Genomic DNA, 72,089 nt, shown 5'->3' on the forward strand with positions numbered 1-72,089 from the left:
TCTCACACTATCTGCTAAATAGTGAATGCTACGGGAAACCCCGCAGCCTTACAACACTTCTATACTAATTGCCTACTAGGGGATGCTACAAGTCACCCCACAGTCTTACAACACGTCTACTTTGCCATAAACATTGCCCATGGTTTTACCTCTCATCTATTAATCCGAACACACCCAGAGTCGAACACACATTCGACCAAGCACCCAAACTGAACTCGAGACATGACTGGAATCCCCAACCTAGGTCCATGAAAATTATGATAACCATCACCAAGAAGGCACTAACCAACTGTTGGGAGTTTCCCGAACTCCCAACTTGCACAATCCTCAATCCAGACGACCACTTGGGCCGCCTTCCTCCCCGGCAGGGATGCGAAACTTATCCTAGTTTCAAGCCTGCTTCTGTTCCTGAATACCTGAACGGTTCTCCCCCACTTTGATTCGACTAAGCTCTTACAGCACAGAAGATTTGAAAGATTCCCAATCCATCTTACCCACCAATGATCAAACTGCTGACAACCTGCACTTACCAATGCTAGTGATCCATTACTAGCCAAACCCAAAAGACCGCACAACCCCAAAAGACCATAATGAACGCTCCCCGGAATCCCTGAAAAGTTTATAACCCTAGAAGCTTTTAATGATACAATACTCAAATCTTGAAGCCCTATGAACATATGCTCAGACCAAAACCTGAGCAATGGACCACTTCCGTTGGCACCCCCAAGAGCCAACCAAGCACAAATGCTAAATCCACTGAATCCTAACGATACTGGGGAACTAACCCGCTGAATCCTGACCATAGACCTTCCACACAATACCCCTGAACTTATTTCGACCAAAAACTAGAATAACAACCGAACACTTCAGAATCCGCTACACGAGATACAACCCCCCCCTAACCCACTAATGATTCATGGAATGCAAATGGATATTCATGAACATAACATGTTCTTGACCCATTAAGCTGTCCTTTCAGACCTTATGAAGGGTCTTAAATCATAAAAATGGGGTCTAAATGGTCAGTTTTGCTCCATGTATTCTTTAAAAGGTCTCAATGGATTAAGAAGTTGAGTTATCACTTAATGGACATGCAAAGCCATAAAGTTGGAAACTTTATGACTCTTGAGGGTATTTTAGCCTTGGATCTGAAAGATGGACATGAGAGCTTAAGACATTAAGCTCCTAATGAGAGTATGGGAAATCTAGGAGTACGCCCCACGTACTTGGAGTACGCATCGCGTATGAGGTCAACCACCCCGATGGTGGTCAACGCTCGAGTATGCCCCGTGTACGCTCACTGTGTCGACTTGGCTGAGTTGACTCAGTTGACTTGACCAGTTTGACTTTGATTTTGACCAAGTTTGACCTAAGGGTATTTTGGGTATTTTAGGATTGTGATTGATGATTGGTTATTTGGTTGGATATGTGATGGTTAGAGCTGAGATTCGGAGTCAAGACCTCATCAACTTTTGTCCAGACTGTGAGGTGAGTTTTTCCTCACCGTAATTGTGGGTCAAAGGCACCAAGGTCGGCCCATTAGATTAGATATCCTGTTATGTGACAATTTGTTATCGTATTGTAATGATTTGTATCCTGGTATAGAGGATGATGTTATGCTTAGTGATCTGTAGATCTGCATGATAGTATGTTGACTGATTATATGTTTATATGGTATATGTGCACATATTTTGATTGGTGGTTGAGGCTTTACTGCTATGTGTGTGGGCCAACAGACCAGGGGCATTCCAACCCGATGGTTGATTAGGCCCGTGGGTATTCCATCCCGAGGATGATTAGACCTGTTGTATATTGACATTCCAACCCGATGGTTGTCTGGACCCATTGTATATTGGCATTCCACCTAGGGTATTCCATCTCGAGGATGACTGGACCCGGAGGGTGACTGGGCCTGGGATATTCTAACCCGATGGTTGATTGGACCCGACATGTTATTGTATGTGTTATCTGTTTATGAATTGGTACTTTGGGGGAACTCACTAAACTTTGGCTAATGTTTTTTAGTTATTGTTTCAGGTACTTCTAATGATCGCAGGAAGGTGAAGGCGTGACCGTACACATCCTTTGTTTTATGTACTTTTGATCTATGTGAGACTCTGATATGGAACAATACTTTGATAAAAAATGATTTTGTAAACATTCTATGATATGGGGTTGTTTTAAAAAAGTTTAAATTTGCTGTGATTTTATGGATGTTACAGTTAAAGAATGAAAAAACAAAAAATGGTTAATAAATTGAGGACAAAGTGGTAACTTTTCGCAAAAATCTAACACACATTTTTTATATATACTCATTTTCAATCATAGAAATCTAGATGTCAGGATCTTCTAAACAATTGAAAAAATAACTCATCAAATAGATCAAAAATGAATACAAATGCTAAATTCAGTTTGTATGGAATATTATATAGAATGTTATTGTAGTTCGGATGTACATATGTTAGTCTAGAATATATGTTCCCCGTCTAGAATGTACAATGTCAGATTTCGGGATACCTTTACGTTATATTGTAACACTCGTGTTTCTAGCTTAGGCATTAATATTGAGGTGATAGTCTAGGTTAACCTTTGTAACTCATGTTGAAGAAATGAAAAGGGAATTATGTGAATTCTATGTGTTTTATGTGTTTTATGCTTAATTACTAGGAGTTAATTAATTAAGAATAAAAATGAGCGTCGAAAATAAATATTAGATAAAGCCGATATCTATTAAGAAAGTTGTAGTGGTCGTGACAAGGATTATGGATATATAAAGAATACCAAAATCCGAGTTATAACGAAGAAGTTATGACATGTCGAAGTTTCACGACAAAACCGGCACGGTGCTGAATGTCGTAAAAAGTGAGTTTTTGATAAACTACTTTTTAGCCTTAGTGATCTAAACGAAACTCGTAGTGTTCGTTAAACCGATAGTAGGTATAAAAAGAACGCCCAAATCTGACTTCGTATGAGGAAGTTATGATTTTTCGAAGTTTCAGCTTAGCAGTAGACAGCTAAAAACTCGAATTTTAGATCGAGTGATTTTTAGCCGACACGACCTAAACGAGAATCGAAGGTCTCGTCAATAGTAGCACAACGGTAAAAAGACAGACGAAAACGGACGTCGGATGAAGAATTTATGAATTTTAACGGATTTCTTGTCCCGGTCTATTAAAAATAATAATTTAAAAATTAAAGTCAAAATTAGCCGACGAAGTCTAAACAAAAGTTGTAGAGCGTAATTTTACCTACGCGTGCATATAAAGAACGTCAAAAACGGAGCTCGTACACGAAAGTTATGGATTTTAGAAGTTTTGGCGCGAAAATCAAGAAAAATCCTCAAAACCGAGTAATTTCGCATAGGTGGACTCAGGCCTCCTCACCCTTGCTTAGAATGTGACGCGTGTCCAAAATGTTGTTGAGTCAATCCGAGCTGCTGAGTCATCCGAAGAGGTCCAGTGAGAAGGCGACGCGTGCCCCTTTCCTCGTGTCCGAACCCTCGCAGGATGTCACGAACCCTCTACCTCGGACCACTAGACCTCGGTCCAATCAGAGGCTGCCAGCAGCCCCTTCGCATGCGCAACCCACGTGCTCCTCGCTCCGGATCTGCGCCACCTGGAGGCTTCTCAACCGTTGGATCAGGAGGCTCGCAGCCTATAAATAGGAGGGTGCGAGACCTCCCGGGTATATTTTGGAAAAGTGTCACTTTTAGCCCCTAAACTCACATTTCTTTCATTCTAACTTCCCCCAAAGCCCCGGTATCAATTATAACCCCCGGAATACGCCAATAAGTGCCCGAGAATCCCGGAAAATTTATCTTTTCGGTTTCGAAGCCCGACATTTGCAGAGCCCGGTTTCTCAATAAAACTCCCGGTTTTATTAGAAACGAACGTTTTAGGAAACGAATTGCTGCCCGATTATCATCAAATCATGTGAGTGTGTAGTTACTTTCACTTTACACATAGATATGAAGTATTTACCTTAAAATACGTGTTATGTGTAAATATATTAATTGTTTATTTGAGGTGACTGATGAATAGATGTTTTATACAAGTTTTAAACTGTATATATATTTTATCTACAAATATGTTGGGTAGAACACGGGTAGACGAAATAGTCGATGGGTGTTAAAATGATGAGAGGCCTCGGTGTTGTTGTTGTTGTTATTGGTGAAGTCGTCTAACGGAGTATAGATGACGACTGCGGACCTTTCTAGACAGTCCAGTGGCACACGAGCAGGTTCGCAACTTGTAGGTGTTGATGAACTAAATGTTCATTGGTGTACTCCAATCCCCCTTATGGTTGCCTTTAGGACATGTATGGCTGAGGAAACCCCTTAGCAGTAATGTCCATCCCGATAATATTCCTTAGGCTAGGTCCCTTGTGTTAGGTGTTTAGGGACATAAAGTGAGGACAACAGGAATGGGTAATCAGGGTTATTGTTGATTGGTGAACTTAATAAGTTATTATTATTGTGGGTTGAAAACCCTATATGCTCACCAGGCTCCCAAGCCTGACCCACTCAGCTTTTTATGATTACAGGTAGTGGACCCCGAGCATAGTCGGAGGACGATGAGAGATTTTTGGATTATAGGTCAGTAGTTGTACATAACTGTTGTAAGGCTTATAATGTCTTGTTTATGCTTTTGATCTGTATTTGAACATGACATCCCGAGGTTTTGATATGAAATGAAACTATACATTTCTTATAGAAAGGTTTTGACAAACTTTTATCATGTTTTGTTTTGGGGACCTATTTCGCAACATCTTTTGAAAAGATTTCTCTGATTTTATTTTAAAAAGCATAAATTAAATCGGTCTTTTCTGGACGAGAAATTAGGGGATGTCACAGTTGGTATCAGAGCATTAGTTTAAGCGAACTAAGAAATTGTAGAATTTCTAGACTTAAACTTAGAATGCTAAGTGATGATTGTGAGATGAGTGTCTACCATAATTTAGACACAAGCACTAGTTTATTTTAGGAAAGGTGCCTAAAATGCTTTTATGTGCTAAATGATATATGATTGCCATATGTGCCATTAATTGTTCGGATCTATGGTCTGTTGCCGACCGGATCTGGAAACCTTATATGTGTAGGATTCTAAGCGTATGATTACGAGATTAGAACTAACATGTAAACGTTTCGGAGTGATAAGGGAATTGAAATGTCTAACAAGGATAAAGACCTAAATTCACCTTATTCGGTATATAGATTGTAATGGCAAGAACTCGAAGTGGAGCAGGAAATGCAAACAGAAACCAACAACCTCAACCTCAAGTGGTGGAACAGGTGCCTATAGTAGGAGCTGCACCAGAACCCATCACCATGGCTAGAGTACTAGCCATGATTCAGACCATGATGAACAAAGGGAGGAATTGAGGCAAATGTTGATGAACAACAGGGATGAACCTTCAGTTCCTGTTGAACAACGTGAATTAAATGACGACAGATCTGAAGAAGGAAACAACAGTAGATCTGTTGGTCATAGTGAACTGCTTGTGGTTGGGAGAAATAACCATGAGGATAGAGTGGAGAGAAATGGATGCAAGTATAAGGACTTTATGACTTGCAAGCCATCGACCTTCACTGGAAAAGAAGATCCCGTCAGAGTAATGGACTGGATCTCGGAAATGGAGTTGGCTTTCATGACTTGTGATTGCCAAGGCAAGTTACGAACCACCTTTGCAGTGCGTCAGTTCAGGGGTAGTGTTGCTCGTTGGTGGAACACTTTGGGGAAAACCCTAAGCCCTAATGAGCCACTGCAACTGACTTGGGCAGAGTTCTTGGTGCACTTTAAGCGCAAGTACTGCTCGGCCCAAAACGTACTTGAGTTAGAAAACCAATTTCTAACGTTGAAGAAGGAGAGTATGACCGTTGACGAATATACGAATAACTTCACAGACAAAATGGAGTTTGCTTTGCGTATTGTCCCAGATGAGCTGGCGAAAATTGACAGGTACGCAAAGGGACTTCCATGGGAGTATGCGGTGCCAGTACGTCAGGCCCTTACTTTGGAGACATCTATCTGGGCTGCCAAGTCTGTTGAATATATGATAAAGGGGAGAGCCGCCAGCAAGGTTGAAGTTGGCGAAAAGAGAAAGTTTGAAGGAACTTTAGGTTCCAATAAAAAGAACAAATTCTCGAAGTCTGGTTCGAGAAAATTCGGAGGAGGAACTGAAGCCAAGTGGTGTGACAAGTGCAAGAAGAAACATGCTGGGAAGTGCAGCATGGAACTCACTTGTTACAAGTGTGGAAAGCCAGGGCATTATGCCAATAATTGCACCTTCACTAATAACGTCTGTCATGGGTTCCATGAAGAAGGGCATATTTTGAGGGATTGCCCGAAGAAGAAGGACGCAACAAAACCCAATCTTCCACCAAAGCCGAAGGCGAGAGCCTTTCAGATGACACTCGAAGCTGCGAAAGAAGAAGCCGATGTCGCTTCAGGTACCTTTCTCGTAAACGAATTGCCTGCCCAAATTTTGTTTGATTCTGGAGCCAATTACTCCTTTATTTTGCATGAATTTGGTAGAAAACTAGCTTTGCCTGTAGATAGACTAGTTAATACTATAATAGTCGAGATTGCTAGTGGCAAGTTTGTACATGTTAGCCATCGTATGAAAAACATCCTCATTGACTTGGATGGGAATAAGTTCCACGAGGAATTATTGTCTATCGAGTTAAATGGATTCGACATAGTTTTAGGAATGGATTGGCTTAGCGCCAATGATGCCGAAATATTGTGTAAGAAGGAGATAGTAAAAGTAAACCCGCCAGGAAAAGAGTTGTTTATGGTGTACGGAGACAAACACAGAGTAAACTCTGGAATCATTTCCCTAATGAAAGCCAGAAAGTGTTTGGCCAAGGGATGTACATCATATCTAGCGTTCGTGATCGATGCTCAGAAGGAAAAGAAGGAGGTGCAGGATATTCCGGTGGTGTGTGATTATCCGGAAGTCTTTCCCGAAGATCTTCCCGGATTGCCCCCTGATTGACAAGTAGAATTCCGTATCGACTTGTTACGAGGAACGACGCCGATAGCAAAAGCACCATATCGATTAGCACCAACAGAGATAAAAGAACTTATGACACAACTTCAGGAGTTATTGGACAAAGGTTTCATTCGACCTAATTCATCACCCTGGGGAGCCCCTGTGTTATTTGTAAAGAAGAAAGACGGGAGCATGAGAATGTGCATCGATTACAGAGAGTTGAATAAAGCGACGATAAAGAACAAGTACCCGTTGCCGAGGATCGATGACCTGTTCGACCAGTTGCAAGGTTCGAGCTATTTCTCGAAGATCGATCTTAGGTCCGGAAACCATCAACTAAAGGTGAGAGAGCAGGATATCGAGAAGACTGCTTTCAGAACAAGATATGGACACTATGAATTTTTGGTTATGTCGTTCGGACTAACCAATGCCCCAACAGCTTTCATGGATTTGATGAACAGGGTTTGTAAACCATACCTTGATAAATCTGTGATAGTATTCATAGACGATATCTTGATCTATTCGAAAAGCAAGCAGGAGCATGAAAAGCATCTGCGCGAAGTGCTAAAAGTTCTGAAAAAGGAGAAGTTGTATGCAAAGTTCTCCAAATGTGAATTTTGGATTCAAAAAGTCCAATTTTTAGGTCATGTGGTTAACCAAGAAGGAATAATGGTTGACCCAGCAAAGATTGAAGTTGTAATGAAGTGGGAACAACCAAAAATTCCTACGGAGATTTGAAGTTTTTTAGGATTAGCCGGATATTATCGCCGATTTATCCAAGGCTTTTCTTCGATTGCTACTTCATTAACAGCTTTGACCCACAAAGGAGATACTTATGCTTGGAATGAGAAGCATAAGGAAGCCTTTGAGAAGTTAAAGAAGAGATTATGTGAAGCACCGATTCTTTTGTTACCTGAAGGAGTTGATGACTTCGCAGTCTATAGTGATGCCTCTGGAGTTGGGTTAGGATGTGTTCTAACCCAAAGGGATAAAGTGATAGCGTATGCATCGAGGAAATTGAAAGAGCATGAAAAGAACTACCCCACTCATGATCTAGAGTTGGCAGCGGTAGTATTCGCCTTAAAGATATGGAGGCATTATCTGTTGGATTAGTGTCTAAGTCCGTAACTATATTTGGTATGTACTTGATCCGAGTGTGCATGGTCCTTTTGGGTTGCCTTCACCAAAGCAACTTGACAAGGTAATTTGATATGAGAGAGAAGATATTATGGTTTATTAATATATTATAAGAATGATATATTAAAGGAGAAATCATATTTATTTAATTAGTATTAGTCATAAATTAATTAGGAATTAATTTGGTGACTAAAAGAGATTAATTAAATAAAGGGGTATAAACTGTCAAATGTGTGATAGTTGAGTTTTGGGCTGGGAAACCCAAAGGAATAAGGAGGAACGAAATTATGATGAGGGATCATCATATTTTCGTCCAAGGGCCTCATTCCAGAAGGTTCCTTGGGCTGCTTGGTGGCTAAGCTATCCATTAGGGTTTAGACTGAAACCCTAGCACCCTACAGTATAAATAGATGCCCTATGCTTCAATTTTCGACCACTTGATTCCAAGAGAAACCCTAGGGCCGAAAATTAGTATCCTCCCTCTCTCTCTTAATTGCCTTCTTGCTTCAAGGTGTTTGTGAGCCATTAGAGGCACTACAATTGTGGTGCTTGCTTTCAAGAGTTCAAGAGATCAAGGAAACTAGTTGTTATTGCAATATAACAACAAAGGTATGTCTACTACACTTCTATATGATTTTCGAAAATTATAGAAGCATCCCAGGGTTTATTTTGTGTTCATATAGTTGTATGTCTTATAGTGAAAACATAGATCCAATCTAGGGTTGCATGCACACATAGGATGTTTGTATAAATCCCATCAGTGGTATCAGAGCCTTTGGTTTTTGTTTTCAATTGGATTTGATACATATTATGAACTTGACAAATTAGGGTTTATGGCAAGTAAGCCCTAAGGCTTGGTGATTTTCGCAATTAGGGTTGAAAAACCCTAGTTGGCGATTTTGATAGGGTTCTTAAACCCTTTTGCCTAGCCTCCATATTTTCGAAATTAGGGTTATGAAACCCTAGGGATTTCGAAAATCCCTTGCCCCCCAAGACAAGATCCCAAAATTTTAGGGATTTGGATATTGCTATCTTTGTGATTATCAATTTAATTGTTTAAACTGGATAATTGAAGATCTTGAATTATCCTTTCCATAAATTTCAAAAATCTAGGGGATTTAAAAGATTTGGTAAATTAATAGTTTAATTTCATGATAATCCTTCATGATTTAATATTTTAAATTAATTGTTTAATTTTGATAATTATTAAATCAAATATTTTTGGTGTTTAAAATTTTAAATTAAATGGTCTAATTTTCGAAAATTTTAAATACAATTAAGACACTAGTATTTTGAAATGTTTTAAAATATACCCTTATACAATTATGATATTATAAGATTAATTATTATATATATGTATAAGAATAAGCTAGTCTTATCGCTAGTAGGCCTCATTCACGAAGTCAGTCTATAAGGTGGGTATAAGGTTGCTGCCTATAAAATGGCGCTTAATGGATGTACACTCACATCTACCGCTTGCTTGACTGGTGGAGGGTCGTTAGCCGAACGGATAGGATAGGGCACTTAATTCCTCATTATAAGTATAATGGAAATATTAAAGTAACTACATTGTTTTACAAATTCCCACTCTTAGTTACTTTAGGGTAAAATGTGAAAATGATGCTATTCCATGGAATTACACTTTGTACCCCTGTCAAACGTTAGTGGAGCGTGCGTGGTTAACCAACACACTAATTTGGGATTGACATTGGTGACAAAGGGTGGCTCGATGTCTTATCATAGATCAATGGAGCGTGCGTGGCTAACCAGCACATTGATTAGGTGATGAAAACATTGAGTGCACCACGTTGATTCGCATGGTTATTCACAAACTTGTTTGCGATCCTCGGCATCCCAGTCGCAAATTTGAAGTGCATATCGAGATTTAAACGTGCCATTGAAATGTTCAATGAATCTCAAAAGAAATCTAGGAATTTTCAAATACATTTAAAACTTAACCTCTTTCGTTTTTCATGGTGAAAATTAGTGAATCCTCATTCACTTACCTTCAAATTATTTACTTTTAGATTACGGCATCCCTTTTCTAAGTTGTAAATAATGTTGTTGGATCCTAGCCCTAATTTCTCATTTGGGTGTTTAATTGGGGATTCATTCTAATCAAACTTTGTTCCTTTCTATTTCAGATGTCAAACGCGAACAACAACACTTCTGGGTCATTCTCGTTGATGAACCTATGTCAGAAAGTGACATTTGATGGCTCGAACTTCAACGAGTGGATGAGATACATTCGCATGATAACTCGTTACGAGGACAAAGAATATGTCCTAGACGAGAAGCTAGAAAAGATCAACCCAGAAGAAGCTACTCCTGAAGAGATGGCCGCCTTTGAGGCCCACGAGCGTGATGCAACGAAAGTTCATTGCATCATGTTGGCCACCATGAACCTCGAACTCCAAAAGTCCTATGAGGACATGTATCCATATGAGATGCACCAAGATTTGCTGGACAGGTACCAGCAGAGCGCGAGGCAAGAGCGTTATGAGATCATCACCAACATGATCACCGCTAAGATGGGGAGTGGAGAATCCCTAACTGCTCATTTGCAAAGAATGCAAAGATATGTTGATCGTCTTCTCAAACTTAATGTTAAGTTTGATGAGGATTTGGCTATCGACATCATCCTCCACTCCTTGCCTTCCTGCTACAGCCAGTTCAGAATGACCTACCACATGAATAAGGAAGAGGTCACCCTAAGTAAGCTTCAAGGGCTCCTGAGGACAGCTGAGAGCAACCTCAAGGACAAATCTATTGCATCATCCTCTAATGTAGCTGCTCCTGTGTTGGCAATTGGCCAAGGAAAGGGAAAGAAGAGGAAGGCTCCTTCCAAGAGCCACCATAAGGGTAAGACTCAAGATGGTTCCTCTTCTAGTGGGACCAAAGCAGGTTCTATTAAGCCCTCTTCTGACCCCAAGGAAGCAGAGTGCTTCTATTGCCACCAGAAGGGCCACTGGAAACGAAGCTGCCCTAAATATCTGCAAGATATTAAGGATGGGAAGATAAAGCCCACCTTTGCAGGTATGTATTTAATTAAATCTGATAACTCATCATTTGCTACTTCATGGGTTCTTGATACAGGGTGTGGTTACCACATTTGTTCTGATATGCAGGGCCTAAAAAGAAGTAGGGGAGTGGAGCATGGAAGGATAAGCTTGATCATGGGAAACAAGAAGTCTTCACCAGTAACCAAGATCGGAGTTTATTCCTTAGTGTTGAGTAATGGGTTAGGACTAGATTTAAATAATTGTTGTTATTCGCCAGATATGGAAAAGAACATCATTTCTTTTCATGGTTTGTTTAGACAAGGTTTCAGATATTCATTTGATAATAGTAATGGTTCTATTAATGCTTATTTGAATGGTGTCTTTTATTTCAATGCATTACCTTGTAATGGGATTTATGAATCTGTGTTAGTTATTGACAATTTAGGAAATGATGTTTTGAATATTGATTCGTCCACAAGTTTGGACAAAGCATGCTTGTGGCATTGTCGCCTTGGCCATGTTAACAAGAAACGCATAGCCCAACTCCAAAAGGATGGAGTATTGGAGTCATTCGACCTTAGGGACGATGACGTGTGTGAGTCTTGTTTGCTTGGGAAGATGACCAAGTCACCCTTTACTGGCACATGTGAAAGGGGTGAGGGTGTATTGGATCTCATACATACAGATGTATGTGGACCCTTTAGATCCACCACAAGGGACGCTTGTCGCTTCTACGTGACTTTTACAGATGATTATAGCAGATATGGATATATCTACTTAATCAAGCAGAAGTCAGAAACCTTTGAAAAATTCAAAGAGTTCAAGAATGAAGTGGAGAATCAGTTGGGCAGGAAAATCAAGATGCTTCGATCTGATCGAGGGGGAGAGTACCTAAGTCTTGAGTTTCACGACTATCTGAAAGAGTGTGGAATAGTTTCACAATTGACGCCTCCTAGAACGCCACAATTGAATGGTGTGGCTGAGAGACGTAATCGAACCTTGTTGGACATGGTTCGCTCTATGATAAGTCGTGCTTCGTTACCAATCTCATTCTGGGGGTATGCCTTGGAGACTGCCGCCCATATCCTTAACTTAGTTCCCACCAAGAAGGTTACCAAAACACCTCACGAGATGTGGACAGGAAAAGCTCCCTCGTTAGCACATATCAAGGTTTGGGGTTGTGAAGCTTTCGTAAGACGAGAGACTCACGATAAGCTAGAACCTCGTAGTGAGAAGTGTTACTTCATTGGTTATCCACAGAAGTCTTTTGGTTATCTCTTCTATAGACCAAATGACAATGTTGTCTTTGTTGCTAGGAGAGGGGTTTTCAGAGAAAGAGAACTCATAAGCCAAGGAGACAGTGGGAGTCAGATTGACCTTGAAGAGCTTCAAGAGTCAGGAGAAGAAGGAACCTCTGACACTGGCGTTCAAGATGAGGAGGAAACTCCTGTTGAACCAATTGACCAGTCCTTACCTCTTAGACGTTCAAGTAGAGTTATTGTTCCACCCCAGTTTTATGGTTTCCATATTACTACTGACGGGGATACGTTTATTAGTGATAGTACACTAGTAAATCTGGACGAACCTAACAGCTACAAGGAAGCCATGGCAGGCCAAGAGTCTGCTAAATGGAAAGAGGCAATGGACAGCGAGATTCAGTCCATGTATGACAACCAAGTTTGGAATTTGGTTGATAATGTACCAGGTCGTAAGACAGTCGGGTGCAAGTGGATCTTCAAGAAGAAGACAGACATGGATGGGAAAGTGCACACTTATAAAGCGCGATTGGTCGCGAAGGGCTTTACTCAAACTCCTGGAGTTGACTATGATGAGACCTTCTCACCAGTTGCGAAAATAAAGTCTATTAGGGTAATGCTTGCAATAGCTGCGTTTCATGATTATGAGATCTGGCAGATGGACGTAAAAACCGCTTTCCTAAATGGGAAGCTGGCTGAGGATGTTTACATGAATCAGCCAGAGGGTTTTGTCAATGCGAAGCATCCTAATAGAGTGTGCAAGCTTGAGAAATCCATTTATGGATTAAAGCAAGCATCTCGCAGATGGAATCTTTGTTTTGACGAAAAGGTCAAAGAGTTTGGTTTTCTGCGAAATGAAGATGAGTCATGTGTATATGTCAAGGCCAGTGGGAGTATAATAAGCTTCCTCGTATTGTATGTCGATGACATACTACTCATAGGAAACGACATCCCAACATTGCAGGAGGTCAAGTCCTGGCTTGGGAAGTGTTTCGCTATGAAGGACCTCGGAGAGGCTGCATATATTCTGGGAATAAGGATAGTGAGAGACAGAAGCAAGAGACTGATAGGACTCAGTCAGGATACATACTTGGAGAAGGTACTAAAACGTTTTAGTATGGAAAATTCCAGGAAAGGGGAGTTACCAATCCAATGCAATACCAAACTGAGTAAGACTCAGAGCCCGAGTACAGAGGCAGAGATAGCTGATATGAGCCGAGTACCTTACGCTTCCGCAGTTGGCTCGATTATGTACGCTATGACTTGTACTCGCCCTGATGTGGCTTTTGCCTTGAGCATGGTCAGCAGATATCAAGGGAACCCTGGTAGGGCACATTGGATTACTGTCAAGAATATTCTTAAGTACCTACGAAGGACCAAGGAATGGTTTCTAGTCCTCGGTGGAAGTGATGACTTAAGGGTGCGAGGGTACAGTGACGCTAGTTTCCAGACAGATCGGGATAATTACCGATCACAGTCGGGCTGGGTCTTTACCCTGAATGGAGGAGCAGTGACTTGGAAAAGTTCCAAGCAAGAGACCGTAGTTGATTCAACGTCCGAATCAGAGTACATTGCGGCAAGCGAGGCGTCAAAAGAGACTATATGGTTGAAGAACTTCATTGGAGACCTTGGAGTTGTGCCATCCATAAAGGAGCCCATGGAAATTTTCTGTGATAATGAAGGAGCGGTTGCCTTAACCAAGGAACCAAGGGATCATGGCAGATCTCGACATATCGACAGGAAATACCATTTTATTAGACATCGGGTAGAAGAGGGACTCCTCGTTGTGAAGAGGGTATCGTCGGAAGATAACCCAGCAGATCCCCTTACGAAGGGACTGAGTAGGGTTAAGCATTTACAGCACGCTAGGAGCGTAGGGCTAAAGGACGATATTAGTTTAGATTAGATAGGTAGGAAACTTGTAATGGATGATCTTATATTCAACATTTGATGATTAAATAAAGGTGTGTTATTTATAAGAAAGTTTCTATCTTGTGTTGATTTATTATCTATTGTTTCAATTTTTGCATGTTTTGACTTCCTGAATAATAAGATTATTCGAACAATCCACAATCGCTCATATGTTGGAAGTAGATATGAAGGAAGATTGTCATAAATTTGTTTGTGGATTGTCTAAAAAGTTTTAGACATAGCAAAGGTTTGCTGCAAAGTTTATGAGTGCTTATGAAATTTGTATTGAGCATTGGAATAGACCCGCACTTGCTGGCATCGCTTCATGAATGTTATCACAAGTGATCGCAAGATGATAATATCATATAATCTTTAAACCTAGAGATATGGTTATTGTTTGCTAGTTGATTATACATTGATAATGCGAAAACGCATCAGTAACTTGATGTTATAAAACGCATTATTGTGTGTGGCTTAGCTAGTAAATGATAAAAGCATATAAGTCGACGTTTTTATGTTCCTTTTATTCTATGAGAATAAAAGCGATATCTTGGCCACTTGATGATTTGATTTGACTTATGTGCCGGTCCCGGTCAGGATGAAGTTGATGTGTTCAACTGAGTTCTATGTCGAACAAATCAGAGATCGAGAAACAAAATGCTGAACAATAAGTATTGTTAGCATGATATCTAGAACAGAGGATTATACGATCCCTTATCTGAAGGACAGATTATTGGTCAGAGTTGACAGCGGCTATTGAAAGCTAAGATTGCTAATCGGATACGGAAGTCATATGTGAGATATAGTTACTAGACTTATCCAAGTGGGAGACTGTTGGATTAGTGTCTAAGTCCGTAACTATATTTGGTATGTACTTGATCCGAGTGTGCATGGTCCTTTTGGGTTGCCTTCACCAAAGCAACTTGACAAGGTAATTTGATATGAGAGAGAAGATATTATGGTTTATTAATATATTATAAGAATGATATATTAAAGGAGAAATCATATTTATTTAATTAGTATTAGTCATAAATTAATTAGGAATTAATTTGGTGACTAAAAGAGATTAATTAAATAAAGGGGTATAAACTGTCAAATGTGTGATAGTTGAGTTTTGGGCTGGGAAACCCAAAGGAATAAGGAGGAACGAAATTATGATGAGGGATCATCATATTTTCGTCCAAGGGCCTCATTCTAGAAGGTTCCTTGGGCTGCTTGGTGGCTAAGCTATCCATTAGGGTTTAGACTGAAACCCTAGCACCCTACAGTATAAATAGATGCCCTATGCTTCAATTTTCGACCACTTGATTCCAAGAGAAACCCTAGGGCCGAAAATTAGTATCCTCCCTCTCTCTCTTAATTGCCTTCTTGCTTCAAGGTGTTTGTGAGCCATTAGAGGCACTACAATTGTGGTGCTTGCTTTCAAGAGTTCAAGAGATCAAGGAAACTAGTTGTTATTGCAATATAACAACAAAGGTATGTCTACTACACTTCTATATGATTTTCGAAAATTATAGAAGCATCCCAGGGTTTATTTTGTGTTCATATAGTTGTATGTCTTATAGTGAAAACATAGATCCAATCTAGGGTTGCATGCACACATAGGATGTTTGTATAAATCCCATCATTATCTTTATGGTACTAAATGTAAACTTTTCACTGATCATAACAGTCTTCAATATCTCTTTAATCAGAAGGAATTGAACATGAGGCAACGGCGCTGGCTGGAGATTCACGACTCTACTCGGCGAGTCTGAGCTCCTACTCGCCGAGTCTCTCTCCAAAACTCAATAAAATACATAATTTAAGATACATGGGAATCCGGATGTTACAATTCTCCCCCACTAGAATCAGACTTCGCCCTCGAAGTCTCACTCCACAAATAACTCTGGATACTGCTCGCGCATCTCTAACTCCGGCTCCCAGGTCATTTCAGAACCCTTCCGATGTTGCCACTGGACTTGAACCAATGACACCTCCTTGTTTCTCAAAGTCTTGATCCTTCGATCCACAATCGCAACCGGTCTCTCAACATAATTCAGGCTCGCATCTACCTGAATGTCCTCTAACGGAACCACTGCCGACTCATCAGCGATACACTTCCTCAACTGAGACACGTGGAAGGTATCGTGAATCTGGCTCAACTCCGTAGGTAGCTCCAAACGATACGCTACCCTGCCCACCCTGGCAGTCACCCTGAAAGGACCAATATACCGAGGTCCCAACTTACCCCTCTTCCTGAATCGGATCACCCCCTTCCAAGGAGATACCTTCAGGAGTACTAAATCACCAACCTGGAACTCAAACCCCGAGCGACGTCTGTCCGCATAACTCTTCTGGCGGCTCTGAGCGGTCAACAACCTCTGTCTGACCTGCCGAATCTGCTCAGTCGTCTGAAGTACTATCTCTGTACTACCCATCACACGCTGCCCGACCTCACCCCAGCAAATAGGAGTCCGACACCTCCTCCCATACAACAGCTCAAAGGGTGGCATACCGATGCTCGAATGATGGCTGTTGTTATAGGAAAACTCATCTAAGGGCAAGTATGTGTCCCAACTCCCTCCGAAATCCAACACACATGCCCGAAGCATGTCCTCGAGCGTCTGAATCGTCCGCTCACTCTGCCCATCTGTCTGGGGGTGGTATGCGGTACTAAAATGTAGCCTCGTACCCAACTCCTCATGAAACTTCTTCCAGAATCTGGAAGTGAAACGCACATCTCGATCTGAGACGATCGAGATCGGCACTCCATGCCGTGATACCACCTCCCTCACGTACAACTCTGCCAACCTCTCAGCGGAGGAGCTCTCACTGATAGCAAGGAAGTGAGCGCTCTTCGTCAACCTGTCCACAATCACCCAAATTGCATCGACGCCCCTCGCAGTCCTTGGCAATTTGGTGATAAAATCCATGGTAATCTGTTCCCACTTCCACTCGGGAACCTCCAACGGCTGCAACTTACCATGCGGCCTCTGGTGCTCGGCCTTAACCCTGCGACAGGTCAAGCACCTCTCAACAACCCATGCTACATCCCTCTTCATACAGCGCCACCAATAATCTCTTCTCAGGTCCAAATACATCTTAGTGGCCCCGGGATGCATCGAAAACCTAGATCGGTGTGCCTCCTCCATCAATATGGTACGTGCCCCGCCCACAAATGGCACCCAGATCCGACCCTGGAAGGTCATAAGCCCTCTGCTATCGGTAACAAACTCCGATACATATCTGATAACCCGCTCTCTCTTGCGGTTCTCCGGTCTCACGGCCTCAGCCTGGGCCCCTCGGATGGTGTCCAACACCGGAGTCATCACTGTCAATCTCATACAAACGTCCCGTATCGGGGCGCTCTCCGCCCTACGACTCAGGGCATCGGCTACAACGTTAGCCTTGCCCGGGTGGTACAGGATCTCACAATTGTAATCCTTTACCACGTCCAACCATCTCCTCTGGCGCATATTCAGGTTGGGTTGATCCATCAAGTACTTCAAGCTCTTGTGGTCCGTGTATATGGTACACCGAACCCCATACAGATAGTGACGCCAGATCTTGAGGGCGAACACTACAGCCCCCAACTCCAGATCGTGGGTGGGATACCTCGTCTCGTGAGGCTTCAGCTGCCTCGATGCGTATGCTATCACATGCCCTCTCTGCATCAGCACCGCTCCCAGCCCTGATATCGATGCGTCACAATACACCACAAAGTCCTCCATCCCCTCCGGAAGGGCTAACACTGGGGCTTCGCACAGTCTCTGGCGAAGTGTCTCGAAGGAGGCCTGCTGCTCTGGTCCCCATGAAAAAGCAACACCCTTCCGGGTCAACCTGGTGAGTGGCACGGCGATCTTGGAGAAATCCTTGATAAATCTCCGATAATAGCCAACCAACCCTAAGAAACTCCTGATCTCGGTGGGGGATCTCGGCACCTCCCAACTCATAACTGCCTCAATCTTGGCCGGATCGACCAATATCCCATTCTGGTTAACGAGGTGCCCTAGGAACTGGACCTCTCGTAACCAGAAATCACACTTGGAGAATTTGGCATAAAGCCTCTCCGATCTCAAAACTCCAAGTAACTCTCTCAAATGCTCCTCATGCTGCTCTTTGGATCTCGAATACATCAGTATATCATCGATGAACACGATCACCGAACGGTCCAACATCGGTCTGCATACTCTGTTCATGAGATCCATGAATGCTGCCGGTGCATTGGTGAGCCCGAAAGGCATCACCACGAACTCGTAATGCCCGTAACGAGTCCTGAACGCTGTCTTCTGGATATCCTCATCTCGTACTCTCATTTGATGATATCCAGACCTCAAGTCGATCTTAGAAAACCAAGACGCTCCATGCAACTGATCGAATAAATCGTCGATCCTCGGTAAGGGGTAACGGTTCTTGACCGTCAGTTTGTTCAGCTCCCGGTAATCAATGCACATCCGGTGTGAACCATCCTTTTTCTTGACAAAAAGGATCGGCGCTCCCCACGGCGAGCTACTCGACCGTATAAACCCCTTCCCCAGCAGCTCCTGAAGCTGTGAGGATAACTCCTGCATCTCTGGTGGCGCAAGGCGATAGGGCGCCTTGGCGATAGGCGCTGCCCCCGGAACCAAATCAATACGGAACTCTACCTGCCTCTCGGGAGGCACACCCGGCAACTCCTCGGGGAAAACATCCGGGAACTCGCGCACTATTGGGACCTCACCGATCGACCTCGGTCTCTCTGCATCTACTCTCGTATCCACCACATAAGCCACAAACCCACTACAGCCCTGCTGTAAACTCTGCCTCGCTCTAGCGGCCGAACAAAATGCTGACCCAGAACGGGAACCCTCGTCGTACACCGTAAGTACTCCCCCACTGGGGTCTCGTATCGTCATCAACTGTCGCTCACAGTCAATCACAGCTCCGAAACGGCTCAACCAATCCATGCCCACTATGACACATACGTCCCCCATAGCAATCGGGACCAGATCTATCGGAAACTCGACACCGAAGATCTTGAGTACACATCCTCGAATCACATCAGTAGCATACACCGCTTGCTCGTCAGCTATGGAAACTCGTAGAGGTCGACTCAACGCCTCACGCTGGGTACTGATGTGCTGACTAAACGCTAGTGACACAAAAGACCGACTCGCACCCGAGTCAAATAACACCAAGGCAGGTACAGAACACACAAGAAATGTACCTACGCATATCACAATATAAGCATAACACTACAAACTCAAAATAAACAGAGGAAAGAATACATACCAGCTACCACATCGGGTGCTGCGCGGACCTCCTCCGTTGTCAACTGGAAGGCTCTCCCGCGAGCCTTCGGCGCCTCGGCCTTCGCCGGCCGACTCTCTGTAGCTCGAACAGCAGCAGGGGCAGATCCCTGAGAAGCTCCCTGAGCTGACCCTCGTAACTGCGGACACTCGGCCTTCCGGTGTCCGGTCTGGTTGCAGTGAAAACAGACTGCAAACCCCTTGGGGCAATCCTTGGCCATATGCCCCTCCTTGCCACATTTGTAGCAAGACCCTGCTCTGCACACTCCATCATGACTCTTGCCGCACTTGCCACAAGTGCGGCCCCTCTGGCTCCCTGATCTCGAATCGGCAGGCTTGGCCCGCTTGGCTGCCGGCTGAGACTGTGCCGGTCGCCGATCCCTACCCTGAGACTCCGCCTCCTCCCTAGCCTGAGTCTCCAACTCTATCTCCCTCTTCCGGGCATTTGCCTGAAGCTCGACAAATGTCCGGTACGTCGAGTTCGCCACGAACTCTCGTATATCCCTCCTCAAAATGCTCATATATCGGCTCATACGTGCCTGCTCGGAGGACACGTGCTCCGGGCAGAACATCGCCCGCTCATGGAACATCCTGGTGATCACTGTAACAGACTCTGTACCCTGCTTGAGGGTCAAAAACTCCTGGGCCAAACGCTCCCTCTCCACCTGGGGAACATACTCTTCTCGGAACATAGCAGTGAACCTCTCCCAGGTCACTGCAGCAAGCTCAGTAGGCGAATAGTGCGCCGTCACAAACTTCCACCAGTCCTTCGCTCCCAAGCGAAGCTGGTTCAACGCGAACCGGACTCTCAAATGCTCTGGAGATGAGCAAGTAAAGAAACACCCCTCAATGTCTGATATCCACCTCATCGCTGCAATCGGGACCTGGGTCCCATCAAACTCCGGTGGTTTTGTGTTGCTGAACTCACGAAACATCAACGCATCACCACCCTGCGGCCTAGTCGCAGCTATAGCTGCAGTGGCCGCAGCAACCGCAGCCTCAGAAAGAGCAGCGTATCTCTCGTCAAATGTCTCTATCAGTGTGGTCTTGATAGACCCGAACATCTCTGGTATCTCTGCCCTGATGGCCGCAGCCACCTCCTCATGAATGATCATACGGATCTCCTCATCACTAATACCGCTGCTCTCTGGTGTGTGGCGTGTCCCAACCATGATGTCTCTGAAATACAACATAATAAATATCAGGGACTCGCTCGAGTATACTCGCACTCGATAACTCCACCCTACTTGCTCCTTAGTACCCAATGGATTCTTACTTAGGGTGCGCATTGCTCCGGTGTCTTCAGTAGTACGGGCCCTATACTACCATCCACACCGCATCAGCGTCCACTCTAAGTCCTCCTCCTTGGATCCCAAGTCCCAAGTACTCTACTCTCTTTAACCATATGCTACTCACTAGCGGCTCTCTCATAAACTCCTCGCTGCTATCTAAACACTCTCAAGTATCCCTAGCAGCAAAACTCCTAGACTAGGGCATCACATATCAGGCCACTCTAGTCCTAAGAATGCCTAGTCTACTCTAGCATGCATAGCATAACTCATCATATATCAAAACATAATATATCTCATAACACTAATTACAAGGGTATTTTGGGAAATCACCGTTCGGGCGCTGGCTGATCGTACACACGGCTCTGCTCTGTTTATCTCAAAACTCTTTTTACTCTTTTAAAAAGTTTTTAGTCATCAAAATTTCTCTCAAATCCTCAGTTTGAGTTCAGATATGCCCGAAGATGAATCCGAATCCCTCAAACCAAGGCTCTGATACCAACTTGTAACACCCAAATTTTCAAAACGATTTTTCACATTTTATAAAACACGTTTTCATTCATAATCGTTATAAAAACACCATTGTATCACATAACATCATATCCCAAGATCATAATAAAATCTCCCCGCGTGTGTACTGATCAAGCCGGCGCCTTCCCGCGATCCTCGCTAGTACCTGAGACACATAACACAACACTGTAAGCATAAATGCTTAGTGAGTTCCCCAAAATACCACACATAACACATATTAGCCACTCGAGGCTATAACTCTGTTTGACACTCTGGTCAAAGTGTCTCTGTGGGACCCCCCAGTCCCATAACTCTGTGGGCCCTCTGGCCCTAACTCTATGGGTCCTCTGACCCTAACTCTGTGGACCTTCCGGTCCTAACTCTGAAAACTCTGTAACATACATAGCATATAACACATAGAAATCACATCATGCAAAAGCATACACAATACTCTGTCTCATAGCTCTAATTACCACTCTAGGTAAAGTATAGTGAGAAGACTCACCTCGGGTAACTCGGTAAAGCTCGAACTCTGTAATGTCGGGTCTAGCCTCCGCCTAATCATATGAAATAAACACTCTGAATCAATACATCTCTCAAGGCTAGACTATTCCTCCTCTTAGTACTCTCAAAAGGGTAAAAGACCATTTTACCCCTCTCATGGCTCAAAGACCCTAAAGTTGACCAAACCCTAAAAGTCAATAAAAGTCAACGGTCAAACTTTTGACCCGACTCGCCGAGTGCACAAATGTGACTCGACGAGTTCAGTCGTGAACTCGAGTCCTCTATTCCCCCTCTGACTCACTGAGTCATTCCCCCAACTCGGCAAGTCACTCACTGAGTGATTCACGGGAAACCCTAACCCTACTCGCCGAGTCTGCCCTTGGACTCGGCGAGTTCATGTCATGCACCAACTCAAATGACCTCCTGAGGTCAGATCTGTTCCTCTAATCCCTAGATCTGGCCTTCCCAACCACTATAATCACGTAAAGTCTCGATCTTGATGCACAAGCAACATTTATATGACCATATATGATGATTTAGCCCCAAATACCTTAACCCAAGGCCATGACCTCTATTGTTCTTCATAAAGCTTGATGAATAAGGCTCTCTGGACCTCTATGGATCCAGATCCAAAGCCTTATCACAAGAAGGGGCTATTTGGACATCAAATCTAACCAACAAAGGGTCTAAGAAACCCTAAATCCATATGATCATCAAAAGAACAGAAGGAGAGTCGAATTACTACCTCAAATGTGAAGATCTTAGCTCCAAATCCACAGAATAGCAACCTCCTATGCTTCATCTTGGCTAGTACCTCCTTCTTCTTGCTAAACAACACTTCCAAGGTCACGAATGGCTTCCTTTCTCTCTCAAAACGCTCAAGCACTCTAGGGTTTCTCTCTATGGTCTGGTAGCCGCCATTGAAGGCCATAAGGGCCTTTAAATAGGTCCCAAACCCAAGAAATTAGGGTTTCATTAAACAGCGTGGACTCGCCGAGTCCACGTATGGACTCGCCGAGTCCAGTCATTAACCCGGATGGAGATTCGCGGCTCTACTCGGCGAGTCTGAGCGCCTACTCGCCGAGTCTCTCTCCAAAACTCAATAAAATACATAATTTAAGATACCTGGGAATCCGGATGTTACAGCGTCAAAAATAAATATTAGATAAAGCCGATATCTATTAAGAAAGTTGTAGTGGTCGTGACAAGGATTATGGATATATAAAGAATACCAAAATCCGAGTTATAACGAAGAAGTTATGACATGTCGAAGTTTCACGACAAAACCGACACGGTGCTGAATGTCGTAAAAAGTGAGTTTTTGATAAACTATTTTTTACCCTTAGTGATCTAAACGAAACTCGTAGTGTTCGTTAAACCGAGAGTAGGTATAAAAAGAACGCCCAAATCTGACTTCGTATGAGGAAGTTATGATTTTTCGAAGTTTCAGCTTAGCAGTAGACAGCTAGAAACTCGAATTTTAGATCGAGTGATTTTTAGCCGACACGACCTAAACGAGAATCGAAGGTCTCGTCAATAGTAGCACAACGGTAAAAAGACAGACGAAAACGGACGTCGGATGAAGAAGTTATGAATTTTTAACGGATTTCCTATCCCGGTCTGTTAAAAATAATAATTTAAAAATTAAAGTCAAAATTAGCCGACGAAGTCTAAACTAAAGTTGTAGAGCGTAATTTTACCTACGCGTGCATAAAAAAGAACGTCAAAAACGGAGCTCGTATGCGAAAGTTATGGATTTTAGAAGTTTTGGCGCGAAAATCAAGAAAAATCCTCAAAACCGAGTAATTTCGCATAGGTGGACTCCGGCCACCTCACCCTCGCTTAGAATGTGACGCGTGTCCAAAATGTTGCTGAGTCAATCCGAGCTGCTGAGTCATCCGAAGAGGTCCAGTGAGAAGGCGACGCGTGCCCCTTTCCTCGTGTCCGAACCCTCGCAGGATGTCACGAACCCTCTACCTCGGACCACTAGACCTCGGTCCAATCAGAGGCTGCCAGCAGCCCCTTCGCATGCGCAACCCACGTGCTCCTCGCTCCGGATCTGCGCCACCTGGAGGCTTCTCAACCGTTGGATCAGGAGGCTCGCAGCCTATAAATAGGAGGGTGCGAGACCTCCCGGGTATATTTTGGAAAAGTGTCACTTTTAGCCCCTAAACTCACATTTCTTTCATTCTAACTTCCCCCAAAGCCCCGGTATCAATTATAACCCCCAGAATACGCCACGAAGTGCCCGAGAATCCCGGAAAATTTATCTTTTCGGTTTCGAAGCCCGACATTTGCAGAGCCCGGTTTCTCAATAAAACTCCCGGTTTTATTAGAAACGAACGTTTTAGGAAACGAATTGCTGCCCGATTATCATCAAATCATGTGAGTGTGTAGTTACTTTCACTTTACACATAGATATGAAGTATTTACCTTAAAATACGTGTTATGTGTAAATATATTAATTGTTTATTTGAGGTGACTGATGAATAGATGTTTTATACAAGTTTTAAACTGTATATATATTTTATCTACAAATATGTTGGGTAGAACACGGGTAGACGAAATAGTCGATGGGTGTTAAAATGATGAGAGGCCTCGGTGTTGTTGTTGTTGTTATTGGTGAAGTCGTCTAACGGAGTATAGATGACGACTGCGGACCTTTCTAGACAGTCCAGTGGCACACGAGCAGGTTCGCAACTTGTAGGTGTTGATGAACTAAATGTTCATTGGTGTACTCCAATCCCCCTCATGGTTGCCTTTAGGACATGTATGGCTGAGGAAACCCCTTAGCAGTAGTGTCCATCCCGATAATATTCCTTAGGCTAGGTCCCTTGTGTTAGGTGTTTAGGGACGTAAAGTGAGGACAACAGGAATGGGTAATCAGGGTTATTGTTGATTGGTGAACTTAATAAGTTATTATTATTGTGGGTTGAAAACCCTATATGCTCACCAGGCTCCCAAGCCTGACCCACTCAGCTTTTTATGATTATAGGTAGTGGACCCCGAGCATAGTCGGAGGACGATGAGAGATTTTTGGATTATAGGTCAGTAGTTGTACATAACTGTTGTAAGGCTTATAATGTCTTGTTTATGCTTTTGATCTGTATTTGAACATGACATCCCGAGGTTTTGATATGAAATGAAACTATACATTTCTTATAGAAAGGTTTTGACAAACTTTTATCATGTTTTGTTTTGGGGACCTATTCCGCAACATCTTTTGAAAAGATTTCTCTGATTTTATTTTAAAAAGCATAAATTAAATCGGTCTTTTCTGGACGAGAAATTAGGGGATGTCACATATATCTAACCAACCATCCACCGACTTTGAAATGAACATAACTAGTCCAAAATGTGGTATTCTAGAGAAAATTTTCATTCGTTAAAAGCCAAATAAAATGTTTATGAAGTCGTGTATGATTGTTAGTTTAATTAATATCCTATTTTATCGTGATATTAATTAAACTAACCCTCAAAACGGAGGCTTTTAGCAAAAATAATTAGTTTTTTTCGGTTAGTAATCCGTAAAAATCACGATTCTAAAAAGTGTGTCATGGCATGCCTCAAGGCGTGCCACGACACGAGACATGATGTAGGCGTTACGAAAACGTTCAAGGTGTGTTTGTTAAGTGTGACACCCAAATAACGTGTCAAAACGCGTTTTATCGCGTTATTGCGCGAGTCTTTTTCAAGTCGCGAGTTTTTTTTGTTTTTTTGTTTTTTTTATCGGGCATAACATAATTGAGTTTTTGTTAACTTTTTTATATTAAATATCAATATAACAATTCTAAAAACTTGATATATTGATAAAATTCAATAATTATATGAGTTATATTTTTTAATGTATATAAAATAGTCACGTTTTGAAAAAACAAAATGGCTCGTCATAACTTAATTTTGATATTGCCGTCAAGTCACGACTCATATTATTTAGAACCTTGTTAAAACACCTAAAAAATAAAGAAACAAAAAACCAACATTTACAATATTCCATATCTATCACATGACAATTTGTGATATTTATGTCTCATTGTGTGCATCCTAGAATTTCATTAAGTAGACGCACTGCAAACATCAATGGTGGGTCATTTGACCCACCTATTTTTTTATTTTATTTTTATAAACTATTATATAAAAATATAAATTATGAACTACCTTAAATATTTTAAATTAACCACCTTTATGTTTTTAATAAAAACAAATATGTATAAATCAGAAGTTTCGAAGCCTATCTTTCATTATTTTTTTTATTGATTTTATTTAAACAGTGAATATATGGTGTCGTTCTAAACCCGTAGATGCCCATAGTACATTAAGTCCGAAACAGGTTTTAGAAGGGGACCGCAGTTTTGTTAAAAATGGGTATTATTGGCCCAATATATGGAGCAAATAACGGGCTTTAAAGATTAAGGCCCAATGCCTGACATGCGAAGAAATTGCATATCTTAACAGTCGGTAATCGGTAGTTATCTTGTCATTGTCTCCCTCCAGTCTTCCCCAATCCTCCTGATGATCTTAACTTTTTAGTTACGTGATCGACGAAAGGGAAACTACACGCATTCTTACGAAACTTCAATCATAGTTTTTCCAGTCAGTTGAATTGTAGATGAATTTCTTCAAATCTATGTTATCTGGCGACACTGAGCCGGAAAATATGGATGGTTCCATGAATTCCGAGACCGATCTTCGGCAAAATCAATCTCCAAAGCATGAAGGAAGTGAAAGAGCTGAAGAAAAGCATTTAAATTTAAATTCTTCTTCGTCTGGGGAGTTTGACAGCGGCAGCGGTGGTTTATGGAGCTTTGGTGATCTGGTGAAGAATTTAACAACCAGATCGGAATCAGTACTTGAGACATACCGTCGCGATCTGAAGGAATTCGGTTCAGGATTGAGGAAAGAATCCGATTTGTTCCGTGAAGTCGCGAGTCGAGCAGTGAAGGAGCTACCATCTTCGATCGAGGTCGGCACATCGGCGATCGATGGAGTGTTGAAGTCGACTGCGGATATCATCTCACAAGGTAAGGACGCTCTTCTTGAACCTTCCGATGTTGATGACTCTGATGTCTCGGAAGCAGGACAGAATTACAGTGATCGTAGTGGTTTAAATTCGAAAGTGTACAGTCGTTTCGATTCTCAACTTAATGCGATTCAAAGTGATGCTCGAACTTATTGCAACGATCCTGAGGATTTAGATGATTATAATAAGTGGAAGCTAGGGTTTGTGTTGAGTGACAGGGAAAGCGAGATTGAGAAACTGATTGGAGATAATGGATCTGTAGAAGCAATTTACAGGAAAGTTGTTCCGAATGAGGTTGATGATGGAAGCTTTTGGTGTAGGTATTTCTATAGAGTTCAAAAGCTTAAACAGCAGGAGGACGTGAGAGCAAATCTGGTAAGGAGATCTCTAACAGTCGATGATGAAGAAGATTTGAGTTGGGATGTTGATGAAGAAGAAGAAGCTGATTTGCCTGAAATTGAAAAGAAACAGAGTTCTAATAATGAATCTATAACTGTGAGTTCTAATGTTGCTGAGTCAGTGCAAAATCCAGATGAAGATGGTGTTGATGAATCTAAAAATAAAAGTTCTGATGTTGTCAATGAGGATGAGGAGAAGAAGACCATTGTTGCTGATGTTAGCAAAAACAGTGAGGAGCCAAAACAGAGTGGTGAACATGTGTCTGATGAGAAAGTTAGTCAAAATCTTAATGCTGGTAAATATGATGATGTAACTGAGGAAGATCTCGAGTGGGATGAGATTGGGGATGTTGGGGACAACGATGAAAAGGAAATCTTGCAAGGCAACACCCCTAAGAAAGCTGATGTGTTTAAGCAGTTGAATAGTAATAGTGGTGAAAACGATGAGGATTTGAATTGGGATATAGAAGACGATGATGAACCACCTGTGAAAGCTGGTAATAGTAAGTAGTAAGTAGTTTTTCGTTGCACCAAAGGTGTTTTGGATTGTGATTTGTGTGTTGTGGGTTACTAACATCAGATCTGTTTGTTATTGTATTTATGCTGTTTGTCTTGTTGTCGTTTTAAAAAGCAATCTGTTTCTATGCCATGTGTCATAGTTTTGATCCTAAAATCTTGACTTTTAAAGACTAATAATAATTCACAATTTTTAAATTACACTTTACTAGTAAAACACTCGGGTGACATGGAAAGGAAAGTCTAATCACCACGGCCTTGTTGTAGACCAAGTGAAGCTGACCTGACTGACTACATATGCTAAATACTGGAAGTGGAGGTGGAATCTGGTGTGTGTGGTTGAGATGGGGCTGGCAGTGCGAGAACACTAGTTAAACGGCCTCTTTGGACACGAGGTAGATGTTTTGTTGGTTTTTGTGATCCGATACTCCATGGTAAGAAAACCCCGGTGCCACTTCCACCACCATGAGGCCACCTTCTTAGGCTTAGAACCATTGGATTAACTGGGGCTAACATGACTAGTTGTGGTGCACCAAGGACATCCCATTTGGACTTGGAGTCGTAGCAGCCGTTAACATTGCCATTAGGTTGCCACATGGTGATGGAACTTGTTGCTGATCTGACGTTCTTTTCGTAGTATGAGTCTTCTGTCCGAACTTTGAAAAATGTGAGGCTGATTCTTTTAGTTGGAGATTGACACATGACATGTCGCGCCATGTCAGCACTGTTTCCCCTCATCAGTAAGAGGGACCTATGGAGTTGAATACAGAAGGTTACAATGTTTTCGTTAGTGGTAATAATTAATAAAGAAGTAAAAACAGTATGTGGTTATTACCCTTGGTTGAGAGAAAGCATAAGTGGCCCTTTATAGTTTCCATCCTTATCACAAACAAGAGTTCTCCCAAAAGCCATTGTTGATTCGGATAGAACAAGGGTAGAGATCGGTTGATCAAGATGAGGTGGCTTCAAGAACGGCTGCGAAAACTCTCCCTATAGGAAAAACAAACTGGCTTTTACTTAGTGAACTATACGTAATTACATATCACACATGTATATGTAATATCTTTGATAGAAAGATTAGATTATATATAATACCTCGTCAAAAAAGTTTATGATGCAGCTGTTTGGTCGTCTGTTTTCGGGAATCAGATGGTACTTAATCAGGTGATCAATCACACCTTCAAGAGGATCTGGAATTGGCTCGATATGACCTGCACACATACATATATGTTACTAAACAGATTTAGGATTTGAATTTTGACATGCATGTTTTATCCAATTTTTAGCTAAACTTATTTTGAAACAATTACTTACTATCTTGGGATTTACTTGTAGCTTCGGCTTTTATCTGTCCAAATATGGGAGCTCCAAACTGGATAAGCTCTCTCTTGATGGCCTTCGACTGCTGGTTGTAAATGATAAACGTCTCACCTAATGAGACGTTAATTAATATCAGAACTTGGGTTGGCAAATTAAAGGAATGAACTAGTTTAGCTATAAAAGCATCAATAAAGCACAGGATCCCCTCACCCGAGAGTTGTCCATTTTTTCCAGCAACTCGGAGTTTATTCACATAGTCATTTAACCGAGTTAACTCTGTATGGGTAAGTATGTTCTCATACAACTTCAAACCTCTTACAACATTGACCTGTCAACCAACACAAGTCCAAAATTATTATGTGCATATATAGCGAATTGAAGTAATTAATAGGTATATATCAATTCGGTTGAATATAATTAAAATAATTATAAAAAAAAAAAGAACTCGCCATATGTCCTTTTACAGACTCCTTGGCTACGAACCCTTTTGTCATCTTGATCTGAGCTCTCCAGACCTCCCAATCTTCTTGGTTTGAGCATATCTTTATGTTTTCTACTTCTACCAATGCCTCCCGCGCATCTTCAGATCCTGTACATAGTCCAAAATTATATATAAGGAATTAGATTAGTATATATGCACAATAAAAGATTAACAGACAGACACATTATATGCAAGATTAGCTTCTTTTTTTTTTTTTTTTTTTGGGGAATTCATATATAATTAATCCAACTTAAATATTGAAATTAATCTTGTCAGACATTTTTCTTAAGTGTAATTAATAGATATAATTTACATATAGCAGCACTTCCATTTCCATCCAAATGGATCAAAATTAATATGGGTTAGATACTGTTACACTTTTTACTTGTATTAAAACCTTTTTGATGCATACCCAGCATAGCACTGAGCACTAGCACCCTCCCCACTAACAAAGGTAAAAAAAGCAACGAGTAATGCACTACTACTATACAGTTACACTAGGATTCCTTCATCCACTACAAGAATACGATAGAGGTTGGATGTAATTTCCAAGAATAGCATTACCTACTCCTAAAAAGCTAGAGTTTTTTTTTATCCGATTGATTAATCCATCGAAAGCATTATATATATATATATACATATATATATATATATATATATATATAACATTTAGATTTAACTTTCCCTTGAAGCACATCTAATGCACTAAAATTACCATCATTTAAGACCATTCATATCAATGCAATTCAAAGTGGTCCTTATGTTGTATAATTTTATATGAATAAATATATAAGTAATTAATTATATACTTATATATAATAAAATATTACTAAAATATGGTAGGATATATACTGACATGGCCTTGCAAAAGGACTTGCAGTTGCAGGTAATGAAAGAGCATTGATGACTTGGCTGAAGTCATTTTGCATGAAGAATTGAATTAAAAAGGCATTTGGTACTTTTGGGGTGGATGCTCTAAACTTCAAAAATCACCAAAAATAAACTTTAGAAATCCGTTTATTAAAAGCATTGTAACTGTGGACAGTTAATATTGAGGGAGTTGACTTTGCCAATAGTAGTAGGATCATAATCCAATCACAAAATTTCAAAGGCTCCGCCCAACAAACAATTCACAGGTGGTGACTGATGACATCCGTTATTACGGATCTCCTCCTGCAGCTCACACCAAACCATGTGCCACTAAATTATATTCCATTTTAATACATACACTCATCTTATCATCAAAAATCTTTTTTTTTCTTTTCAAAAAGGTGTAATTATGAATTTATGATGATAAGAAGAATAGTTTACCAACTTTAATTAAAAAACTCTTATAAATTGTTATAATACTTCTGATTGTTATAAACTTGAGTTTTGTTTTAGGACAATCTCTTGAAATACTTGGAAATTCAAACTTTTTAAAAACGTTTAAACCCTTGATTTTTAATTTTGTTATGTTATTGAGAAAGGTTAATGTTATAAAACAACAAACCAACTACTTTTATTTTTACAAAATTCCATTAAATAATTTAAAAAGGCAATATTATAAAGTACATAATCAAATCGTTTTAGTCACAAAATATCATTAAAACAAAAGTATTTTGTGAACAAAATGTAAAGTTTCATACATTTTAATTTTAATAATAATAATAATTGATGTTTTGTTGAAAAAAAAAATTGTTCGATTACATATTTATGGATACATTAATATGCTTAGAACTTTTTAACCAGAAAATTGGAAATAAAGCCGGCCTAGCCGATATGAGCAGGCAGGCAGCTATACCAATATCTAAAGGCACTTTTTATGTTTTTATTGAAATCGAACCTCGACAATCTCGCTTCAAAAAAAAGTCATTGGGAAGATGTCAAGTGTCAAGTGTCAACAGATCTGAATTTTAGCTTTTACTGATTCTCGATATGTACAATGCAAATGCATGAGAGAAAAGAGACCAGATGATTCTATTTATATATAGGAACTCACTCAATTCCAATTAATGGACACGAAGAAACCGTTCCTTTAAACATCCAGATCCCAGTATTGAAAAACTAAAATTATTGTGCAGAACATTGAAATTTGACGTTAATGTAATAGAACATGTAAAAAATAATGAGAAACTGAGAAAGAAATCTGGAAAAATGGCAAGACGTAAATGCAATTTGATAGAAAACAATATGTATGTAGTATGAGAGATCAGATGAGACAGATAATTTGTTGTCATGCCTATACCAACAATAACAAGTATAATCGTTGTTACCTGTATCGGTTATCTTTATCTCATTTGTAGGTGAATTAAGTCTGGTAAAACCATCGTCAACAGCCTCAACACCTTGATTTCTATTTCTATCGTTGGGAACCTCTTTTGGAATTTCATGATGCTGCACTTTCAGCGGCGAAGAAACATCGACTTCTTCTTCAATCTTCTGAACCCCTTTCGATTTGGTTTCGGTCACTTTCTGGAGCTCGAGAGTTACGTCAGCGATGGAAAAATACTTTTGCATCTGAAGAATAGGGATCCAATTAATCCGGCGGCGGTGTATAGCAGCGAATACTGACTCGTACTCGCACCTTCCACCTTCTAACCGAGACAGATGGCCACACAACGCGTCAATAATTGCATTCGCCGCCGCGAACTCGCCTCGGAACCAGGAGATAATCGCGTCCTTGGCGAACGTCTCTGTTGGATGTACCGCCGGGGCTAGATCGGAAGCTGTAGAAACGCCGGCTGCCGGCGTCATGCTAGTCTCTTCTAACTAAAAAAAAAAATTAGCTAAACGAAAACCTGTTTCCCGTTCGGGCCACTCGAAACAATGGCTTACGATGTTCAGTCAGTTATCGGGATTTCCCGTCGGCTGATAATTCGGAGTTTTAGCGAGAGAGAGAAAGAGAGTATGCATGTGCTTATTATAGAGTGATTGAAGACAGAAATGAAAAAAGGGGACTATATATAATATTGAAAGCCAGGGTTAGGTTTCTGAGGAGCGTATACTGTCATGTCCGTACGTGTGTCTTCACATATTGAGTTGTCAACTTTTCATTGGTTATTTTTGCTAAGGTGTTAATATATACAATATCAAAAGTTCGCAACAGTTAGTTGTTCACTAAAAAAATTATATTGGATGTATGATATTGTTTCTTTTCAAAGGTTTAATTTGTTGTTTGCGAAAGAATATATAGATATTCAAAGGTACTCATCTAAGACTGCAAGGAGGGGCCTCGACAAGCCTACATGGCTTCCTCACCACCGGTCCATACTCACATGCTGAGTTCTTGCGCCTAGCTAGTCTCGCCAACTGCTTAGACGGGTGGGAGCGGGCAACGCGCACCTCCGTTTTTCCGACGTGGCACGCTAAATATGGTGTTATAACGCCGGCTACACCGTTTCGGTGTGGCGTTTTTAGGCGTTCCGGTAATGAGCGTTATGATGGTAACGGGAGAAAACGATTGAAATTGACTTGGGGAACGGTCACATTTTTGACCGTTTGCAAACATTCACAAACTTTAAAAAAAATCCCTATTTATATCTAATATAAGTACAAAATATTTATCTCAATTTTACCTACAAAACTCAATAATTTCTTTCAAAATTTCACATTTCTTTCGATTTCATTTCTTTTCTAGTATTCTATTTAATTAAAAAATGAATCCTTTTGAGCTGTTCCATCCATACAATTATGATATCAACTAATAATAATAATAATAATAATAATAATAATAATATAATAATAATAATCATAATCATAATAACAATAACAATAATAATAATCATGATCATGATGATAATAATAATAATAATAATGGGTGTTATCATATGTTATTTGGTGTTGTCCATTTTCATCTTGGGTGTTATAACACTAATGTATGACTAGAATGATGATGTTAAACCTTTTGAGTGTGGTAAAATGCGATAACTTGTTGCCCACCTTAGCAAGATAAAAGAGAAGAGGGAGAGGAATACAGGTGGTCCCCATTTGATCATTTGATTTCAACTTTAAATGCTTGTAACTTCAACTCAACAATTTGTACTCCATTAAAGTTTATTTTATTTAAATAGTTAAATAAACATTTATTTGATTTAAGACAAAAAATTGTTTTACCTTATAAAAACACCACTACTCATTAGCATCATGTTATGCTTACGTGACAGACAATACATGATGTGACATTCTAAAACATACACCATCATTTTTTCTAGTCTAATAGAGTTTGAGGATGGTTACCAAGACATATTTTCATTTTTCGGAGTATTAATGTTAAATTTTATTAGTTAACTATAAAGACTCGAGATCTGATCTATATATTGAAGGGTTTTAAGATTTATTTTTAGGGAATTGTCTAATTTTTACAATGTGATTGTCGGAGTCCTTCAAATTGTTGGCCAAACATTATGAGCTCAATTCAATTGTGTTTCCATACAACAATCGTTATGATGACGATTTGAATTGTCGGTGCTCCATCTACCCTTATTGTTTGTAACACCCCAAGTTTTTCAAACTTTTTAAAACCTTTTCAAATCTATGGTTATAAAATCATTTCGGGTGTTAACCCACATTTAACAAAACCGGTCGCATAAAAACATTTATATTTAAAAGATGGGTGTTACCATTAAGCATCAATACAACCATAGCAAGCAAATATGAATTACATCAATACAATAAATAAGCAACTTAACAAGTTCCACTCCATTCTCTATCTCATAACTTCTACTCTCATCTATCATCTTTCTCCTTAAATATAACATGCGATACATGACATTAAAAAAGAGATACGTAAGACAAAAATGTCTCGTGAGATACGTGGGTTTGAGACACAAAACATTTTAAATCATTTACAATAAAAATCATTTCATTCATGACATAACATAGTTTTAGACCATAAAACATTTTCAAGCATTTTCAAGGAAACTCTTTTCATACATACCATAAAACATTTCAATCATTTATATGAAAAATCATTCCATACTTAACATAACATATCTTATTATAAGTATCATTTCATTAGCTTATTTTCCAATTCCATTTCCGTTTTTCCATTAAGGGCTAATTCAGGTATTAAACCGTTGCCATTTTTATACTTAGGGTCTACGTCTACTAAAGGAACCACTCCTAATTCTAGACCAAGATGGATAGAAAAAATCAATCCACCAATGCATCATTTCCATTAGGACATCTACTACGCGACGGGGAGGTACTACCCCAGTAGATTCCTCTAGTGTCTTTTATGAGGTATCATGGTCAGGACATCTTTCATTATTTCTTTACTTTCTTCTTAGCTTTCACTTTCCACATTAACAATACTCATATCATCATTTATAATAGCATAGGTTATTAGGAAGATATAATTTGAAAAGACACATTTCACATATCAAACATTCATTCTTCCAAAATATTCTTTGCTTTCAAAGCATTCTTACTTTCAAAGCATCCTTTCAAAACATTCTTTTCAAAAACATTTAACACTTTCGTTTCAGAACATTTCATCTATCAAAGCATTGTATTTCATTATCATAAAATCATTTTTCCATGTACCCCAAAGTGGGAATATGCCAACACGTACTCACCCCAATCACAAGAAGGCTAGCTAATCCTCTTCTAGTTCCTTTCCTTAGAGCAACACTCTAAATCACCACCTGTAGCATAAGTCATTAAAAATGACCAAAATATCCCTCATAAACTTTTAACATATAGATATTCTTTATAACCTTATTTACTTGCTATTAGCTTATAAATAAAGTTTGAGGGCAATCGGTGTTTGTTTACTAGGTTTTCCACGAAAACAATACACTTAACAGACCATTTGACATGCCCAGTGTCAAAAGTGTAGGTCATCATTTTGTGCTGAATTTTGCTAAAAGCTTTGTAACTTGTACCCTAGACCTCCAATGGCCACCAAACTTTACCAAATGCTTATTAAGGACTAAATAAAGGTTATCAACTTCTAAAATACTCAATGAACACATCCTCATGATGACTTATTCATTGAGACCTTTATCAAAATGTTAAGTTTATAATGCTTACAAACACTCAAATGAAAGAGTTAAGAGCTCAAGTTGATTAAGAACACTCTTTACCCAATATGACTCATTCCCAAATCATTTAATACATCATTGGGTGTTTTCAAGTACATAAAACCACAACCAATATCATTGTAGGTACCTAATGTAACTATGGAATCCTCAATTCCACTCCATGTTCCCAAATTACCCTTGGGTCAAAACAATCACTAGAGCTAGAACTTCACTAGCATTCCTTCATGTTAATGTTCCAATAACATATCTAGAGTGTCAATTCATGTTCATGAATGTCATTCACTTCTTAGATGTCAATCATTATAGATTTCCCAAAATACCCTTACGACTAATAACTCCATTTATCAATCTAGGAATCAATCAAAACCTTATGTTTTGATTTCAAATCATTCCAAGAGTATCCATTGAAAATTATGAACTTCCTTTACCTATGAATCTCTCAACTACAAAGTATTTCATTGGTTTCATCATATTGTCCCCAAATCCATTTCAATCCTAACTTATACATGATTCTACCATCATGGATGTGTTTGAGCACTCCAATTAGATTCATTGTCATCCAAACATCATCTAGGTCATAGAATACAATCCAATTTCATCATAAATTACGTTATCCCTAGATCAGATTTCTAGGGTTCGTGGAGCTTTTTACCCAAATCATCAAATACATCAATAAGATGATTGGATTGAGATTAGAACCATGGAAACCACTCAAGGGAGGTTAGAAACCAAAACTCTAATCACTGAATCACATAAAAATCATCATTGGGGTTTAACCTACTTATCAAACTCGAATTCAAGGTGAAAAGGAGAAGAAATTATACTTTCAGCCACTTGATTTCTTCACAACTTGCACCAAATGAACCAAGAAGGCTTCAAATAGACCCTAAGGTTTCTATTGAGCTTGAATCGCCATCTAACATCCTCTCTTCTCCTTCCATCACTCTCATTTGGCTGAAATGGAGAGGATGCATTCTAATTTTCAGATTTATCATGTTTAGTCCTTCAAGTTTCCTTGTTTTGGCTAAAAGCCACCAAACTTCAATATTTATGATTGTAACTTAAGTTTTAGCATATAAGTCCCTCATCGTCCATTTTATAACTTTTGTAGTCTCTTCCATTAATTTAGCCAACCCTTTGGTCAACATACTTTGCCAATTTGACACATTTTCCCCCTTTAACTTTTAAAATGCGATTATTTTCACTGTTAACTTTAAAAACATCGTATCAAATAATGATATGTTTATTCCTTGATGATTGAACTATATAAATCATGTTTCATTTATTTACTTTATTAATTTAAGAACCTAATCTTAAATTTTAGGATGATACATTGTCATTACTTATGTGTTTAAGATGAATACCAACATAAAAGAAGACAAACATATAACTTATAATGATCTTCGAAAGAAAAAACCCTCCAAGGAAAAACCATTGTGTTGAAAAGAATATCTACTATTAATGTTTAATCAATTGTAAAATATGTCACAAGAACATGATAAAAAAACAACAAGAAATATGTTATTCTATTATAGACATGACTACCTTTTAAGGAGATGGTATTTAGAATACGTATAAGTTTAATATATCTTAAGAACACCTATGATATTTAGTGTGTGTATTGTTGATTCGTTATTTTTTACTATTTGACAACCATCATGTTAATGCAATATTTTTGTTCCTTGGTATGTAGGTGCTTTGTTGGTTCGTTATTCAGTAATTAACAAGTATCTTAAAACGATTGCTTTAATACATAATATATTGCTAGAATACAAACTGTTATATAACATTAATTAAACAACCAAATAAGTCATCTAATAATAATATAATCGAAAAGACACTCTCCCCATCACTAGGACAACAAAAAGTAAAAAAAGACAAGTTACTCAACCTCTATCTAACCATTATATAAATTTAAAAAATCATAAGCCACCAATATAGTCGAGACCTCCAATATCTTATCCTAAACACTTAGACTACCTAAAATACTTATTGGCATTTCATATGAGTTGCGAATATATTGATGTAGATGGACACATAAGAGAGTGTGTGTTTTGGGTTATTACTTCACATCCATCTAGAAGTCATTCTTCCTCCTTTTGTAATATCATTAAGTTGCTTGTTTGTCTTTTCAAAATCACTAAATAAATGAAACATACCTCACTAGGGTAGTTTTAAAAAAATTTATAAAATCATTTGATTTTATACTAAAATGAGTTTAGTCCCAATTGTTGGAAATGATGTCCAAGGTCGTTAATTGTTTGATAATATTTCTAATAATAGTATTGTCCTTTTGCGTTGACCTCATGACCCAAATAACAATAAGAAAATGGAGATAAATAAGTTATTAAGTTATTAAGTAATTAATAAATTAATTGGAAATTATTTTGGAATTAATTAATCTATTTTAATTAATTAAATAGCTAGAATATTAATTAAATAATAGAGATTAAATAGAATATTCCAGAAGCTCTTGGAGAAAATGTATACATGGTTTTTATAGCCTTTGATAAGGATAAAGAAAGTTTCAAATAAGGTAAGGATAAACCCTAAGTGTGAGTTCATTAGGGTTTTATATGCTTGTTAGATGCCATTTTATGTATCTTTTATAGTAGTTTTAACATCATTTTGCATCATATTTTTAGCATTTATGTCTGCATTAATTTAAATAATAGTGAACTCATGTTTTTCACTAGAATTCCCATAATTATCATATTCTTATGTCGTTTTTAGATATTTTGGAGGCAACAATACTCTGGAAGTAACTTGGATTCATTAATAGAGGTTAATGGAGCTAAAACAGTTGAGGAAGCTGGAAGCTAGATTATATTTGCTGAAACTGGAGAATTCGAGTCTGAAACACACATTTTTATAGTTACACGATTGTGTAACTCCATTACTGTAATGACCCAAAAACCATGATAAAAATTTTCATTTTTTTAAAAGTCATTTTCATAAATCCATAAGATAAACAAACATTGTTTTTAAAACAAATCCACATAAACCAGAGTATCAAAATAATCTCTCAAGACATAAATCAGCATGAGGATGTGTACGATCACGCCTTCGCATTGCCCCGATCATCAGAAGTACCTCAAACATTTAAATCCATAACTATAAGCTCAAGCTTAGTGAGTTCCCCAAAAATACCCCACGTAATAATACATTAACTGTAACATCCATAAAATTCATGAAAATTTAAAGCTTTTTCAAGCATTCAAAAACCATTATTTATTACAAAATGTTTTCAAAATAGTTCCATATTAGAGTATCCCAGAAATCAAATCATAAAAATGCGAGGAGGTGCACAATCACGCCTTCACCTTCCCGAGATCATCCGAAGTACCTGAAACAAAATCCAAAACTGTAAGCCCGAAGCTCAGTGAGTTCCTCCAAAACACCAACGGCATACAATCATAATCATATCATAGCAAATAAACAACTTGCATATTGAGCCATCAGCCTGACTAGACCGCCTCGCAGGGCCATCAGCCTATCTGGACCGCTCTCCCAGCCATCGGCACGTCTGGACCGCCTGGCAGGCCTTCGGCCTATCCAGACCTCTCGTCGAGCCTCCAGTCTGACTAGTACGCCCTTACCGGGTCTACAGTCTATCCGGTCCACCCTGGGTTTGTTGGCCTTCAGCACAAAGCAAGTCCGCCTCAACCCATCCCCAATCACACAATCAACACATAAATATCAACTGCTAGCATATACAAACAGTCAGACCGATCTAACAGATCGCTAATCATAGAATCATCCTATATACCAAGATACCGACCAAACACGTCACTAACATAGCATCATCCTATATATCAGGATACTGACCTAACATATCACTAAGCATATCAACATGCAATAAACCCGGATACAAATCTGAAAAGAAGGGTCGGCATTGGTGCCTTCGACCCTGTTGGTATAGTGAGGACAACTCACCTCACAATGTCGATCGGAACTGCAATATCAACTCCCGAAACACGACTCCAAACACCAGCACCTACAACCACCAATGATCCACTTCTATAAATACTCAAATCACCAAAATACCCCAAAAAGTCAAACTGGTCAACCCTTGGTCAAAGTCAAAGTCAGCAGTCAAGGTCAACAGTCCATGTTGACCCAATTCGTCGAGTACAGCCGCTGACTCGTCGAGTTCCTTTAGAACTTGAAGAATCATGAAAACCCTAGTTGACGCGCCGAGTTTCCAGACAACTCGTCGAGTCCATGCAGTGTCCAAAATGTCGGGAAAACCCTAACCAACTCGTCAAGTCATCTCACTAACTCGCTTAGTCCATGCAGAACTAAAAACGGGCCATCTTCATCCGACTCGTCGAGTTGACCATGCAACTCGTCGAGTCCCTTCAGTCCTCTTCTTATTTAGACGCTTTTAAGCAAAACTAAGGCTCCAAATTGTAGATCTAGCCTCCTAGGGCATGGTTACCACATAAAGTTGCAAACTTTACGTGCATGCAAGGCCTTAAATGCCAAAACCAAGCTAAAGAAGAGGTTTAAGCCAAAGAGAAGGGCCAAAGCTTGATAAATTCAATAACTTTATGACTATAAGGACTTAGAGGAGTCCAGATCTGAAGTTACAACTTCAGATCATGCCTAATACCAGAAATGACCCACAAATATGCTAAAAATGGCCTTAAACCCTTGAATAAGGAGATCTAACACTAGAATTAGGGTTTTTGTTTATAATTAAAAATAAAAAATAGAACTGAAAATAAACTTAATATAATCCAGTAATAAAAAGTGTTTCAGTTCTGCTGCAACTCCCCTAAATATGCAATCAATCAAGATCTACTTGTTTAAGATGTGTTCCATCTAAGCTGATACTGAAAACTACTAATAAACTCTAGTAAGTTCTCTTTTAACAAATTAATTAACCAAAACAAGTTCTTCAGTTAGTCCTAACGTTTCACTAACTTAATTAAACAAGCTCTTAATCAAATCAAAAAATCAACATTATAAGCAGTGTAAAATTCTCAACAATATCCAATATTTCTCACAAGCTCGCAAGCGTGATAATGGGAAAATGTCATATTAGCCCATCGAACTTGTCGTGTTTGTTTTAAAAGGTCACCCAACTTTTTTTGGTACATTAAGGGAATGAACTCTCATTTTCCTGTTTTAAAATATCCTTATGTGACCTGATACTAGGTAAACCTGTAAAATGTGTGATTCTTATGGGTTTTCGAGCCTTCTTCATTCCTTACTTCCTTTGTTCCCTCCTGTTCTTCCCAAGTTCTCCATCCATGTTGTAGATTGTCGAATGGTGATTCCTATGGCCACCCCTTTGATCCAACTCGGGTCACCCAAATTTCGTGGCACCCAAGGTTTGATACATTTATTCTTGTTCTTGGTTGTCTTATTGCATGAACATCGGTTTAAAATTTGGAATCTGTACAAGGCGTTTCTATACAGAAACCTTTAACAATTAAAGAGTGCAATCATCGCATTCAATTGATTAGTATCCATACCCATTTCTGATCTTCTTTTATAAACTTTTTGTGTATTTTAACTGGTTTGAAATGGATTTGGATGATTAGGCATCATTTGTTGTTGATGTTGGTGATAACACAAGAATTTTGATGTTTTGGATCAGTGGCGTAACCAGGATTTTATTTTTGGGTATGCCAAATAATATACAAAATATGAACGGGTGACAAAATTCTTCAATCCTAATTCCTTTTATTTAACAAAAATATATATTATACATATAATATATATGTAACCTTAATTTTTTGTGGGTGGGCCAAGGCTCACTCTTGCCCTATATTGGCTACGCCCTTGTTTTGGATTGGGATTTTCAGATGGATGAACATGGTAATTGGTATGGTGGTTGGAGTTTTACATGTTGAGTCTGTGCACAAGCCAACGCCCTTTCACGTAATGTTGTGGCCTTCACTTTCTTCTGTAAGATCGCTTCTACTTCCTCTTCTGTTCTTCGGCTGTTATTCCATTCATCTTCCATCGAAGTCATGAGCAATTCCATTTCATCATCAAGGTCTCCGTCAGTATCCAGTAGAAGAATCGTAACATCAAGCCCTCAAAATGGAAACGACTATGTTTAATCGCATAGAAACCGAAGCCACAACATCGCAAATACTTCATTTCGTGAAGAATCTTCAGGCTCTTCAGCTTGGGCTTCTTCCCCTCGTGTCTTTTCACCTTGAGTTTCTTCTCCGAGATCGACCACGACCAAATCCGTGATTCCACCTCCGGTTCAGAGCCCAATTCATAGCCCTAGCCCTTGCCCTTTTCCTAGAATAAAACTTGTTATAATGGTTTAAGTGACTTTTTTAACAGGTTAAACGAGAGTTCATTCCCATAATGTACAAAAAAAATTGGGTGACCTTTTAAAATAAACACGACAAGTTTGATGGGCTAATATGACATTTGTCCGTCTAAAAATATATGATTTTCAGTTTATAACATAATTAAATCCCAACACGAAACCGATCTATTATTTGTTACTTATTACCAGTTGATTGAAACAATTATTGATTTTAACAGTTGATTAACTATAAGGATTTAATCTTAAATTAGGTGATCTGTAACACCCCGTTTTCACCTTACAATATAATTTAGTATAAATGTTTATTTACGAAATTCAAAGTATAAATACATTACATTTTAGTCAATGTGTTCCATATGAAATTTGTAGTAGATGAAAATACAAATTCATGGATATAAAAAACGTCGAAAACGGATCTCGTATAAAGAAGTTATGAATTTTGGAAGACCATTTCACTATATAAATATTATATATGTTTATATAAAAATAAAAGTGAAACATATTACGTTTTTGGTGAAGTATCTTAAATGAAAGTTGTAGTATTCGTAATTACGAACCAGAGATGTAAAGAACATCGAAAACGAAGTTCGTATGAAAAAATTATGATTTATGAAGAAAAAAAAAACGAGAAAATAGCTAACAAGGATATGTGGCAGCACCGAGGCCAAGAGTCGCACCAACCACAAGGACGTGTGGCAGTACCGGAGAGCATCCAAGCCACCAACGACCGCAGTGCGGCGCGGCGCGGCTTACATATTTTTAATTTTAATTCAATAACTAAATCTTTTTAGTAAACTCTGAATGTTGTAAAAATATAGAAAAATAAAAATTATTAACTTTGATATGTTATAAGGTAATAAACAAGGAAAAAAAAATGATAATTCCGTTGTGAATATTCGGGTTTTACGATTCATAATTTTTTTTTTAGATACTTAGAAATATCAACTTGTATTACAATTCACTATTTTTTCATTTATTTATCATTTCTCCATTTAGGGAAGGGAGATGATTTGTACACAACAATTTTTCTCCATACACAACAATTGATGCTTTAAAATGTTGTATTGTACAACTCTATAATGCATAAATTGTTGTGTATGGCAAAAAACTGTTGTGTACAAATCACTTCCGTTTAGGGAAATTACTTTTATTAAATGTAATGCCAAAAATGATTCAATCATTTTCCGCAAGATTCTAGATTGCCCAAAAATACCACGTTTTTAACATTTCCTCATTATTTCTCATCAAATGTCGGAAATTTACTTATTATCTATAATTCAATTTCAAAATAATATTAAATATTAATTCTAAAAAGGTTATCAGTAATTTTAACAATTTAAATTGTTTTCAATTTGTCAATAAATATTATATAAAAAAGAAACTAAACGCGTGTTTATGTATTAAAACTTTCTATTACAAGTTTACCAACTAATTTATATATTTATATTTTTGTCCCAAATTTTAAACATGAGAAATTAAATATTTTCTTATTTTTTGTTTCTATAAATCTTTCTGTCCAATTAAATGATGTGTAACTCGTTATATTCATTTAATGAAATTTAATAATATTTTAATATAATAATGCAACACATATCATCATTTAAATAGGTATGAGTATTGATAGGAATAAAAATATAAAAACATTTAATTTCCTTTTTAACCATTGTTACTTTGGGCCCTAACTTTTTTTACTAAATTTCCCCCCAAAAAAATTAATTTATTTTCTTACAGCTTTTAAAAGCTTTTTAAATCCTTTTTTCACAAACATTTTATAGACTTTTTTATGAATACTTTTAAAACTTTTTACTATTTTTTTCGCTTATCAAATGTTTTTTACCACTTTTTTTTACAACATTTTTTTAAATATTTTTAATAATTTTTAAACTTTTATTATACTTTTTCTTTTACAATTATTCTTTTACAACATATTTAAACTTTTTTATAAGTCTTCTTAAAACTTTTACATCATATTTAAGCGTTGTTGACATACTTTTTAATGATTCCAGTAAAATGTTACATATGACTCGGTCCAAATCAATGTCTTTAATATATTGAGTTTCGGCAACTTCCACTTCATACAAACATTGTGCTAAAGGTGTCAAAATTAAATTACAGTCTTTCTGAAACGAAACTGAAAGATAAAATGAAAGAAAGTTAGATTCTCATTAAGTTACACTCAAATGTGAGTGTTATAACACCATATTGATTTGCATTTGCAGAGTTTGTCATATATATATATATATATATATATATATATATATATATATATATATATATATATATTGTGATGTTGTGAATTTTGTATATGTATTCATATGAACTGTGTACAAGTATATATACAGAGGAATAACAGAGAAAGAGATATTTGCTCCTATATGTATGCTAAGACTTATTGACTATAGACTAGATCAAATACATGTGTACAATAAGAGATAAGACTATTATAATGCTATTACCCCCCCCCCCCCCCCGCAAGCTCAAGGGCGGGTCGTACTTGAAGCTTGGAACGAAGAAACATAATTGGATCTTTTCCCAACGGTTTGGTGAATATATTTACAAGCTGATCCTCAGAAGCAACATGACTGATCTTGAGCTGACCAGACTCGACTTGTTCTCTGATGAAATGGAAATCCAAAGCGATGTGTTTAGAGCGAGTACTAATGACCGGATTTTTGGTCATGAAAATTGCTCCAACGTTGTCACAAATCAACAGTGGAGGGGTGGTAATAGGAGTATGAAGATCTGTGATGAGTTGTTTCAGCCACATTAGTTCAGCTGTGGTATAGGCTAAGGAACGGTACTCTGCCTCTGTGCTGGAACGAGCCACAACATGTTGTTTTCGTGAAGTCCAATTTATTAGATTAGTGCCATGAAAAATAACAAAACCATACTGAGACCTACTGTCATCAAGATCAGAGTTTCACCCAGAATCGGAAAATGCATGAAGTCCAGTTGCATTTGTTGGCGAAAAATGCAAACAGTAATGAAGAGTACCATTCAAATAACGCAGTATTCGTTTCACAGCTATCCAATGACTGTTTGTAGGGGAGTGCATGAACTGGCAGACATGATTTACCGAGTAGGCGATATCCGGTCTGGTAATTGTAGCATATTGGAGAGACCCATCAACTTGGCGATACAATGTTGGATCATGAAATAGATCTCCATCTTTAGTGAGACGTCGAGATGGATCCGCATGAGTGGAGATTGGAGAGGCTTTCGTCATGTTACTGCGGTGTATAATATCTTCAATATATGATTGTTGGGAGAGGATGAGACCGGACTTGGACTTTTGAATTTGTAATCCCAAGAAAAAATGTAAATTGCCAAGATCTTTGAGAGAGAACTGTTGATTTAAGGCATGAATAAATCGGATTAATTCACAATCGTTTGTACCTGTGACAATTAAGTCATCTACATAGACTAATACGTATATAGTAGATGTAGAAGTCAGATAAACAAATAGAGAGGTGTCGGATTGGCATGCCCGAAAACCATTGGTAACCAGGTAGCTTTTCAACTTAGTGAACCAAGCTCTTAGAGCCTGTTTAAGCCCATATAATGCCTTGTGTAACCGACATACACGAGTGGGTCGATTCGGAACTTCAAACCCCCTTGGTTGCTTCATGTATACTTTTTCAGACAAATCGCCATTCAAGAAGGCATTGTTAATGTCTAATTGTTGAATTCGCCAGCATCGAGAAAGAGCAATGGAAAGAACAAGTCTTATAGTTGTTGGTTTGATAACAGAACTGAATGTGTCGAAGAAATCAATTCCTGCATGTTGACTAAAGCCTTGTGCCACCAATCGTGCTTTATGTCTTGCAATTGTGCCATCTGAATTCTTCTTTACCCTGTATATCCACTTACAACCAACAACATTATAGTTAGTAGGATATTCAACAAGAGACCAAGTACTGTTTTTCATGAGGGCCTGATACTCTGCGTTCATCGCATCTTGCCAATGTTTGTGCTTAATGGCTTGAGCAAAAGTAGAAGGTTCGATACGAGGAGAAGACAATACATGGGTGTGAAATATTTTTGGTTTGAGAGAATTGGTGCGAGCTCGTGTTACCATACTATGTTGACTATTATTGGAGAAGGATCGGGGTTAACATTAGATGTAGGTGTTGGAGTATTGTGATTAGGTGGGCTTGGAGGTGAGTTGGGAGTTGGGCTTTGGAGTAATGGGTTGTTGACAGGATTGGAAGAGGAGGATATGGGAGTAGAGGGATGTGGGCTAGTTGGTAAGTTTGGATGTGGGCTTGGTATTGGAGCTGAAACACTTGGCAAAAGTGCAGGGTCAGTAAAATTTGGCTGAGTAGTAGAAGCTGGTGGTGAGACATATGGAAAAACGTCTTCATCGAAAACTACATGTCTAGAGATATATAGTTTTGATGAGGGTTGATGATAACAAATGTAACCTTTGTGAGAAGCAATGTACCCCAAGAAAATACAAGGTTTAGAACGAAAATGAAGTTTAGTTGGATTATATGGACGTAGATATGGGTAACACAAGCAACCAAAAATTTTTAGAAAGGCATAGTCTGGAGTCTTGTGATAAATTCGTTGATATGGAGACTCATAGTTTAGAACAAGAGTTATCGTTCGATTGCTTAAGTAAGTAGCTGTTTTGAATACGTGTTCCCAAAAAACATGAGGAAGAGATGATTGTGCTAGTAAGGCGAGACCTTTTTCAACAATTATGCGATTTCGTCTTTCAATAAATCCATTCTGTTCTTAAGTATGAGGACAGGAAACTCTGTGTATAATACCATGACTCTTTAGAAATGTAGAAACAGTACGATATTCTCCTCCCCAGTCACTTTGCAAGCTTTTAATGTCACATGAAAACTGAGTTTTGACCATTTTTCGAAATTCTAAAAAAGTAGAGTAGACTTGTGATTTGTGAGAAAGAAAGTATACCCATATAAATTTAGAACAATCATCCATAAAAAGAACAAAATATCGATTACCATTTAATGAAAAAATCGGAGCAAGGCCCCATACATCAGAGTAAATTAACTCAAAAGGCTTTAAGGAAGTTACATGAGAAACAGGAAGATGAAACCTATGACTTTTTCCTAATTGACAAGAGTCACAAATATTAGGAAATTTATTTGTTGAAACAGGAAGTTTGAAAGTGGAAACTAAACGACGAAGCAGCGGTTCATGTGGGTGAGCCAACCGCTTGTGCTGTCCATGTAGAGAAACACGAATGTTATTGAATGCTTTGGGAGATGAATGAAAACTGTGGGGTGGTAATCGATATAGCCCTTCCTTTTTATCCCCTTGGAGCACCGTTTGTCCCTGAAATGTCTTAACTGAACAAGAGTTAGGCCAAAACTCCATGTAAACATTGTTGTCATCAGTCAATTTGGACACACTAAGAAGATTCTTAGTAAGTTTAGGAACTATAAGCACATTAGGCAATTTTAGATTAGGCAAAGAGGAAGACCCAACATGAGAAATAGTTAAATGGTTACCGTTGCCCACTTGTAGTTTGTCATCCCCTGTGTACATGTTTGCAATGTTGAGCTTTGTGATGTCGGGAGAGACATGATTAGTAGCCCCAGTGTCGAAACACCAGGAAGGATCAACAACTGTGGAAGGGCTATGTTGTTGTGTCAAGTGAGCTTGTCATGGATTGTTCCTTGGATTTGGTCTTCGTGATGGGAAATCAGTCTGATTCCCACGCTGCCAGAAATTGATTGCCTCATGACCAGGTTTGGTACAAAATTAACAAACGGATCGTTTCTTGCGGGAGTCGAAATTTCGAGCAGAGTTGGAGGAACTTGAATTTGCGCCATGGTGAGGAGAAGTTTGACGAGGATTAGACCTGCTGACATTGGGAGCAACAGTAGATGTCATTGTGATTGATGCAAGACGATGATGCTCTTGCTCCAACCTAGCTTCTTCCTGTAACAAAAAACCAACAAGATCATCAACAATTAGAGCCTCTGGTTTCATCATGAAGGCAGTCACAAATGCTCCATAGGATGAATCAAGGCCATTGAGAATATAGCCAATCAGATCTTCATCATGAACAAGATGAAGATTTTCAGCCAAAGAGTCAGAAATTAAGCGCTTCCGCTCAATGTACTCAATTATGGTCATGGATACCTTATTGAGAGTTTGAATCTGGTGCTTTAGCTACATTCGACATGCCCTAGTCTGGGCTTGGAAGAGTTTATCGAGCGTCTGCCAGGCAATTTGGGAGGATGATGCACGAGCAACTAGGGCAGAGGGATTGTATGATAGTGTTGATGTTAACCACAAGAGGACAAATCGATCCCTCTTCTTCCAGATAGAGTAGTCTGGGTTCGGTGTTGTGGTGGCTGGGACAGCAACGACGGCTGGAGAAGTGGCGGTGGCGGGAGTCGCCGGAACAGCAGCAACCTCAATTGTTTCAGCCGGTGGTTTGGGATTCAGGACGAAATCCTCAAGATCAAATGTTTCTAGCGCCGAGATGATTGTTGTGCGCCAGAGAGAGTATTTGTTTCAATCCAGCTTAATGGCGATGGCTGGGATTTGAAAGTTTAACGGAGAGCCATTGGTGGTGGTGGTGAGATTGAGAAGGCTGGAAGCATTTGAAGCCATTGAGAGAAATAAAAAATAGATTTTTAGGAGGTGGATGTGTTTTAGATCAAGAGAACGAGCTCTGATACCATGTGATGTTGTGAATTTTGTATATGTATTCATATGAACTGTGTACAAGTATATATACAGAGGAATAACAGAGAAAGAGATATTTGCTCCTATATGTATGCTATGACTTATTGACTATAGACTAGATCAAATACATGTGTACAATAAGAGATAAGACTATTATAATGATTATATATATATATATATATATATATATATATATATATATCATTTTTTCTGATTTTTAAATGTTCTTGTCTTATACATATTTTCATTTTTTCCAGCTTTTTAAATGTTCTTGCAAAGTTGTTCTTCATTATTTGATTTTTAACCCTTTTTTCTCATGAAACAATGTATCATTTTAATAAAAACTAGGGAAGTATCCCCGCTTTGCGGGGGTCGGATTTCAATTCAACCGTTTGCGAAAGAAGTTTACAGTAGTATTTATTGATTTATTTATTGAAAAAGACATATTAAGTAATTGAAAAACATATTTTTGATTACACGTTTATAGTTTCCAATCCAATTTGAATTTCCCTCTTTGACGCTGAAACTGCTAGTCTCCTGAACAACAAGCTGCCAAAATGAAATAAAAGAAATTAATAAAAAATGAAAAAATACATGAGAAAATGAGTACATTGGTGACTTGTTTGTTACCTTGGAAAGGAAAATTGCCTTATCCTCATCAGCATCGTGTCCAACTTTGTAACCTTCATTGATTGCCATTGTCAAAGGCTTTACGTGTTAGTGTTCTATCTGCAATGATGAAAGCTTGAATTAAGAAAAAAATTATTCTAAAATATGATATATTGGAAGCAAAACTGAATAACCACTTTCTGCAATATGATCCTGAGCAATCTTTAGTTGGGCAACAAAAGGGATTAAATAAAGGATTTGAACTCCAAAATAAAGATTTGAAATTTATCATACCCAATCCAAGAAGCTGGAAAAGTGAAATAATTCCATTTCTTCATAAATAGAAACAAAAACTTCTAAATTAAAAGTACATTGTAATTTAGTGTATTTACCATCTAAATATGAAAAAAATGCAACAAATAGCAATGTAATTTGGGTTAGGTTAAAAACTAAATAAATTGCAAAAAAAAACAAAAAGAAAAATGGGAAAAATATAATAAATAGCAATATATTTTGGTTTTCGGTAAAAACAATTGAAAAACAATTGCAACAAAAAACAGGTGTAAAATCAAAGTACATTGCTATTTAGTATAGGTACAACGTAAAATGGAAAATGGCCCAAATGACAATGTACTTTGTTGCTATTTAGTGCTTTCACCATCTAAATATGAAAAAATAAAACAAATAGCAATGTATTTTGGTTTATAGCAATGTACTTTAGTTAAAAATTTGCAAATTGAAAGTGCATTTTTATTTAGTGATTTTACGTCAAAGTACATTGCCATTTGGTCCATTAAGTGTAATCTAACAAAACATAATACGCTATAAAGTAGAGATTCTGTCACATTGAAGCTAAAATCTATGACATTACATTACACAAATGGCACTGTGTTTGCTGCTGCAATTCTGGTGGTGCCGCCTGCAATTGTTGTTGCGCATGTGGTGGAATCTGCTACATGATTTGCATTATGAGGAGCATAATGCTGCAGAAAATGAAAACTATTCCTAAACGCAACACATAGGCACCTCTCACAGATGGAAACATCTCATAAATTCATATCTACAATATTTGCAATTATAATTGTAACATCCCAAAATTTAGAAGTATGATTGATGGATTTAAGTGTAAATTGAAGAAGGTACTCGACGAGTAGGTATGCTTACTCATCGAGTCGGAGCGGGTTTTGGTCGCAAGTTAAGTGACCAACTCGCCGAGTCGGCAGCTGGACTCGACGAGTTGGTGCTGAAAAGAGAAAACCCTAATCTTAAGGGTTGCACCCTATTTAAAGGACCATATGTCCTCCCTTCAGCCTCCTTATTGCCCTTGAGAGTCAGTAAACCCTAAAATCGTGTGAGCTTCCATTGTTAAAGAGATTTGAACTTTGGAGGAGGAATATTGAGAAGGGAGCTTGAAGATCAAGAGGCTAGCATCAAGGGATTGGTGTAGATCCAGAATCTACTTTAGCTTGGGCACATTTTGGAGGTAACAAGCTGTTACCTTGACTCTATTGCATTTATATCTATTCAAGAATGAGATTTGGGGCCATTTTGGCATGTTAAGGATCTATTTCGGGTTAGGGGTCTAGATCTGAGGTTGTTACTTCAGATCTAGACTTGTCTTGGTCCAGAAACTCACAAAGTATCAGCCCTTGGTTTGTTGGTGAAGCATCCTTGTCTTAAACCTTAGCCCTAGATTGATTTGGGTTTATAGCTCTTTGTTTCCACGTAAAGTTTGCAACTTTACGTGAGAGTCATGCCCTAGAAGAGTGGATCTACAGTTTGGAGCCCCTACATGACTCGAAAAGCCTCTGTATGAATAAAGGACTGAAGAGACTCGGCGAGTCTGTTCTTGGACTCGGCGAGTCTGTTGAAGATAGGCATGAACTCGACGGGTTGGAGGAACAACTCGGCGAGTCTGTTGAAGATTGTCGTCGACTCGGCGAGTCTGTTCTTGGACTCGGCGAGTCAGAACGCAAAACCCCAACCTCTTCTGGTTAAGACTCAGATCAGCGAGTTGAGTGGTGACTCAGTGAGTTGGACATGATAGGACTCAGAGATTGTTGAACTCGACGAGTCATGGGGTGACTCGGCGAGTCAAGTCGTGATATGAGAGTTTTCTGAGTTTAGGAACTCGGCGAGTCAAGTCGTGATATGAGAGTTTTCTGAGTTTAGGAACTCGGCGAGTCAGCGGGTTGACTCGGCGAGTAGGGTCAATCAGGAAGGTTGACTTTGGCCAGGACTTTGACTTTGACCAGTTTGACCTTCAAGGGTATTATGGTAATTTGGATATTTATGTCAATGGATCATTGATGGCTATAGGTGTTGGAGTTTGGGGCAGTGCTTCGGGATTGTGCTTTCGTGGTTCGGTTCGGCAGTTGCAAGGTGAGTTATCCTCACTATACCCTAGGGTCTAAGGCACCAAGGCCGGCCCTTTGATTTTTTATTTGAGATAGTTACTGATGTGATATGTTAGATGGCATCCTGGTAGATAGGATGGCTATATGATGGTATGCTTTGTTAGATCGGTATTCTGGTAGATTGGATGTGGCTATGCTTAGTGACCTGTAGTTGGTCTGACTGTCTGTACGCTGGTAGGAGATTACCTGTTATATGTGCACGTGTTGAGCAGTAGTAGAGGGTATTCCATCCCAGTTGGATGATAGGGCCCTAGTATGTTGTCTTGTAGACTGTTATATGGTTATTTGATAGGTGCACATGTTTGCTAGTAGATGGGCATTCCAACCTTATGGTTGAGGGCCTGAGGTATTCCATCCCGAGGGATGATTGAACCCATAGTAGTTATTGTATATATAGTAGGTGGGCATTCCAACCCGATGGTTGAGGGCCAGGAGTATTCCATCCCGGTAGGATGATTGGACTCATAGTAGGTGGGCATTCCAACCTGATGGTTGAGGGCCTGGGGTATTCCATCCCGAGGGATGATTGGACACATAGTAGTCATTGTATGTATAGGTGTGTGGGCATTCCAACCCGATGGTTGTGGGCCGAGAGTATTCCATTCCGAGGATGATTGGACTCGTAGTATATTGGCATTCCAACCCGACGGTTGAGGGCCTGGGGTATTCCAACCTGGCGGTTGATTGGACCCATAGTATGACGTTCATTGTTGTATGTGTATGGTTGTGTGTACGGGTATTTTGGGGGAACTCACTAAGATTTCGAGCTTACGGTTTCAGTTTATTGTTTCGGGTACATCAGGTGATCGTGGCAAGGCAAAGGCGTGATCGTACCGCTCCTCATATTTCATGATTTTGTGATTTGGTTCTGGGGATACTCTGATGTTTAAACTATTTTGAAAACAAGTTGTAATAACTTAATGGTTTTGAATGGGTTAAAATGTTTTAAATTGGCTTGAATTTTATGGGTGTTACAAGTTGGTATCAGAGCCTTGGTTTGAGTGAATTGGAGGAACATTCGTGTGAATCCAGTCTCAAATCAAGGAAAGATTTTCAAATGGTTTCAAAATAAGTAGAGGAGGATGCAGAGGGTATGATCAGCCGGAGCCAGTAAGTAGACCCCAAAATACCATACAAGTTATTTGATTATGTGGTATGATTAGAACAACATGCTAGTACTAGGCTAGGGATCTTCAGGAATTGCATGATAGAATTGCTTGATTACATGATGCCTGCTAGCCTAGGGTTTTCCTTGTATGAGATTGACATCATTACTGTAGTTACTTGTGTATGCATCACGGTTGTATATAATTAAGATCTTATAGCCTGAGAATGTTTAATTCGGCCTTATGTTCTATTCTTATTGGTTAGGGTTTAAGGTAGGATCGAGTATTCGAAAGTCTATGGGGTCCAGCGTTATGTATGGCTAGCATACACTAGTGCTGCAGGGTTGGTGGAAGTTTCATGGATGGGTGGGTTGTGTGAGGTCGGGAGGCCAGTTATGAGATATTTAGCATTCCTCTAGGAGTGAGGATTGAGCATTCGTTATGTTATCTATATTATTAGGGTGTTGTGGTGATACTTGAAACAAATATGGGTAGGTGTGGAAGGTAGTATGGGCCCGTACTACCGAAAGCACAGGACCCATACGCGTAGCAAGGAAGTCACAACCCCTAGGGTTTAGAAGGGAGTTGGTCCCCGGTTATCTAGGCAGATTGTCTGATATTTTTCCTCTTCTATTTTCAGTATGGTGGTTACGAGGCGTGTCGTGACTGGATCCGGATCGGGATCAGGTCAGGGTGATCAGGGGGCCCCAGTGGCACCTGAGATTATCGGTCAGGGGGGGCCAATGTTGACAGAGGATCGGGTCAGGGAGATCATCCGCGAGGAGGTGGTCGAGATTTTCCGGGGTCAGATTCCGGAGTTTTTTGGGACTATTAAGTCTGCTATGAGGGAGTACTTCGATGATCGTTATGCAGCTCTTACTGAGACGGCTGCCGCGACAGCTACAACGGCAGGGGGAGGAGTCGGTTGGGGCTTCCAGTATCGGGACTTCGATAATACGAAGCCCCCTACCTTTGACGGAGTTCAGGATCCGATTGTTGCGATGAGATGGTTGTCGGACGTGGAGGGATGTTTCTTCACGTGTTCGTGCCCTGCTGAGCAGAGGGTGAGGTGTGCTCTGAACCTTTTGAGGCTCGGGGCAAAGGATTGGTGGAGGTTGACTACGGGATCATACTCTGACGCGCAGCGAGCTGCGTGTTGGATATAGTGTCTAAGTCCATAACTATATTTGGTATGTACTTGACCCGACCCGGCATGGTCCATTTGGGTTGCACTTCACCCGAACAATTTATGGATAATCTTTTGAGAATAGTATAAGTTATGATTTATTAATATATTATAAGTTCTAATATATTAATATAAAATCATATTATTTAATTAGTATTGATCTATAATTAATTTAGAATTAATTTAGCGATCAAAAGTATGACTAATTAAATATGGGCTTGTGTATTTATATAGTGTGGGCTAATGCTTATTTGGAATGGGCTAGGCTTGCAAGGAAAGTCCATGGATAATCCATGGAGCTTTAACCCATGGATCTCATGGAAATGAAAAGACATGGGTATTAGGGTTTACATGGATGTAACCCTAATCCACCACACTATATAAAGGAGGCTTTGGTTCTAGAAATTGCACTAGTTTATGTGTGAGAACTAAGAGGGCCGATTTCAAGAAGAGGTTTTGCTATTCTCTCAAGTTTCCAAGTTTGTGGTGATTTGTGATTTCCATTTGAGGCATCCACATTATTGGTGCTAGGCTCTCAAGCTCCAAGCAATCCACCACTACTAAAAGGTAAGTAACTCTACTAGCTTTATTTGATTCAAGTACCCCATGCCATGCTAGTTAGGTTGAGAACCTTGGAAAAATAGTTATTTGCATGTATCTTAGTCAAACATAGATCCAAGGTTTCTAGGGTTGCATGTACACCATAGGAGTGTTAGAATGCTAAAAACCCAACAGTGGTATCAGAGCCTGGTTTGTTTTCTTGATACTTGATGCTATTAGTAAAAAAATAGTTTTTGGCCTGTTTTGGATTAGAATTATTACCACAAAGTTTTTTTTTGTTCATAAAACTTGATTTTGATGTAATGGTAATGTTTATTCTCATCCAAATAAATGTTTATTATCAAATTTTCAAGTTTTTTTATGTGGTTTATTTATGCTTTTGAAATTTTTGATATGAACATTCATAAACATATGAGTTTAGAAGATCATAGAAATTATGTGCTAATAATTGATTAGATTAATTCTTGATCTTTATGTGTTTTAATGGAGTCCATAACTAGTTCTTAAGTTATGGATAACCAAAAGTCACATTTATAAATAACCATTAAAAGAACACATAGGTTACAAAAAATGAAGAGTCTTCATTTTTCATAACCATTAACTCATAAGTTATGAGAAATGAAAAGTTTTGAAAGTTTACAAAACTTGCCCTCAAGTTTTGGAACATGTAAAGTCATATTAAAAACTTTAGTTCCAACCCCTAGAATTTTGAAAGTTAAAATTCAACCCTTATACTTTATAATATTATAAGTTTAATAATATTTATATATGTATAAGAACAAATTCGTCTTACCATTAGTAGGCCTCATTCACGAAGCCGTGTATAAGGGGGGGGGGGGGGTATAAGGTTGTTGCCTATAAAATGGCAACTTAATGAGTGTCCACTCTCACCCACCGCTTCCTTGATCGTTGGAGGGTCGTTAGCCGAAAAGGTAGGACAAGGACTATAATTCTCATTTAAAAGTATGATGAATAAAATAAAGTAACTAAACTTTTTTATAATTCCCAATCTTAGTTACTTTAGGAAAAATGTGAATAAGGTGCTAACCCATGAAATTACACTTTGCACTTTGCTTAAGTCGGTTAGTGGAGCGCGTGTGGTTAACCGACACACTAGCTAGACTTAACAAGGTAGGCAAAGGGTAACTTAATGTTTATCATAGTATTGATGGAGCGCGTGTGGTTAACCTGCACATCGATTGAGGGGTAAACATTAAGGGTACCAAGTAATTTGCATGGTTACTTCACACCTTGTTTTGTGATCCTCGGCATCCCAGTCACTAAACCTGAAGGGCACACTCGAGATTGAAACATGCCATTGAAAGTTCAATGAATCTCAAAAGATCTAGGAGTTTCAAATCCAATTAAAACCTAATAATTTATTTCGTTTTTCATGGTGGAAATTGGTGAATCGTCATTCACCTACCTTCAAATATTTTATAGCTTGGATTACGGCATCCCTCTTCCAAGTTATAAAATATTGTGTTGGGTCCTAGCCTTAATATTTCATATTGGGTGTTATATTAAGGACTTAAATCAACTATCTTGAATATCTCCAAAAAGATGTCTGGTTCAGACAATTATGATCTTCCCAAAAAACTCTTGGAATAAGCTTTCCTAATGAAAATGATGTCCCGTGACTGGATCATGGAAATCATACTTCAATTCCTCCACCTCCTCCAGTTATTCTCCCTAACCCACAAGTTCAAGGTCACTCAAACCCTATTGGCAAGAAAGGTCTATGTGTGATCACATCTTGGAGATGAAGTCACATAAGGACAAGCCGGGAGAGTTGGGTGTCAAAGTCTTAAGAAAGTTGGTTGTTCCATCACTTTCTAAGTCACATAGTGAGTGTCATTTGGGACTACTATGTAAAAGACTATGACATGACCCTTAATGATCTTATCTATTTGCTTGGTGCTACTGAATCAGAAATGATTTGGAGCCCTGGTAAAGCAAATTTGATTAGTAGATCAACTTCCCAAACTTCAATGGACATTGACAAATTGGTGACATTGGAAATCCAGAAAGCTTTCTCTTCCCAATGGAAAGGGATTGGCCATAGTCAACTCGGTTGACCAAATGGTAAAGAGAAAGGCTAAGTCTGAGATAGTCCTGTGTACCATTCCCAAAGGATCCATATGGTTCTATTGCCAAAAAGGAAGGGGCATTGGTTGCGAAGCTGCCTTAACTACCTGAAAGATCTGAGAGAAGGTCTAGTCAGAAGGATTTGACTCTGCTTCAGGTAAGTCCATTATCTAACTCTGTTAAGTTCCTTATTGACGATTCTTAATACAAAATGTGACTCGATTACATTTTGGTGTTTGGTAGGATCAAGCAAAGGGAAGGAAACTTAAAGAAAGAGTATGTTGAATCTTATCGCGAAGATGGATTTCAATCGCATGGTTCGAAGATCGGATTCTTGAGCTACTACTTAGAGAGTTATGATAGATTGCTAGGAAGTATGTAATAGCATAGTTTTCATTTAAAGTTGCATTGTAAGGAAAAGTTTTTTCCGCATTTTATAAATAAATAATTTTTTTTTTATTTTTATTTTAGTTTATATCTCCTTGCAATGGCTTTTATGGAAAATTGACGTTTATATGTTTCTAGCAATAATGGAAATATGAATTTGATTCTTTCATTTGTGGTAGTGTCTACATTTACCAAATAAGGAAAGATTCTCATCAACCAAGGTTCAATTGGACCGAAACTTGGAATCATGCAAGTTATATAATATGATGAATGAGAACTTTCAGCTTTGGAAAATTAAGACTAATTCATTGTTCACATGTATATGTGAGTCAAGTGAGGGACTAAGGGGTCAAGTACACATTCTTGTGCACTGGTCAAGTCCACCACAAAAGATCGATAAGATTATTCATCATGATTTACTAAGGTTTAGTAAATATGGTTATACTTACAAGTTTAAGTATAATTCTGAAACATTGGAAAAGTTTCGATGTATGGCATGACGACTGAGAAGAATCAAATTAGGCAGAAGGATAAAAGTTTCTCAAATCTGAAAAGATGGGAGAGTACTTTAGTATCATGTTTAATGATCATCTTAATGATTAAGAAACCATATCACAATTGGTTCTCTAAGGACATCTTAGTGCATTCTTATGACTAAGAAGAGGAATCATGATTTGTTGAAGTGGTTAAATCAAGAAGATGAGTCACACTTCGCTCCAAAACAAGTCTTAGAGTCATACTCCAAGATTGTAACTTGAGTGACATATCTTAAAGAAAGGTTATAACACTTGTCAAATGTAAGAGTAAAAGTGTCCTACTCTTGTACATTTGAAATTGGTAAGTTGTGATGTTTTGGATAAAACAAAGACCAATTTAGGCCAATTGTGTGAAGTGTTTGTCATGATAAAGAATCCGCACTATCTCTTGAATATTTGGCAAGTGAGTCTTATATGTCAAGAGGATAGTGGGAGTCTTAAAGATCTTGGAAAACTTTCAGATCTAATCAAGAAGGAAAAACCTATAGTTTATCACTAGCATACGACTTTAGGTTTATAACCTATCGTGTTGACATATTCCTATTTCTGTGCCCATTCCAGTTAAAGTTGGCTTTGCATATGAGTTCTGAGAGTTCTCAACTGGTTGCATAACAACTTGGAAGCAATGGCAGGCCCTTGAGCTGCCAGGTGGCAAGAAGTTAAGATTGCACAAGTTCAATCCATAAGAGTTTGGATTTGTCACTAACCTTGTCTTGTGATTATGGTTTTGACAAATTCACATGGATAGGAACACATACACCATAAAATCTAAGTGTCATAAGGTTTCTCTCCGATTCATGAAAAATGATGGTGAGGGAACGCTTTCACTGAGTAGATTTTAAGTAGATAGCAATTATGATATTTGCATTCTCAAAGTCGTTAGTGGAGCGTGTGTGGTTAACCGACACACTAACATGGACTTGTGAGAAATGGCAAAGGTCTAAACAATTGAGACTATGATTACGACATCCCTTTTCATAATTCTGAAATTGTTTAGACACACATGTGTGCTATCTAAGGAAAGGTGTATGGTTTCAATCGGGAAAAAGTTGTTTTGCTATAATTAAGGGAGAGGAAATTATACTTCACTTCAATTCTAAAAGCTTAGATTGAGGTTTTAATCATATTTAGTCAAGGATATATATATATATATATATATATATATATATATATATATATATATATATATATATATATATATATGAATTTCATGTTGAAATGGTTCAACATAAGGAAATTCTACATATGGGTCCATTATTTGCGTTCTAAAATTCGATTATGATTACGGCATCCCTTTTCATAATCTGAATTATGAGAACTTGGCAAATAGAAATAGAAATATTATAACAAAAGACTGGTCTAGTATCATGTCCTTATAAATCGTGTCCCATTTGCTTTGGGTACAAGATCGATTTCATGTGATATAATATTTATCCTTTCTAAATTTTCCAAATGCCTTGGGGCACTAAGAGGGGAAAAGGTCTAGAATTGGATATGACTAAAGTGATTAAGCAATTGTCGAGGACAATCTAAGGTTTACCAAAGATTGGTTGCTCAGGGACAGTTGGAAGTGTAGTGTTAATTCGAGAAGGACAATATTGACATATTCTGAAAAGAGACAACTCTTGTTCAGGAGTAATAGTCAAAAGGGGAATATGGAAATGTTCCCATAGGTGGAAGTTATTCATCAAATCTGTGTAAGATTAGGAAAGTTAATGCAAGAAGAATGTTCAAAGGCAATGAACTCTGAATATGAGACTTCGATTCCATGGAGTTGATCTCCATTGGAATACTCTGTAATGTCTGTTGACAAGTCTTTACGACTTTGTGCAACATCATTACAAGAGGACCAATGCATATAAGTTTAGAATCTAACAGATTTAGGTAAATGGCAGGAATTTGGAATTCTTGCATTTGCGGTAAGGATTTGGGATTGTGAAATGAGTATCATTGGAATTATGTTCAATCTAACTATTTCACAGAATAAAGATCATAGACAAACTTAGTGTGCATACTTGGTGTATGGCATAACTAATGTTTGTAAAAACATAGTGTGCATACTTGGCGTATGGCATGACTAGTGTTTAGAAAAAGAAAAAAAACTCATAGTGTACATGCTTGGAGCATGGGACAACTATTGTTTTAATTCAAGTATAAAGTTGATAGTTTAAAACCGAAACAATGAATAATGAGTAATCAGTATGGTGATAAATAAAAGTGGTCTATTTATATTCATAGGGTTTGATACCATATTTGATTCATTTATTCTTGTGTTTCACTTTGCATGTTTTGACTTCCAGAATAACTAAGTCACTCTTCCTGAATGATTAAGTTATTTAAACCATCCACAGTCAGTCATATGTTGGAAGTAAATATGAATCAAGACTATCATGGGTTGGCTTGTAGAGGTCCAAGATGTTGGACAAAGTGGTGCTACAACACTCATGAGTGCTCATAAGTTCTGAGTATTGGATTCAACCCACGCTCACTGGTATCACTTCATGGAATTCATCTCGAGTGATCGTGAGACGGTAATATCATATAAGTCTTCAAACCTAGAGATATGACTTGTTGCCTATGAGTTAGTTATGCATTGATTGTACGAAAACGCATTGGTAACTCGATGTTATAAAACGTGCCTTTGTGTGTAATTCAACAAGTAGTAGAACAAGCATATGAGTCGAAGTTTATCTGTTCCTTCTTGGATTAGAAGCGATATCTGGGCCCCTCGATGATTTTGTGTTGACCCATGTACCGGGCCCGGTCAGAACTAAGTTGATGTGTTCAATTAAGTTCTATGTCAAACAAATCGGAAATCGGGAAACAACTGCTGGACAATAAGTAACACATTGTTCCATGTGTTTGTCCGGTTGATATCTAGAACAGAGGATTATATGATCACTTATCTAAAATGGCGCCTCATAGTTCAACAGAGTTTTAAGAGCTACGATTGCTGATCGGTTCCTGAAGTCATACTTGCAACTATAGTTATTAGACTTATCCAAGTGGGAGATTGTTGGATATAGTGTCTAAGTCCATAACTATATTTGGTATGTACTTGACCCGACCCGGCATGGTCCATTTGGGTTGCACTTCACCCGAACAATTTATGGATAATCTTTTGAGAATAGTATAAGTTATGATTTATTAATATATTATAAGTTCTAATATATTAATATAAAATCATATTATTTAATTAGTATTGATCTATAATTAATTTAGAATTAATTTAGCGATCAAAAGTATGACTAATTAAATATGGGCTTGTGTATTTATATAGTGTGGGCTAATGCTTATTTGGAATGGGCTAGGCTTGCAAGGAAAGTCCATGGATAATCCATGGAGCTTTAACCCATGGATCTCATGGAAATGAAAAGACATGGGTATTAGGGTTTACATGGATGTAACCCTAATCCACCACACTATATAAAGGAGGCTTTGGTTCTAGAAATTGCACTAGTTTATGTGTGAGAACTAAGAGGGCCGATTTCAAGAAGAGGTTTTGCTATTCTCTCAAGTTTCCAAGTTTGTGGTGATTTGTGATTTCCATTTGAGGCATCCACATTATTGGTGCTAGGCTCTCAAGCTCCAAGCAATCAACCACTACTAAAAGGTAAGTAACTCTACTAGCTTTATTTGATTCAAGTACCCCATGCCATGGTAGTTAGGTTGAGAACCTTGGAAAAATAGTTATTTGCATGTATCTTAGTCAAACATAGATCCAAGGTTTCTAGGGTTGCATGTACACCATAGGAGTGTTAGAATGCTAAAAACTCAACAGTGGTATCAGAGCCTGGTTTGTTTTCTTGATACTTGATGCTATTAGTAAAAAAATAGTTTTTGGCCTGTTTTGGATTAGAATTATTACCACAAAGTTTTTTTTTGTTCATAAAACTTGATTTTGATGTAATGGTAATGTTTATTCTCATCCAAATAAATGTTTATTATCAAATTTTCAAGTTTTTTTTATGTGGTTTATTTATGCTCTTGAAATTTTTGATATGAACATTCATAAACATATGAGTTTAGAAGATCATAGAAATTATGTGCTAATAATTGATTAGATTAATTCTTGATCTTTATGTGTTTTAATGGAGTCCATAACTAGTTCTTAAGTTATGGACAACCAAAAGTCACATTTATAAATAACCATTAAAAGAACACATAGGTTACAAAAAATGAAGAGTCTTCATTTTTCATAACCATTAACTCATAAGTTATGAGAAATGAAAAGTTTTGAAAGTTTACAAAACTTGCCCTCAAGTTTTGGAACATGTAAAGTCATATTAAAAACTTTAGTTCCAACCCCTAGAATTTTGAAAGTTAAAATTCAACCCTTATACTTTATAATATTATAAGTTTAACAATATTTATATATGTATAAGAACAAATTCGTCTTACCATTAGTAGGCCTCATTCACGAAGTCGTGTATAAGGGGGGGTATAAGGTTGTTGCCTATAAAATGGCAACTTAATGGGTGTCCACTCCTACCCACCGCTTCCTTGATCGTTGGAGGGTCGTTAGTCGAACACTGCGGTGACTTGGGATCAGTTTCGGGATATGTTTAGTACTCGTTATGTTCCGCGGGTAGAGCGGGAGAGATTGGCTCAGGAGTTTTTGGAGCTTAGACAAGATTCAGAGTCGGTGATGGAGATCACCAAGATGTTTACGGGGAGGGCAATTTTCTGCCCTGAGTTTGCTTCGGATGAGGCTCAGATGACCCGGTATCTGAGCATGCTCAAGAGGGACATCAGACAGTTTGTGTCCACACAGAGATGTGATACTTTGTTGGAGTTGCAGGAGGCTGCCAGGCGGCGCGAGCTAGAGATTGAGCTCCAGCTGAGGGAGCAGAGGTAGGCACCGGTGCAGTCGCAGCCTCGCCGAAACGGATGAGGGCCGCTGATTATCATCAGGAAAGCCAGAGGAGTCGCACTTGTGGGAAGTGCGGTAAGGTACATGATAGAGTTTTTCGATCTTCTTCTGGGTGCCACAAGTGTGGCAAGGAGGGCCACATAGCCAGGGATTGTAGGCAGCAGGCTCCAGCTGCCGGAGTCCGACTTTGTTATCATTGTGATCAGGTGGGCCATATGAAGGCCCAGTGTCCTCTCTTGGCTGCCAGGCTAGTGCAGGTCCCAGCACCAGCCACTTTGAGACTTACTGACGGGGGTCAGGGTCGAGCAGAGCCTCCGAAGGCTCCAGGGCGTGCTTCTCATCTTGTGGCCGAGGAGATCGGGACAACGCCAGAGGTGACAGCCGGTATGTCTTTTCCTTCTATATCTTGTTCATGTTATTATGAGTTGTTTGTTTCCTGCATAAGTTATTAGATCATAGTAGATGATAGTGAGAAGTTATTATTGAGAAATTATAGAGGGGTAGTATCTGATGATGCATTCAAGAGAGAGGAAGGTCATGCCCCAGAGATTCGGAATCATCAGCGGGAACTCGGATCCCTTGAAGTTCGTTGTATCGGATTGGGACGATTGAGTCGCGTACCAGCTTCGCCGCCGGTAGACAGTAGTTAGTGCTCTAAGTGGGGGAGAATTGGAAATTCTCGGATGGGGCGTGGTTTGGAAGGATGTCGCCTGACGCGGTTTGGATGTCGGTTACGGGAAGTGGTGCGATGAGGTGTTCCAGTTATGGTAAGAACTCTGTATGTATGGTGGATCTTTGAGCGAGCAGTGAGGATACTGTTATGCTATAACAATCAGTGGGGTTGTTCCCAAGTGTCGAAAATGTTGAGGGGCATGTGGAAGACTCTTTATGGATTGTAGATTATGCAGTCAGTTTCTGAGTATGTATACGTGTTATGGGATAGCGACGTGCTCCACAAGTGGATGATGTATAGTGAGGTTCCGACATTTCGGCACCGACTGATGACGCGAAGTCATGGTTCAGGTCTCCTTGGAAGAGGAGAAGGTGAGTAGCTCCAGATTGGAGATTTGGACAGAGGAGCTAGAGATAGCGGAGTTGATAGACTCGGGAGCAGTCTAGACCGGCGCTGAGAACCGTGTGAGGATATTCCAGTCGTAGGTCGTGGACCTAGAGATCGCGAGAGTAATGTTCCCTGTCATGGTATGTTTGGAGTAGACGTGATGTCGAGATTTGGGTGAGTTACACTCGGTTGTGTCGAATCAGAGCGGATTGAGGGAGCTGCAAGGTTGGATCCTTGGGCTTCAAGTATGGTTGTAGGCATGGGTTATGTGAGTAGTGGTATTCCAATCTAGGGTATTCCATCATGAGGATGACCGGACCCTATGATTGATTGGACCTGGTGTGTTTGGTATACCAACCCGAGGGTTGATTGGGCCAAACATGCATGAGAATGCGAGGGTATACCATCCTTGGGATGACTGGACCCGTTATAGGCGTACCTGGTATTCTAGCCTGAGGCTGATTGTGTAACGCCCGTGTTTCTAGGCTAGGCATTAATATTGACATAATGGTCTAGGTTAACCTTTGTAACTCATTTATAAGAAATGAAAAGGAATTATGTGAATTTTATGTGAATTATGTGTTTTATGCTTAATTATTAGGGTTTAATTAATTAAGGATAAAAATGAGCGTCGAAAATACATATTAGATAAAGCCGATATCTATTAAGAAACTTGTATTGAGCGTGACAAGGATTACGGATATATAAAGAATGCCGAAATCCGAGTTATAACGAAGAAGTTATGACATGTCGAAGTTTCGCGACAAAACCGGCACGGGGCCGAATGTTGTAAAAAGTGAGTTTTTGATAAACTACTTTTTAGCCTTAGTGATCTAAACGAAACTCGTAGTGTTCGTTAAACCGAGAGTAGGTATAAAAAGAACACCCAAATCTGACTTCGTATGAGGAAGTTATGATTTTTCGAAGTTTCAGCTTAGCCGTAGACAGCTAAAAACTCGAATTTTAGATCGAACGATTTTTAGCCGACACGACCTAAACGAGAATCGAAGGTCTCGTCATTAGTAGCACAACGGTAAAAAGTCTGACGAAAACGGACGTCGGATGAAGAAGTTATGAATTTTTAACGGATTTCCTGTCCCGGTCTGTTAAAAATAATAATTTAAAAATTAAAGTCAAAATTTGTAACACCCAAAAATTTCAAACCAATTTAAACTTTTAAAACATGTCAAGTTCATCAAAACATTACAACTTTGTTTTCAAAATATTATTTATCAGAGTATTCCCAGAAACATAAACATAATATGAGGAGCTGTACGATGATGCCTTCGCCTTGCCGCGATCCCCTGAGGTACCTGAAACAATAAACTGAAACTGTAAGCCCGAAAGCTTAGTGAGTTACCCCCAAAATACCGATACACATACAGACCACATAACCACGTCAGCAATAACATATCATAACAAACTGAACAGAACAGCATGCAATGGGTCCACAGCTTTACAAGCTGGATTACCCCTGGGCCCTCAGTATGAGTCTGGAATGCCTATCGGGCCCTCAGCTCGTATCTGGAATACCATCGAGCCCTCAGTACGAGTCTGGAATGCCTACCGGGCCCTCAGCTCGTATATGGAATGCTCCCGAGTCCTCAGTATGAGTCTGGAATGCCTACCGGGCCCTCAGCTCGTATCTGGAATACCATCGAGCCCTTAGTACGAGTCTGGAATGCCTACCGGGCCCTCAGCTCGTATCTGGAATGCTCCCGAGTCCTCAGTATGAGTCTGGAATGCCTACCGGGCCCTCAGCTCATATCTGGGATACTCTAGGGTTTGTTGGCTACCGCACAAAGCAGTACAACCTCAACCCATCCCACATAACATATCAACATGTAACAGATAATGCACATACAGGTAATCAATCAGTATCACAGGTAGTCCTACAGACCTACCCTCTAGCATATCAAACTAGCATGCATAACCAACTCATACTCAACATAATACAACTACTAGGATATCATATCCAATGGGCCGACCTTGGTGCCTTAGACCCCTTAGTATAGTGAGGATAACTCACCTTGCAACTGTCGTCTGAAACTAGAAAGCTCAACTTCCGGATCTCCAACACGAACTCCACCCCCTATAGTTACCATAAAACCCCTTTTTCATAAATCTCCAAATTACTAGAATACCTTTAGAAGTCAACTGGTCAACCCCTGGTCTAAGTCAAAGTCCACAGTCAAAGTCAACAGTCCATGTTGACTCGACTCGTCGAGTGCAGTTCACCGACTCGTTAAGTCCTTCCTGAACTCGAGAAGTCGTGAAATTCTTGATTGGCTCGTCGAGTTCCCCTTTAACTTGTCGAGTTCATACGTGTCCAAGAATTGGGAGAAACCCTACCCGACTCGCCGAGTTCAAGGCAATCTTCAACGGACTCGCCGAGTTGTTCATCCAACTCGTCGATTTCATGGCCATCTTCAAGGGGCTCGCCGAGTTGTTCCTCCAACTCGCCGAGTCCTTGCAGACCTTCATCCATGCAGACGCTTTTTAAGCCATGGCAAGGTTCCAGATTATAGATCCAGGCTTCTAAGGCATGTTTATCACGTAAAGTTGCCAACTTTACGCACATGCAAGGCTCTAAAGGCCCTAGATGACCAATCTAAGCTTCCAATGGAGCTTTGCACCTTGGGAGAGTCTCATTCTTGCACAAGCTGGAAACTTTATGGACTAAGAAGCCTAAGGGAGCTCAGTTTTGAAGTTACAACTTCAGAACTTAGTTTACACACAAGAATAGCTTCCAATCATACCATGAAAACCCTAGAATTGTCCAAAGAGGGGATCTAGAATGAAATGAGGTTAGGGTAACGATTTATACCTTCTAGAAGATGCCCAATAAGGTGAATTTCAGATCCCACAAGCTCCTTGCTTCTGAATACTTACTCTGCAAGCTCCCTTCTCCACAAAATCCTCTTCCAAGCTCAAAAACACACAAATGGAACACACACACTCGATTAGGGTTTGAGAGGGACAAGAAGCAATAAAAAGGGAGGTTGGGGAGGCCAATGATCCTTTAAATAGGGTGCAAAACCCCGAGATTTAAGGTTTCATCTGCCAGCTCCTACTCGTCGAGTCCCTTATTGGACTCGGCGAGTAGGTCATTAAAATACGTAGACCAACCCGCTGCTACTCAACGAGTAGGGCAATCAACTCGTCGAGTAGCCCTTGAAATCAAGAACTCACACATTAAATAAATACCTGAGAAATGGGGCGTTACAAAATTAGCCGACGAAGTCTAAACGAAAGTTGTAAAGCGTAATTTTACCTACGCGTGCATATAAAGAACATCAAAAACGGAGCTCGTATGCGAAAGTAATGGATTTTAGAAGTTTTGGCACGAAAACCGAGAAATTTTGCATAGGTGGCTTCGGCCACGTCACCTTCGCTTAGAGCATGCCACGTGTCCGAAATTTGGATGAGTCGTCCGAGCTGTTGAGTCATCCGAAGGGGTCCACTAGGAGTCCGACGCGTGTCCTTTTCCTCGTGTCCGAGTCTCGCAGAAGGAAGCCACGTCCGAAGCCTCGGACTAGACCGCGGTCCAATCGGAGGTTGCCACCGAGACCCTCGCACATGCGAGCCATGTGCTGCGCGCCTTCGCCTTGCTGCCGCGTGTCCTCGCCTGATGACTCCTCTTCTAAGCCGACCTTCGGACCACCCTATAAATAGAAGGGCATGCGAGACTTCCCGGGTAATTTTGGGATTTTGCCCCTTTTTCACCCCTAAACTCATACTTTTAGCATTTTGACCTCCCCCGATGCCCCGAGATCATTTCCAACGCCCGGAACACGTCCCGGAGTGCCCGAGAAGCCCGAGAAATTTATTTTTTCGGTTTCGAAGCCCGGCCCTCGCAGAGCCCGGTTTCTCAATAAAACTCCCGGTTTTATTAGAAACGATCATTCTAGGCAACGAAGTGCTGCCCGGTTATCGTTAAATCAAGTGAGTGTGTAGTTACTTTCACCTTACACATATATATGAAGTATTTTCTTTAAAATACGTGTTATGTGTAATTATATTGATTGTTTAATTAAGGTGACTGTTGAATAGATGTTTTATACAAGTTTTAAACTGTATATATATTTTTATCTACAAATATGTTGGGTAAAACATGGGTAGATGAATTAGATGATGTGTGATGAAATAAAAGTGATGAGAGGTATCGATGTTTAAGATGATCTAGTCATCTAGCAGAGTATAGACAACGGCCACAGACTATTTTAGATAGTCCAATGGAACGTTAGTAGACTTGTAATCGGTACGTATGTTTGAACTATATGTTCATAAAGTGTTCTTGAACTATATGTTCATTAGGTGTTTTTGAACTATGTGTTCATCCGTTAGTTCATCTTTTTGACACTATTACGTGTCGGGGTACGGGAGCGTACGAGAGTACTTTATCAGTATTTTCCCTATACTTTTATTTGGAAGAGCTTTGGAGTCTTTGTTCTTTTATGAAGTGATCGGACGAGCTTCATGAGTTAGTGATATAGATCATGAGTTAAATAGTGGGTGTGTGATGAAAGGTGAGTTTGATAGATGAGATGATCAGTGATATAGATCATGAGTTGAGAGTGAGTGGTGCAATATGAGAAAAGCCCTTACCCAAACGTTGACCCCCGTCATTCAGCAGAGTATGGATGACAACCATGGACTGTTCTAGACGGTCTGTGGAACACTAGCAGGCTCGCAACCTGTAGGTGTTAATGGACTTGAGTGTTCATTCGCTGTACTCTATTCCCCTCATGAGTGCCTTTAGGGCATGTATGGCTGGGGAAACCCCTTAGTATGTTCATCAGCTGTATGGAAAACCCATTGACATGTATTGCGGGGGGGAACACCCGTGGGAAATACCGTCGATGAATAAGAGCTATGGACTTAGCATATGGAAAACCCATTAACATGTATTGCGGGGAGGAACTCCCGTGGGAAATATTGTCGACAAAATAAGAGTTATGGACTTAGCACATGACAACGATGTGACTTCATGTCTTATTTGACATAAATTGCAGAGGGAAGCAATGTTGTCACTTTATAGGTTGTTTTATGTTAGGATGCCTTGTTTGACATAACTTGCTGAGGGAAAGCAATGTTGTCACCCCGATGTTTATTTTATTTGACATAACTTGCTGAGGAACCCCCAAAGCAATGTTGTCACCCCTAGTGATAATCCTTAGGCTAGGTCCCTTGTGATAGTTGTTTTAGGGACGTAGAGTAAGGATAATGGGAATGGGTAATTAGGGTTATTTTGGTTGATGAAATTAATAAATTTATTGATTGAGAACTTAATAAGTTTATTATTTATTGTGGGTTGAAAACCCTATATGCTCACCAGGCTCCCAAGCCTGACCCACTCAGTTTAATTGTATCACAGGTATCGATACGAAGTTGCTTTACACTGAGAGATTAAAAGAGAAGTAGATCACTAGTGTAAATGAATGTAAGTTTTGTTTATGCTTATGTTTTTGTATTGACAATGACATCCCAATGGTTTAAGTGAACAAAATACATTTCTTCAGAAATGATTTGGTAACATATTTATCATGTTTTTCTGGGAACAAATTCCGCAACACTTTTAATCAAATGATTACTCTGAAATTATTTTAAAAGCATAAATTAAATCGGTCTTTTCTGGCCGTGAAATTGGGGATGTCACAGATTAGGCTAGGTACGAATGGTTATGTGATATAGCTGGTTGATTCATGGGAGTTGCTAGAAGCTGGAGGATGCAGTATCCTGTCATTGTAAAGGGAATAGATTCGGGATGGGAACAGGATTCGTTCCCTATTGCAGGTTATCCGGGTTATCGCCAATTTTGGGCGGAGGAAAGGTAGATTAGTGTTATAGCAGAGCTCAGCGAATTATTTTGGTGTCTAACTTTCGCAAGTCTCGAAGGTGTGTTCATGTCAGGAAGGTGGCAGTATCATCGGCTGATACTGGATTGATGTGTTTAGACATTAAGTAGAAAAGGCTGGTGGTCGGCCAGGAGTATTGGCAAGGATACCACACGAGAAGAAGTTATTTTAAAAGGGGTACAGTGGTAGGGTCGGGAAGGACCTGAGTTGATTGGGAAATCGGAGTCTGCAGTGCAAGAGGTATATTCAGAATCGTATACTGCAGTAGGCTTCGAGGACGAAGCCTAATTTAAGTGGGGGAGAGTTGTAACATCCCAAAATTTAGAAGTATGATTGAAGGATTTAAGTGTAAATTGAAGAAGGTACTCGACGAGTAGGTATGCTTACTCGTCGAGTCGGAGCGGGTTTTGGTCGCAAGTTAAGTGACCAACTCGCCGAGTCGGCAGCTGGACTCGACGAGTTGGTGCTGAAAAGAGAAAACCCTAATCTTAAGGGTTGCACCCTATTTAAAGGACCATATGTCCTCCCTTCAGCCTCCTTATTGCCCTTGAGAGTCAGTAAACCCTAAAATCATGTGAGCTTCCATTGTTAAAGAGATTTGAGCTTTGGAGGAGGAATATTGAGAAGAGAGCTTGAAGATCAAGAGGCTAGCATCAAGGGATTGGTGTAGATCCAGAATCTACTTCAGCTTGGTCATATTTTAGAGGTAACAAGCTGTTACCTTGACTCTATTGCATTTATATCTATTCAAGAATGAGATTGGGGCCATTTTGGCATGTTAAGGATCTATTTCGGGTTAGGGGTCTAGATCTGAGGTTGCTACTTCAGATATAGACTTGTCTTGGTCCGAAAACTCATAAAGTATCAGCCCTTGGTTTGTTGGTGAAGCATCCTTGTCTTAAACCTTAGCCCTAGATTGATTTGGGTCTATAGCTCTTTGTTTCCACGTAAAGTTTGCAACTTTACGTGAGAGTCATGCCCTAGAAGAGTGGATCTACAGTTTGGAGCCCCTGCATGACTCGAAAAGCCTCTGTATGAATAAAGGACTGAAGAGACTCGGCGAGTCTGTTGAAGATAGGCATGAACTCGACGGGTTGGAGGAACAACTCGGCGAGTCTGTTGAAGATTGTCGTGAACTCGGCGAGTCTGTTCTTGGACTCGGCGAGTCAGAACGCAAAACCCCAACCTCTTCTGGTTAAGACTCAGATCAGCGAGTTGAGTGGTGACTCAGTGAGTTGGACATGATAGGACTCGGAGATTGTTGAACTCGACGAGTCATGGGGTGACTCGGCGAGTCGAGTCGTGATATGAGAGTTTTCTGAGTTTAGGAACTCGGCGAGTCAACGGGTTGACTCGGCGAGTAGGGTCAATCAGGAAGGTTGAATTTGGCCAGGACTTTGACTTTGACCAGTTTGACCTTCAAGGGAATTATGGTAATTTGGATATTTATGTCAATGGATCATTGATGGCTATAGGTGTTGGAGTTTGGGGCAGTGCTTCGGGATTGTGCTTTCGTGGTTCGGTTTGGCAGTTTCAAGGTGAGTTATCCTCACTATACCCAAGGGTCTAAGGCACCAAGGCCGGCCCTTTGATTTGTTATTTGAGATAGTTACTGCTGTGATATGTTAGTTGGCATCCTGGTAGATAGGATGGCTATATGATGGTATGCTTTGTTAGATCGGTATTCTGGTAGATTGGATGTGGCTATGCTTAGTGACCTGTAGTTGGTCTGACTGTCTGTACGCTGGTAGGAGATTACCTGTTATATGTGCACGTGTTGAGCAGTAGTAGAGGGTATTCCATCCCGGTAGGATGATAGGGCCCTAGTATGTTGTCTTGTAGACTGTTATATGGTTATTTGATAGGTGCACATGTTTGCTAGTAGGTGGGCATTCCAACCTTATGGTTGAGGGCCTGGGGTATTCCATCCCGAGGGATGATTGGACCCATAGTTGTTATTGTATGTATAGTAGGTGGGCATTCCAACCCGATGGTTGAGGGCAAGGAGTATTCCATCCCGGTAGGATGATTGGACTTATAGTAGGTGGGCATTCCAACCTGATGGTTGAGGGCCTGGGGTATTCCACCCCGAGGGATGATTGGACCCATAGTAGTCATTGTATGTATATGTGTGTGGGCATTCCAACCCGATGGTTGTGGGCCGAGAGTATTCCATTCCGAGGATGATTGGACTCGTAGTATGTTAGCATTCCAACCCGACGGTTGAGGGCCTAGGGTATTCCAACCTGGCGGTTGATTGGACCCATAGTATGCTGTTCATTATTGTATGTGTATGGTTGTGTGTGTACGGGTATTTTGGGGGAACTCACTAAGCTTTCGAGCTTACAGTTTCAGTTTATTGTTTCAGGTACATCAGGTGATCGTGGCAAGGCAAAGGCGTGATCGTACCGCTCCTCATATTTCATGATTTTGTGATTTGGTTCTGGGGATACTCTGATGTTTAAACTATTTTGAAAACAAGTTGTAATAACTTAATGATTTTGAATGGGTTAAAATGTTTTAAATTGGCTTGAATTTTATGGGTGTTACAATAATCATAATGATTAAAACAACAAAGATACTAATTAAATTATACAAATATTTAAATATTTAAATGTATATATATACCCAGAATGGTGTCGTAAATCCTAACACCGAGTATTGGAAAAGTCGTCAAGGCTCGGGTAGTGATAAATAGTTATTGATAATTTTCCAAGTCTCTTGAAGATCATCGAAGGTGGACTCCCACAAGTAACTACCCCATGGAAACCTACAAAATAATTTTTTTAATTATAACAA

The 72,089-nt window shown here is 39.4% G+C and overlaps 2 protein-coding genes across 2 annotated transcripts; one reads left to right on the forward strand and one right to left on the reverse strand.

Annotated features, from left to right (window-relative positions):
• Positions 1–26,342: 26,342 nt before the first annotated feature.
• On the forward strand, positions 26,343–27,946 carry LOC145136944 (uncharacterized). The gene has a single exon (XM_079071061.1). The coding sequence runs from the start codon at positions 26,482–26,484 to the stop codon at positions 27,799–27,801; it is 1,320 nt and encodes a 439-aa protein (XP_078927187.1). The 5' UTR covers positions 26,343–26,481; the 3' UTR covers positions 27,802–27,946.
• A 3-nt stretch (positions 27,947–27,949) lies between these two features.
• LOC145136943 (RNA demethylase ALKBH10B-like) lies at positions 27,950–32,505 on the reverse strand. Its single transcript, XM_079071060.1, has 7 exons — positions 31,863–32,505; positions 29,576–29,715; positions 29,337–29,454; positions 29,121–29,237; positions 28,902–29,017; positions 28,642–28,796; positions 27,950–28,557 (listed from the first exon to the last, which is right to left on the reverse strand). Exons 1-7 carry the CDS (start codon positions 32,341–32,343, stop codon positions 28,107–28,109), a joined length of 1,578 nt encoding a protein of 525 aa, XP_078927186.1. The 5' UTR covers positions 32,344–32,505; the 3' UTR covers positions 27,950–28,106.
• Between the last annotated feature and the right edge of the window lie 39,584 nt (positions 32,506–72,089).

Source organism: Lactuca virosa, chromosome 9 (assembly GCF_052849685.1).
Source record: "Lactuca virosa cultivar CGN04683 chromosome 9, Lactuca_virosa_CGN04683_v6, whole genome shotgun sequence".
Taxonomy (NCBI): domain Eukaryota; kingdom Viridiplantae; phylum Streptophyta; class Magnoliopsida; order Asterales; family Asteraceae; genus Lactuca; species Lactuca virosa.

Excerpts from the sequence above, each read along its gene's own strand:
- LOC145136944 (XM_079071061.1), top strand. The coding sequence starts at position 26,482 with ATGAATTTCTTCAAATCTATGTTATCTGGCGACACTGAGCCGGAAAAT.
- LOC145136943 (XM_079071060.1), bottom strand. The coding sequence starts at position 32,343 with ATGACGCCGGCAGCCGGCGTTTCTACAGCTTCCGATCTAGCCCCGGCG. Across the intron at positions 29,238-29,336 it reads AAAAAATGGACAACTCTCGG|GTGAGACGTTTATCATTTAC; the intron begins GTGAGGGGATCC and ends ACGTCTCATTAG. Across the intron at positions 28,558-28,641 it reads ATGCTTTCTCTCAACCAAGG|GTCCCTCTTACTGATGAGGG; the intron begins GTAATAACCACA and ends TCAACTCCATAG.